Genomic DNA, 72,089 nt, shown 5'->3' with positions numbered 1-72,089 from the left:
TTACTTGACTTCCAAGCAAGGCTTACTTGACCCTTAAGTAAGTGACCCTTATCTCTAATTAACCCTAACACTAATGGGCTATACAGCCAACCCAGGCCCAATAGGTCCCTGACGTACTCTAACAGCAGGCCTCCCAGATGGCCTGCTGCACTCCATTGTTGAATTGTTGGGGTCCTTCCCTGACCTTCTTGCCTTTGTAGCCACCTGCCACCCCTGGCGCTCTGCCTTCTCATCTTACCCATCTCTTCTCCTCAACCCTAATGTCTCTTTCTGCTCCTCTCACCATTTTCCAAATGCCAGAAACACCTCTGTACCCAAACGCCCATGTTACGTCATTGACCTAGCTAGCCAAGATACAATACTTTGCTCTCAGATTCCTCTGCTTTCTGTCGATTATGGAAATAATCGCCCACCAAGTGCTTTGCATAAGTTTGCTTTTAGGGGTGCTTCCTTTGGCCATATGATCTTCTCCAGCAACAAAATATGTTTTCTTTTTGATGTGTTCACTGGTATTGAGGTTTCACCTCCACTACTGCCAGTTGATGAATATAGTGAGATCTGCTGTGGTGCTACCCTCACAGGTCGTCTAGCATCTCCCAACTCACATCTCATTGTCTGCACTTTGTCCTTCAACTTCTTTTGGCGTGTTGGTAGTGACTCTTGGTCAAAATGCTCTCCTCGCAATGGATCACTCACCTAGTTTGTAGTCTTCAAAGGCCAGGTCTTTGGCATGGGTTCTGATCGTAGTTTGTTCATGGTTCACTTGTCTCCTCAGATCCATTTACAGGAGATACCAGTTTCCTGGGGTGGAAGAAATAGCATGACCAAATGGCATCTTTGCGACCCTTGGCTAGTGGTGTGCGACGACATGCTTCTCATGGTTGGCTGCCAGAGTGAATTCCCAGGAATAACACGGGATGTATTTGAAGCTTACCGTTTTGACACTTCGACTGACCCTGCAAAGTGGGTGAAGGTGGAGAGGTTGGAGAACTAGGCGATATTCATCAGCAGTGACCGGAGAGTTCAGCCACTTTCATGCCTGAATCCAGAGAGGTGGGGAGGGAGGAGCAACTGTGTATACTGCTATGATTATGAATTTGGCCATTTGGTTGCATTTGAGTTGGGCAAGCCACTGCCTGAAGATGATGCCACCAGGTCTGATGTCTTTATTTTCACATGTGTTGGTAGCATGGTGCAACCTATATGGATTGTCCCCAGTATGCTCTCTTTGTGTTGTGATGGTCAGTGATGTCTGATGTAAGAATTTGCCACTGGCTTTCTTAGAGATCTATTTGTAACTGTTGGAACCTCGGTATGCCTAATTATGTAATTGGAGTATGACGACTTTAAGCTTTGTTAACCCACCATGTTCTCTTTGTGCTGTGATGATCAATGATTTCTGCTGTAAGGATTTGCCACTGGTTTTCTTAAGAGGTCTATCTGTAACTGTTGAAACCTGGGTATGTCTACTTATGTAACTGGAGTATGACGACTTTATCCATTGTATAGCATTCATCACATTTTTCATGTTCTGGGCCACCTTTATGCTTGTGCATTTTTTATGAACTATAAGTACTTGGAGCACTGGTATTTCGGTGCTGCAGCTGGGTGACTAAGCACTTGCTTGTTCGGCACTCGTGTGGAAGCTGAGCCAGCTTTAAGTTTCAAGTTCCCAAGGTTTGAACTCTGTTTTGATTTGGAAAAAAAAAATGGATAGTCGACATAAGTCATGTAAATAAATAACAATAGCCGATTTTTGTTTAGAAATTCTGAAATATCAATAAGACAAGTTGCTATTGGGCCAGGTCTAAGTTTAATTTAAGCCTGCTACGGCCCTGGTTCATAAAGCACAGTGGCCCTTTATTTTGTGAAGCAGCAAAGCAGAAAGGATTTGATATTAAGCTGATCTGTCAACCACCGAATTCACCATACTTTAACGTACTTGATTTGGATTTCTTTGCATCAATTCAGTCCGTTCAATATAAGAAGGGTTAATTCTAGGACATTAGCTGAACTAGTCGCGGTGGTTCAGGAGAGTTTGAAGATTATACCCACACTGTCCGTCAAATTGGATATTCACATCATTGCAGCTCGCCATGATAGAGGCAATGAAAGTAGGAGGAGGGAACAAGTACAAGATGCCCCGTGTTAACAAACCTGTGCCTGTGTTGGAAAAAGAAAACAAGCTTCCAATGCAAATGAAGTGTGATCTGAATTTGGTACGGGAGGTATGCAGGCAGCTCAATGAGAATGGGACGAGACTGGGTTGCTTTTTGTCGGGTATCGAGAGTAGGGATACCCAAAGCAAGGGAGTTAGCGTCCACGCTGACTTCTCCGGACAGAGCAAGACGTATTAACATGTCTCGCCCGACCCCTTGGGTCCGGGCCCCGTCTCGCCCGACCCCAAGGACGCAGTTTCCGTCTCGCCTGACCTCGAGGCCGCGGGCTCCGTCTCGCCTGACCCTGAGGCCGCGGACTCCGTCTCGCCCGACCCTTGGGTGCGTAATCCGTCTCGCCCGACCCCGAGGCCGCGTGCTCCGTCTCGCCCGACCCCCAAGGGTCGCAAGCTCCGTTTCGCCCGACCCCGAGGTCGCGGGGGTCTCGCCCAAGGCTGCGAGTTCCGTCTCGCCCGACTCCAAGGCCGCAGTTTTCGTCTCGCCTGACCCCGAGGCCACGGGGGTCTCACCCAAGGTCGCGGACTCTGTCTCGTTCGACCCCGAAGGGTCACGGGCTCCGTCTCGCCTAACGGGGACCCATATCGCCGCCAATCACTCCAGATCTAGATATATGGGCCTGTGTCAAAACTCTGACACCAGGGAAGAGACGAGCACGACTCGATGTAACCCGAGGCCATAACGGGCCATACCTGAGGATTCACATCAAGAACAGCGTCGGACGTACCTGTGCTGTTCTGCCTAACCCTTGTACCAACGCTGACAGGCGCGTTAGTTCACCACGATGTCCGCCGGGACGGGATGGAATGCCATAACCGGCAGATGACGCCTGCGCATGGCGCCAGTGATAGACAGGGCCGCAACGTGGAGCCATCCCTGTTGACATCTACAGGATCAGCGGGACCCGCATGAAGGAGAAGAAGGACCCGACGATCCTGGAAACCTTCTTCTCTCTCTCATTCTTCTCTTTTTTCTCCACTGTAACCCGCGCTTTCCCTTCGCCTATAAAAGGGAAAGCATGACGCCCCATGAAGGGGGGGCAGATCCACACAAGAGCACGACACGAGCACACGGCTGAACAGTGATTGAGCTCTCAGCACCCGTTCACTCCTTTCACCAGAGACTTGGGATCCTTTCCCTCTCTCACCCATTTATAACCCCTACTACAAACCAAGTGCCGGTAACATGAGCAGCAGCAAACTAGACGTAGGGACGTTCTGCCTGAACCAGTATAGACCCTTGTGTCCTCTGAGCACACCATTCGAGCTAGACGTGCAAATATAAATTTACTTGTCGGTGGTTTGAAAACACCGATAGTTGGTGCGCCAGGTAGGGGCTTTTTGCGTGTCTCGACGTCCACATCAGGCCTCGGATGGCTAGTCACGGCATCAGCTAGGTCCCGAGCGCGCACGTGTGCTTTGAAAACCTGGACTTCATCATCACGATGGAGGGAAAGTTAACACAGGCTCCCGTCGCCGTCCAACCTCTCCACTCCGCCGGCCTCGAGGCGATCGCTGAGGCGCTCGAGGAGCTACGGCTGCACACACCAGAGGCCCATGCCCCTAGGAGCGACCAACTCCTCGGCTTCAATTACGGGAGGCTAGAGTGCTAGCTCGGTGCCTTCCTAGGACCCCAACCGTCTCGGGAGGACCTGGGCCGCCTCACCTTCTCCTTCACCAATGTCATAACGCAGCTAGCCGGAGGAGAGCCACTCTCTCCGGATTACCTCATCTGGAGCGCTCCGATAGCGCTCCCGTCCGGTCTCTGCAACGCCACAAAGACCATTGGCCACCTTGTGACGCAACACACGCATCCATCCCCCACAAACGACGAGTTCGTGGGGATGACCGAATATGTCATAGAATCTTTCCATGACCTCCTCGCGGGAGAATCGGGGTCGCCCTCTGACTCTAACTCCAGCAGGGGAGCCATCACCCTTCTCGTGAATGTTTCATGGTAGGTACCTCTGAGGGATACGTCGAAAGCATCCATGAGGGAGAGCCTACCCCAACGAATGAGCTCGACAATGAGGTTGAGGCAGATGCAGGGGCCCCACCTCACCTACAGGTAGTGCAGCTGAAGGCCTGGCACCAAGAGATCGAGGAAGCATGGCTCTAGCTCAAGCAGGAACGTGCGGAGCTTGAGCGCCACAGAGATAATGGGCGTGCGCGCGCCGTGGCCCACGATGTGAATTGGAGGATCATCAAGGACGGCGAAGCCCTCTCACACTTCACCCGGGTAAGCCAGAACATCGCTGCTACGGCGGTCTTGCTCTGGGGGCTTTTGGGACTCGCGACACCCGAGGATCGTCGGGCCCATTGTGAGATTTGCACACTACTCGAGCGTGTGGTGGCGCAACAGACTGAGAGCTCGTTGTCCCAACAACGCGAGCTCGACGTCAGCCAGCGCACGCCATTAGAGCGACTCGACAAGGACGTGTCGGTCCACCAGGCGTAGCAAGGCGGCAGGCCGTGCACCACGGTCCTGGTGCATGAACGTCTTAGTCTCCACCGTGACACGCATGACACCCTTGACGCCCGTAGGCATACCCGTGGAGATGCGAGGGAGGAGGCTAGCCATGGCTACTACCCTCATCGTGGAGGACGCTACGATAGCAGCGTGGACCGAAGCCCAAGCCCCAACTTGCCAGGACCTCAGGCCTTTGGCCGACACGTCCTCAATGCCGTCTTCCCACCGCGGTACCGACCACCGACCAACATCCCAAAATACTCTGAGGAAACAAACCCTGGATTGTGGCTCAAGGATTATAGGCTTGCTTGCCAAGCCAGTGAAGCAGATAATGATGATTTTATTATCCACAACCTTTCATTGTTCTTGGCCAATTCGACGTGAACGTGGTTGGAACACCTTCCGCCCAACTGAATCCAAAGTTGGACGGACCTAAAAGAGATATTTGTGGGAAACTTCCAGGGTACATACGCGCATCATGGGAACCCATGGGATCTCAAAAACTTCCGATAGAAGTCTGGGGAAACTCATTATGGGTACATCCGGCGCTTCTCCTGGCAGTGCAACGAGCTGCCCAACGTCGCCGATGCCGACGTCATAGGAGCCTTCCTGTCTAGGACCACCTGCGAGTCCTTGGTCCACAAGCTAGGACATAAAGGCCCACAAACCACCAAGGAACTCCTCGACATCGCCACCAGCCACGCCTCAGGCGAGGAGGCGGTCAGAGCAATTTTCGACCGCCTCTAAGGCAAGGCAAAGCAGGACGAGGACGCCGGCGAAGGCTCCTCCAACTGTCCCAATAAGAAGAAGAACAAGCAGTGGCATGAGAGCTCACTCATGGCCACCATCGACCGCAAGTAGGGTCGGAAGCCCGTCGAGGGTACCCCGGACCACTTTGAGAAGCTGCTTGAAGGGCCATGTCTGAACCATGCTTTTCCCATGAAGCACCTATACAAGGACTGTGTCCTCATGAAACAGTTCTTGTCTGGAGGCTCCAACAAGGGAGAGCATAGGAAGGAGCCCAAGCTGACCGCGGACGACGCCGAGGGGAAGGACGGTAGGTTTCTAATGCTGGATGGCTGCCTCCTAATCTTCGAAGGGTCGGTGGCCTATGACTCCAAATGCCGCTAGAAGCTTACGTGCTGCGAGGTCTATATGGCCGATCTGGCTACGCCTACTTTCCTCCGATGGTCGAAGTCTGCCATAACCTTTGATCGGACCGACCACCTGAAAAGCGTCCTACAGCCGAGAAGATATCTACTCATGGTCGACCCGATCATTGGCATGAAGCGGCTCACAAAGGTGCTGATGGATGGAGGTGGTAGCCTCAACATCATGTACGCCAAAACGCTCAATGCCATAAGCATCGACCGATCACGTATCCGACTGACCGGAGCACCTTTCCACGGCATCATGCCTGGAAAGCAGGCCATGCCACTTGGGCAGATCGATTTGCCCATCACCTTCGGGGATCCAACCAATTACAGGATGGAGACCCTTACCTTCGAGGTGGTCGGGTTCCACGAAACATACCACGCCATCCTAGGACATCTATGCTACACGAAGTTCATGGCTATCATCAACTACACCTATCTGAAGTTAAAGATGCTAGGTCCATGTGGGGTCATCACCATCGGCACCTCCTTCTAGCGTGCCTACAAGTGCGAGGTCGAGTGCTGTGAACACGCCGTGGCAATTATCGCCTCTAGAGAGCTTGCGGCCATCAGAGAGGAGGTCATCAAAGAAGCATCCAACCCCAAGTGGTCGACCGGGTCTTTTGAGCCTATAGAGGGCGCTAAGGAGGTCCTAATAGACCCCAGCGGCTCTAAAGGCAAAGTGGTGCGCATTGGCACCACGCCTTCCTTCGAATAGGAAAGTGCGCTCATCGACTTCCTCCACGCCAACAGAGACGTATTTGCATGGAGACCCTCAGACATGCCATGCATTCTGAGAGAAGTTGCTGAGCACACCTTAAAGATCATGCCAGGCTCCAAGCTGGTGAAGCAGCGCCTGTGTTGCTTCAATGAGGAGAAATGCATGGCCATTGGTGAGGAGATTACCAAGCTTTTAGCAGCCGGGTTCATCAAGGAAGTATACCACCCTGAGTGGTTAGCCAATTCCATTCTTATACAAAAAAGAGTGGGAAATGGAGAATGTGTGTTGACTACATGGGTCTCAACAAAGCGTGTCCAAAGGATCTATTTCCTTTGCCACGCATAGACCAATTAGTCGACTCGACCTTAGGGTGCAAAACCCTTTGCTTCCTTGATGTGTACTCCGGGTACTATCAAATCATGATAAAAGAGTTCAACCAGCTCACGATGTCTTTCATCACCTCATTCAAATCATTCTGCTACGTCACAACATCGTTCGGTTTGAAAACACAGGGGCTACGTACCAATGCTGCATGCTCAAGTGTTTTGGGGATCTCATCGGGCGAACCATTGAGGCCTATGTGGATGACATCGTGGTCAAATCCAAACAAGCAGACCAGGTCATAGCCAACCTAGACCAAACCTTTGTGAAACTTTGAGCAAACGGCATCAAGCTCAACCCCGAGAAGTGCGTTTTTGGGGTCCCAAGGGGTATGCTGGTAGGTTTTATCATCTCCGAGCGTAGCATCGAAGCCAACCCAAAGAAGATCTCGGCCATCACGAGGATGGGCTTGATTCAGAACATAAAGGGGGTACAACGAGTTACGGGGTGCCTCACCGCGCTCAGCCACTTTTTGTCGTGCCTCGACGAACGAGGTCTCCCCCTCTATCGGCTTCTGAAGAAGGCCGACTGTTTTGAATGGACACCCGAGGCCCAAGAGGCGCTTGATAAGGTCAAGTAGCTCCTGATAAAAGGCCCCAATTGTAACATCCTAGGTGTTAGGCTTGCATTGCATGAGCATAATCATCAAGCATTCATATATGAGCTTTTACATATGAAACATACAACTGAAACATGTGAAACATGCCTTGTTATTTTATGTTTCTATATGAGTATGCTTAAGATCATGTGTGAATAAGTGTAAATGTTTGATGTTGGTCATTAAAGCACCTTAGCTACACTTAGGATGACTAATGGAACCATGTTCATGTAGATCAATTTATGTAATTAAGCTCCTAAGTGATGATATGCTTGTTGACCTAGGAAGTTTTATATGTAACCAATGTATGAAATGCTTGTGTGACCTTAGGAATACATTAAACATGTTTAGAATGTCACTAGAAATAACTTTGGTATTCATGACTAAGGCTAGTTTGGTCTCTAAGACATAGATATAGTGTAAGTCATCATTTGAAAGTGGTATGTTTGACCTAGGTTGAACTAGGTCATAGAGACTTTGCATGGAGTGTTCACTAAATCAAAGTTGTAGTTTTTGAGTATGGCAACAACTTTTATTTTTGGGTCATAGGCTAGTTCAGCTCCTAACATACTTGAATTTAGCCCACAAGAATCAACCTTTCACTATTTTTAGCACTTAAGAAATTTATCTAAGTCATGTGAACTGACAGTGTTGATGCAACCTACTTTGTGATGATCTAACTCAATAACGGTTGCAAGTTAGTAGATGATGTCTTAAGCAACTTTGTAGCTGGTATGTAGATCTCCAACTCTTGTTAAGGACTTGATCACTGACTCGCCTTCATTTAGGAGTTAGAAACGATCGACACTTGATTGGGCGTTGATGGCCGAGCCGCGTCGTGGCCGACCGTGGGTAGAGACAGGTCACCGCGTGGCTGCCACTGGTCAACGCCGGACCCTCACCACGGCGTGCCAGTGCCCGTTATCTACGAAGCCGCGTGCCCTCTCTCACACTCACGCGCCCACTTTCTCCCTCTCCATTGCCTTCTCCAACGCTCGCCGCGGAACCACCGAGCGTCGCCGAGCACCGTCGTCGCCTAGCACCCGTTCCACCATGCCATTACTGCCTCCATCTTGTAGCTAGCTGCGCCACATTCCCTGCTACCTCCTTGACTTGGTTGTAGCACCGGATGAGCTACGGTGAGGGCGAAATCACCGTTTCCGTCCTCGCCGGAGAGCTCGGCTTCCATGGCCACCTCCACGATGAGCTCGCCGCTGTCGAGCTTGCATGCACACTTCTTTTGATTCCACACGTTAGAGCTTAGTCAGGGTGTAGACTAGCTAGTGGCATGATGTTACCATGTTTGGATGTCTCACCGGTGCGGAACACGACGCACAACGCCGCCGTGCCACCACGCATGCGGATGAGCCTCATCGGTGGACCTCGCCTAGCCTAGGTAGTCTCAATAGGGTCGCATCATCACCATGGAGATGCCGTGGCTGAAGATGGCTGATGCACCGCAGCGCAGCACCGTCGTGCCGCCATGGCCAATGACGAGCATGCTCTATCGCATCTGCACTGCCACCTCCTAGGTCAATCGATGCGGCTCAGTGAGTAGATCACCATGGTGTGTTTGGTTTGACTGGAGACCTTGTCGTTGGTGAGATAACATCGGCTAGCTGTCGTGCTCTGTTTTCGGTCACTGACCGGTGGACCCCGCTAACTCATGGACCCCTCTGTTAGCGACTGCTATGTAGTATTTTTGTTAATTCTTTTATAGATTTCTATACTAACTTTGAAAAATCATAAGTTGAGTTGTAGAGGTCTATTTTTGGTGAACCAAATTTTTTTGTGTTCCTTAGGAAGTTTAGTATTTTATAAAAATATGAGATGTGAGGTTTCTAGTATTTTTATTAGTGATTAAAATGTATTTAAAAAAATGCTTTTTAAATATTTACAATCTTGTAAATTATATATCTTGAGCTAGAAATGTCATAAAATTATGATTCCAATTTTGTTAGTCTTGTGTTGACATGCTCTAGCTAGGAAAAATATTAATCTTGCAGTAAACTTGATTGAAATATGATCTTTCTATTTATCTATTAATAAATGGCATTTTCTGAGGAAAATTATAGGGATAAAAATAGGTAACATATTGCTATGCAACTTTTTATACAGTAGTATTACGCTAATATGAAGCTAGGAAAAATATATACTATATTGTTTGACACGTTTCTATAGGGTTAACTATTTTTGTTAAAATAACTCTTGCTAGCTTGTCATTTTTATAGAGGATGTTGTACAAGTCCAGATGGTATAAAATTTTTATAGTAGTCCATTGTGAGCACTAGGAAGCTACTATAATTTTATAAGAATTTATTGTGCACATTTGGGGTATGTTTGTTATTTCTCCTAATTATTTAATTAAATTAATAAAGGCATTTAAGTAATTAAATTGTGATTGACCATGATGTTTTCTATGGTGCTTGTGATGCATAGTAACTGTTGATGTCCATAGTAAGGCTCAAAAGAAATTGGTTGTATGCAACTCATTAATTATTGCTTTATAATTCAAATAAATGGTCGCATGTATAGTTTCGGTTGAGTGGATGATTTCATGTCGATAATGATCTTTACTGTAAAACTTGTTAATAACAAAGTTGTAGATAACTTACTAATCTACCTAGTGTTAAAATTTAAGGTCATAGGCCTTAGTGTTTAAGAGTTTTGGTTGTTAGAAACTTGCTGTCCTAATTGTTTACTTTCTAGATAGATTTGTTTGACTGAATTGTTTAACCTAGATAACTATTGAATCACCTTAAGAGTATTAAAAGAAAGTTGTAGAAAATTTCATAGGCTTTCCAAAATGTCTACAACCATATGATTTTGATGTATATAACTCTAGTTATGGTTAAAACAAATAGCTACTATTTTGTGGTTTAGTAAATGAATTGCAGAAGTGTTTGCTTAAGTAATAAAGAAGACATATGCACCTACTCAGTAAAATATGATGCACTTGTTACTACTTTAGTACTATGCTATTGGAAATACTCACGAGGATGCATTCATCACTTTTTATCATAAGTATGCGTGTCGTCATACATGCATTCACGATATCTTATGCCATATTCATGCATATAGGATCAACCGATGAGATAACATTGCTGGAATTCAATGAAGAAGAGGAAGAGGATCAGTAGGAGACTCCTCAAGCCATAGCTCTAGAAGAAGAGGAGCAGACTCCAGAAGAGCTCCCTAAGTGCCTAGATCACCGCCCCTCCTCTTTTCTTAAAGGCAAGCCTCAAAGCATTCTAAGTCTCCTAGTGTTTTATAAAATACTACTTGAGTCCTTTATGATTGATGCATTAGGTTATAAGAGTTGACTAGAAACACCTAAAGCATGGAACTACCTTGTCTAGATATATACACCTTTAACCCTATGTAGGTCCATGATCGAATATATGTTTAGCCATGCTTAGACCGGTAGAAGTCAGGTGATTTCCTATCACCAGCGAGATATAGGTGGATACCAAAGCACGGTTGGCTATATTTGCTATTGTGGAAAAGAATCATGGGGTAAAGTAAATGGAGGCCGGGTAGAGTCTATGTGTAGGTTGACTCATGTGATTTTGTCTGTGCCAATTAAGGACCATACCGTTGCTGGCACTTCTAACAAGATTAAACGTATGCTTATCACTTAGCTGGCCGGATAACTCATTTCAACCATGAAGCTAAGTAGCTCAACTCAGGACGGGCCCTGCTCTATAAGAGTGCGCACTCTAGATGGTAGTAAGGATGCGTGGGGTGCCAACCATGAGCCTAAGGGCAGGGTAGTCCTGATCGTTCTAGCTCTGGTTGTCTCTGATTGTACGGCGCTGGGCGAACCCACAAAATGTGTACTTGAGTTATACCAAAGGTGACCTAAGATGACTGTTGATCTATTCTATCTAGGTTTGTATTAGGAATAAATTCCCAGCTGGTTGAAATAGATTCGAATCGTCATCTCTCCCAGATAGTGAGAAACTTGGCTAGCCCCAATATTATAGTAATTGTATTATGGAATATGATGGTTTGGATAAATATAGAATTACTACAACGGCTATGGTTACTATTGTATGCTCTCAAATGATATACTACATGTATGGCATAGGATAGTTGCTAATCTAGAGATGAATAGCTATAATTAACTTGATGACCGAAGTATAATTGTATAATTAAGTTAATTGCTTTTTATGCAAAAATGTTGTTAAGCTACCTCCACTTATACAGCCTTGCATAATCCTCGGAGTCAATTTATTTCTAGTTTATGACAGGTAAGTCTAGCTGAGTACCTTCTCGTACTCAGGGTTTTATTCCCATTATTGTAGATGGTATCGTCTATTACGGCTATTGCAAGAATTGCTTCTATCCCGCCGTGGATGAGGAGTGAGCCTTGGGCAGGGATGTTTAATAATCCTTCTATATGTTTTTGTGGATGGTGATCATGTGTTGGCACTATATTTGAACTATGTTGGCAAATGCTACTTTTAAACTTTAATTTGCTTCTGCTACTATCTATCGAACTTGGTTTGTAATAACTCTATTTGGTACTCTGATGAATAAACTGTATCTGTGAACTTTATGTAACATGTGACATATATGTTGAATCATGTACGATCTTGGTTGTATGTGGATTGTTTATTGAGACCTGTTGATACGATGCGAGGTCCCAATCTTCATGATGTAGGATCAATCACCAGATAACTAGCTAAAGAATAGCTGGATAACTTATTGCAGGCAGCGATAACTAGTGCAACCTAGCAAATAAAACTTCAAGCCAACCACCGTCTTTAACCGACAACCTGAATCAAGGATTCGCCCAACCACACTCTCAAGAAACCAACCAATACAACCTATAATCAATCAAGGTAAACCTCGAAGGGAGTAGGAGCACCAACTAGGAGCGGATGAAGCCGCCGCTTCTGTAAATCCCGTGAAGGAAATCACAAGAGCAAAGGAATAGAGATCACTCTCAATATTTGTTAGCACACAGCTGAACAAAGGGGGGTTTTGTATTTGATTATCAAAAGTCTTTCTTTTGCTTAGGAGTACATGGATATTTACACTAGGAACAACCCTCCTAGATAGGTATAAATAAGAAAAGGAAAAGAAAGGATAGGCTATGTGAACAAGCTTCCACGAAATGAGTTTATGAGTAGTTTCTGCGTGGCTGTTGGTCTTCTACGCGGTCTTCAATGTTTTGGCAATAACTCCATCTTGAAAAATCCAAATGATGTGTTGTTGGTTGCGTTGGAAAGCTAACTTGATAAGATTTCACACCATGTATAGCATGCACCACAAAACATTGTAGAATGGTACAGTTTAATATGAGAAGTTGTACCAATATCATGTCCTGAGAAGACTGTTAACCCTCTGAGCAGTCTGCACTAAATTTAGTCAGATCTGCACTAAAACTGGTCAGATCTGGTTTGCCTTGAAGCATTAGAAGCTAGATTTCACAAGCTTTCCAAAAAGTCCTCATTGACCTCCATAGCCTTCGGGAATAAAAAGTTATGATATTTTCTTCTTGACAGTTCTATCAGTTTCAAGAGGTCTGACCAGCATGTACTAAGCTAGTTGGATTTCATTAGTTAGAAGTCTTTTTCCAAACTGGTCAGCATTAGCATCATTGGAAAGTAGACTCAACAAGCTTTCCAAAATGTGCTCATTCACCTTCATAGTCTCTGGAAATCAAAAGTTATGAATATTTCTTTCCGACTGTTCTGCATGACTGGCCTAGTTCGAGTGTGGTTCTGCTCTGTAGTCCTCGCCTTGTGTGTTCTTGCCATTCTCCTTGGTGAACCTGAGCAACAACAATGTGCATGACTTAGACAGTATATAATTCTCATTAATATTAAATTGAACTTCATAAAGTAGCACGTTCACCTCTTGTTGTAGCTTCTTTGCTTGACTACGTGTAATTAGGCCACCAAAGGCTTGGGCTGGTGTCGATGTAGGCGATACTTGAGTTGGTGTTACTTGAATTGGAGGTTGTAACTTGTTGGCTAATGGCATTGTCATATCACCCATCATGGTACTTGATGGACTACCGGGTTTATATAGGCTCAAGTATGATAGTGCCACCGCTTGCGGGCTGCCATTGTACTTATGCTCTTATAAATTGGTTGGTTCTATGACACCGATCCTGGTTTACCCGATCGATGGGGAATAGCTTCTACTCTATATTACGACCATCATGCAAGTGGTCAGCACCGCCCTAGTGGTAGAGCGAGAAGAAGAGGGACATGCCCTCAAAGTGCAGCATCCCATGTACTTCATCAGCGAGGTCTTGTCTGATTCCAAGACCCACTACCCCCAAATCCAGAAGCTCCTATATGCAATCCTCATCACCAAGAGGATGTTGCATCACTACTTCAAGTTGCATCCAGTGATGGTCATGACATCCTTCCCTCTTGGAGAGGTTGTCCAAAATAGGGATGACATAGGAAGAATAGCCAAGTGGGCACTCGAGCTAATGGGTCAAGGCATTTCATATGCCCTCGGACAGCCATCAAGTCCCAAGTATTGGCTGATTTCATTGTAAAATGGACTGAGATCCAAATGCCGCCAGTAACCATCGACCAAGAGTACTGGACAATGTACTTCGATGGATCGTTGATGAAGAAAGCCGTAGGTGTAGGGCTAGTCTTCGTTTCACCCCTCGGGGTACGCATGAGGTACATGGTTCACATCCATTTCCCCTCCTCCAATAATGTGGTCCAATATGAGGCACTCATCAATGGCCTCCAACAATGTTGGGTATCTGATGGCTTGACATCCGGAGCAACTCCCAGCTGGTCATCACCAAGTCATGAAGGAATCAAACTGCCATAACGCCAAGATGGCTGCGTATTGCCGAGAAGTCCGCCAGCTAGAGGACAAGTTCGATGGTCTCAAGCTTAATCACATCTCGAGGCATCTCAACGAGGCGGCCGATGCACTGGCAAAAATGGCGTCCGGCCGAGACCAGTGCCGACGAGCGTCTTCGCTAGCAATCAGTACAAGCCCTCGGTCCACTATGAGGAGCCAGAATAGACCGGTGATAGGCCCCTACCCTAAGCTCAGGGGTGGACCAGCCGTCGGCTCCATCTGACCCAAAGTCATGGAGCTTGATGAGGATCTAGTGACAGAGCCTGACCCTCTAGCTGACTAGAGGATGCCTTACCTCAACTACCTCCTCCGTGAGGAACTACCGATGGACAAAATGGAGGCACGATGGCTCATGCATTGTGCTAAGTCCTTTGTCCTTATTGAGGGTGAGCTCTACAGGCGAAGCCATACTAGGATCCTGCAGCGCTACATCCCCATCAAATAAGTCTTCTACTGGCCGACCGCAATAGCCGATGCTGAACAAATAGTGCGTACCTATGAAGGGTGTCAATACTATACTCGACAGACTCACCTACTGACCTAAGCACTCCAAACGATCCCCATCACATGGCCATTCATGGTTTGGGGGCTTGATCTGGTCAAACCTCTCATGAGGGCGCCCAGGGGCTATACACACTTGCTTGTCACTGTAGACAAGTTTATAAAGTGGATAGAGGCTCGACCGATCTTCCTTGACATCGTCCATCGCTTTGGAGTCCCAAACTCTATTATCACAGACAATGGCACGCAGTTCACCAGAAAGAAGTTCCTTCAATTCTGCAATGAATACCACATCCGAGTCGATTAGGCCGCCGTGGCGCACCCCTGCACGAACGGGTAGGTCGAGCGCGCGAACGACATGGTCCTACAAGGCCTCAAGCCTAGGATCTTCAACTAGTTGAACAAGTTTGGTAGATGATGGGTCATGAAACTATGGAGCGTCAAGGGTCAGGGTGACCCCTAGCTAGGCCATCGGCTATATGCCATTCTTCATGGTCTATCATTCAGAGGCTATCCTCCTGACTGACCTCAACTATGGAGCGTCAAGGGATAGGGCGTACGACGAATAGGGAGCCAAGGCATCCCTCGAGGATGCCATGGACCAACTAAATGAAGCACGTGACATTGCCCTCCTCCGTTCGGCCAAGTACTAGCAAGCGTTATGTTGGTACCATAGTCGTTGAGTGCAGCGACGGGCATTTAATGTCGGGGACCTGGTGCTCCACCTCGTCCAGAGCAACATGAACCGCCACAAGCTCTCACGACCATGGGAGGGACCGTATGTCATCACAGAGGTACTCTGACCAAGCACCTACAAGCTTAGGACCATCGATGGTGAAGTCTTTGTCAATGCCTGGAATATCGAATAGCTACGTCGCTTTTACCCTTAATTTATGCACACTTTCTCTTATCAGTTTTGCTATTAACTCTTCGATCTTTAGTGGCACCTAACCCTAGCAACGGTAGGGGGTCAGGCCTCACTTAGGGGCTGATAAGAGCATATCTATCTGGTAGACATTCTCTATGCCTGACTCTTTCTCGCGTTAAGACCTAGAAGCAAAGGTTGTAGAAACAAATGCTAAGTAAAACTGGTCATACTGCAAGAAACCTACGCCCCAGCGACTACGACGTTTTTGCTCACCAGCATGATTAGAATTTTTTCCCACACCCCGAGTTTCTTAAGCTTTAACTATAGAAAGAGCTGGGATGCATTTAGGAGTATATCCGCCTGGTAAACATTCTCTATGCCTGACCCTCTCTCATGTTAAGATCTAGAAGTAAGGGTTGCGGAAATGAACGTTGAGTAAAACTGATTGGACTGTAAGAAACCTATGCCCTAGTGGCTATGGCATTTTTGCTCACCAGCATGATCAGGGTTTGTTCACCTACACCCCAAGTTTTATAGCCTTAATAATGGAAAGGGTCAGAACGCATTAACCTTTTTATACAAAAGGGGAGAAGGGCTAAAAATCTGTTTAACCATAATGAAATTTAAGAGGTTGTCCACTTATTATAAGTTCATCGCCTGTCTTATCTGCCTAACTAATTTCTTGGGAGATGATCTCATCCTCTATCTCCATAGGTAAGTCCTATGCCAGCGGGTCTGGCAAAGAGCCACTGCCGAGAGACGGGTAAGGAGCAGTAGGATGCCCCATGCAGGTTATGTTGACTCCATCATGAATGATAGACCTAGAATTTGTCACTTGGGCCATCAAGATAAGTCCTATGCCAGCGGGTCACCCAAGTCAATCATATGGCTTGGGCCACTGCCGAGAGATGGGTCACCCTTAATTTATGCATGTTTTCTCTTATTAGTTTCGCTATCGACTCCACGATCTTTAAGTGATGCCCAACCCCAGTAACGATAAGGGGTTGGGCCTCACTCGGGGGCTGGTAAGAGTATGTCTATTTGATAGACATTCTCTATGCCCGACCCTTTATCATGTTGAAAATGTAAAGGTAAGGTTTGCGAAAACAAACACTAAGTAAAACTAGTCGGACCACATGGAACCTATGCCCCAGCGGCTATGACATTTTTGCTCACCAGCATGATCAGAGTTTTTTTGCTCGCACCCCGAGCTTTAGCCTCTACATTCCCAGGAAGGGTTTGGAGGGGCCCACCAATGGAATCTCCATCGAGGAGAGGCCAACGGATCACCTAAGTCAATCGAACGACTTGGGCCGCTATCGAGAGACAGGTAAGGAGCAGTAGAATGCCCCATGTGGGTTATGCTGACTCCATCATGAACAACGAACATGGATTCCACTCGGACATAGCTGGTAGGAGCTCCCCAAACTTTACCAACCCCCACTTTACTTTTCCAGTGCATGAGCATTCATTCATCCATTCTCATATATCCAAGCATCGCTATGCAATTATTGCATCACGATGCTTCGCATCGTGACACGAAGCGACAATCGTCTTATTCAACACGAGCGACAACCGACCGGGGTTTGAAGGTCATCTCGCAAAGGCCTTGAGGCTGCCTCATGTCAACATGAGTGACAACCGACTGGGGTTCAAAGGCCAGTCCACAAAGGGCTCGAGGCCACCTCACGTCAAACAGAGCCAGGGGAGAAAACACAGATGAGCCCCAGCGGCTTTTGCCCGACCTGCTTAGAAGTAGACAGGGTCATCTCGACCTTCTCGTTCGATCCTAACCTCGAGCCATGCCCATAGAATCTCCATCGAAGGGAGGCTAGCGGGCCACCTAAGTCGATCTCTGGAATGACTCGGGCATCTACCAAGAGGCAGGTTAAGGAGCAGTGGAATGCCACATGAGGGCTATGCCGACCTTGTTATGAACGACGGACCTAGATTCCACTCGGACATGCCCATTAGTGAGCTCACTGAGTGCGACACTTGAGCCATCAAGGCAAGTAACATTAGCTCAATCCCTCTGATTACAGAAACCACGGACGAAGTGACGACCACAAAGACGAGTCAACCCTTGACCAGACCCCCGCTACACACGAGGGCTCGAGGAAAATTGGACTCGTAAGAAGACCGAATGCGTGGTCACAGAATGATGGCTCGGATACTAGGGAGGGGGTATGAATGAAAACTAAGAATAATGTTTCTAAAACAAAAAATGTTTTATCCTACCAGTTTTGCTATCGTCTTCTCGATCTTCAGTGACACCCAACCTCAACAACGGTAAAGGGTTATGTCTCACTCGAGGGCTGATAAGGGTATATATATATACCCTTTCTAAAATAGTCATCGTGCTTGACCCCTTTCTCATGTTAAAAACCTAGAGGCAAGGATTGCGGAAACGAACGACTGAGTAAGGCTGGTCGAACTGCAAGAAACCTACGCCCTAGCAGCTACGACACTCTTGCTTACCAGTGTGATAAGAGTTTCTTGCCCACACCTTGAGCTCTCCAATCTTAACAATAGGAAGGGTCAGAGCGCTTTACCCTTTTTACACATAAAAGGGGAGAAAGAACAAATTTGTTCAACCAAAATGAAAGAACAGACTTATTCAAACAAAACAAAAGGGATGGAACTTGTCCTCTTATTACAAAAACGACCACCCAACCTATTTAACTAACTAGCCCCTCCAGGGAAGAACTATGCCTTCTATCATGTCCGCCAGGTCCTATGAAAGGGGAGCCACCGCCATTTCCATCTTCTCTAGCTCATGGACTTCATAACTGGGCACGTAGCCATGGCTCATCGCCTCCAGATCGATGCTGTTGAAAGGTCCTAATGGCTAGAGGGGGGTGAATAGCCTAATAAAAATTTCTACAACAACACTTAACAAAATGGTTAGACTATTATAAGGCGAATCAAGTGTTGCGCTAGCCTACTCAAAATGCAAGCCACCTACCACAATTCTAGTTTAGATAATATCTTTTCACACAATAGCTATGACACTACTCTATGTTAGTGTGCTCTCAAAGGCTAACTAAAGAGCCACACTAACCAAGTAAGCAAGCTCTCACAACTAACTACACTAAAGAGCTTGTCAACTAGTTTGCGGTAAAGTAAAGAGAGTGATCAAGAAGGTTATATCGCCTTGTAGATGGATGAACCAATCAATCACAAGGATAAATAACAATGAAGACCAATCACCTCGGAATCAATGATGAACACAATGATTTTTTACCGAGGTTCACTTGCTTGCTGGCAAGCTAGTCCTTGTTGTGGCGATTCACTCACTTGGAGATTCACGCGCTAATTGGCTTCACACGCCAAACCCTCAATAGGGTGCCGCACAACCAACACAAGATGAGGATCACACAAGCCACTAGCAATCCACTAGAGTACCTTTTGACTCTCCGCCGGGGAAAGGTCAAGAACCCCTCACAATCACCACGATCAGAGCTAGAGACAATCACCACCCTCCGCTCAACGATCCTCACTGCTCCAAGCCATCTAGGTGGTAGCAACCACCAAGAGTAACAAGCGAACTCCGCAGCAAAACACGAACACCAAGTGCCTCTAGATGCAAACACTCAAGCAATGCACTTGGATTCTCTCCCAATCTCACTATGATGATGAATCAATGATGGAGATGAGTGAGAGGGCTTTGGCTAAGCTCATAAGGTTGCTATGTCAAAGAAAATGGCCAAAGATAGTAAGCTACAGCCGGCCATGGGGCTTAAATAGAAGCCCCCACAAACTAGAGCCATTATACCCCTTCACTAGGCATAACACGGGCCGACCGGACGCTCCGGTCCAACTGACCGGACGCTACTCCTCAGCGTCCAGTCGCCCTATGGTGTCCATGTGTCTCCTATATTCAACAGTGAACGTTTGATCTCAACGGTTGACATGTTGACCGGATGCTCCGACAGAGCTGACCGGATGCTAGACCCCCAGCGTCCGGTTGTTTACAGTAAGGGTTCAAAACATGTTTTTGTCGACCGAACATGTCCGGTCATGCTTGATTGGACACAGCCCAGTGTCCAGTGTTTAACCCTAATCACTGTGCCGACCGACAACACAACCGGATGTAGCCTTTTAGCGTCCGGTCGCAGAGTGACCCAGCATCCAGTTAGTTGACCGACGCTAGCGTCATTGCGACCAACTCCATTTCACCTTTAACTTCTTCACCCTTGCTCGAACGTGCCAACCACCAAGTGTATCACCTTGTGCACATGTGTTAGCATATTTTCACAAACATTTTCAAGGGTGTTAGCACTCCACTATATCCTAAATGCATATGCAATGAGTTAGAGCATCTAGTGGCACTTTGATAATCATATTCCAATACGAGTTTCACCCCTCTTAATAGTACGGCTATCAAACCTAAATGTGATCACACTCTCTAAGTGTCTTGATCACCAAAACAAAATAGCTCCTACAAGTTATACCTTTGCCTTAAGCTTTTTGTTTTTCTCTTTCTTCTTTTCAAGTTTGAGCCCTTGATCATTGCCATGCCATCACCATTGTCATGTTATGATCTTTATTAGCTTCTCCACTTGAAGTGTGCTACCTAACTCATGATCACTTGATAAACTAGGTTAGCACTTAGTGTTTCATCAATTCACCAAAACCAAACTAGAGCTTTCAGCTGTCCCCATAATGAGAATGAGTAATCATGAAGGACTAATTGACCTCGGCATGAAGAGCATTCCTCTCAAGCTAGCGCACCTGAGCTGTGATCTCGACGGCATGAGCCGTGAGCGAGCTGGTCCCCTCCAACCGCACCACATCAAGGTCGTCGTAGACCACATCGAGGGTGGCACTCAGGATATTGAGCTCATCACTCTCTGTCTAAAGATTTCTCCTCACCTTGGCGAGATCCACAGCAAGCCGGGCAGAAATGTTCTTGGCCTTTAGCTTCTGGGTCGTCTCCCTTTTGAGCTTGGCCTAGAGGGAGCCGACCTTCTGCTGTGTGTCGTCGTGCTCTTGGTAGGCCTAGTCACGCTCTCGAAAAGCCTAGTTGCGCTCCTCATGAGCCATGCCATGTTCTGAGTAGAGCCACTTCGTGGTTTGGATGAGCTCATCTCACTCCTTGTGAAGCCAAGCGACTACCACGGCATCTAGGCTCGCCCTTTTCTATAGGGCCATTAGCTTCTCCTCGGCCCCCAACTCTAGATCCCTTTCTTTCTCAACCTCACCCAGAAGGTCAAGGATCCATTGGCGGGTTTCGAAGTCCTTCTAGAGCAACTCATCCCACTCCTTTCTGACCCTAGTGGCTTCTTCATCATCCTTTCATGACCTCACCGATAGGGCCTCGAATGCCTTCTCAGCCTCATCAGCATCCCGATGGGCCTCAGCCATCGGTGACTAAAGATTGGCTGCCTCCTCAATGAGGGGAGTTAGCTCAACCACCCTCTACTAGGTGACAATGAGCTGAGCTATCACCTCCCCATGTAGCCGTGCCTCCTCGATGAGGTGGTCCTAGGCTTCTTTCTATTGATGAAGGAACTGAGATTTTCCCCTAGCTATGAGCTATAAGGGACTGTAGGGAGACAATGGTTAGGATACAAAAAGTATATAGAGGAAGAAATGGGCAAGACGTAGGACCAAGCAATACCCACCTAGAGAGAACAACAACATCATGCAATGCGCATGTGGTGTGGTCCAGGGCCTCGAGCATGGACATGATCCCTACATTGAGGCTCTCTCGCTCCATGCTCTCTGTGGCGTCGTTAAGGGTAAAAAGTGTCCATGTTGAATCCTACAGATCCGTCCACTAGAGTAGGGGCTCGCCCCACATGGGTGAGCCACTGCCCACCGACGTTAGGGTCAGGGATGACTCCCCGCTAGCCCAAAGCGCCACCGACCCCTCTCATCGTGATGTCCCCATTAGGACACCCCCTCCAGCAATGGAAGGGGTCAGTGATGCAGACACAAACCTCTCTCCTAGCACCACGACTCCTAGGGACCCCTTGGCCATGTCCCCCTCTATCTAGCCCCCACCAGGCATCATCATTTGGGCCACCGATGGCATGGGTCATGCCGGTGCCTCAGGCGACATTGCAGTTGCACTTGACTATGACCTATCTATCATGGTCGCTGCCACCTCCACCTATGTTGGTAGGGTCACGACCAGCTACATCGTGACCACCATGATCGGCGCCACGAGCAAGGTCGGCAGCCTCATCGGCCCCACTATCGGTAGTGGTATCATGGCCATCACCGGCTGCTCCGAGACCTTCAAAGGCACCCCTTGAACGCTCATGCCCACCTGTCCAACCAAGGGCATGGGCACCACCATGGGCGGTACTTGACTGGCTAGCGACGTGGTCACACTGGCGCCACTACTGCCCAAAACAGGCATGACACCAGCCGACGGTCATGGCCCCGATTGGAGGGCAATGCTCTTCTTCGGCGGTAGTGCTAATGGATTCTGCTACCTACCGATGCTACAAGGGACAAAAAACATAAGTCACAATGAAATCCAACTAAAATAGGGGAAAACACAAGAATTGATAACTCACCTCAGCGCCGTCGAATGGCAGATGCGTTTAGGGGATGAACCCCTCGACCCTTGCTCTGCCTCATTAGAACAAGGCCGTTTCTAGCCCACCCCCTACTCCTAGGTAGAGGGGCTCACCCCTAGCAGCTCCTGGGGCACATTGGTAAAACGCCCACTCCCCTTGGCTCTTAGGGTGCGACGGTGGAGCCGCCCACGTCCGCTAGCACCTCGAGCGCGACAGCAGAGCTGCTTGCCTCTATTGGCTCCTAAGGCAGGCCAACAGAATGTCCTGCCTCCATCGGTTCATGGGGGACATCGTTGGAATGGTACACCTTCGATGGCTCCCTAGACATACCCTCTCCTCCATGGATTGGGAAGGGTCCCAATGCCTGCAAGGACAAACCAGTGCCTGTCAACACATCCTTGTTCTCTAGGTTGTCCCACTTGATATCGTCGGCTACTGTTTCTTCTTCCTCCATCACCTTGTTGTCATCACCATCATCATCATCATCATTGTTGTCAGTGTCCTCCCCTCATTCCTATGCCCATAGCTTCTGCTGCTTCTTCCTCTTCTTATCCTCCTTCGCCTTCCTCAGCCACTTGCCCTCGGTGTGATTTGCCGCCCTCATGGCTGAATCCCTCAGTAGCAGTGCTAGGTGATCCATGAGGATGAGGTCCCTCGTCTGGTCCCGCCCCTCTCAAAGTTAGTCTCATGGGGTCAGGAAATCAATTAAAGAGAAGGCAAGATAAAGGGAAACTTACGAAGACAACGTAGCCTGGCTCTAGCCACATTGGAGGATGCCCTGACACTGGGTAGATGAAGTTGAGGGTGGCACCCATGTCATCCCACAAAGGCTCCATCGCCTGCTTGATGCGTTGCGTGATCTTGGAGTTGGGGAGCATTCCCTCGGCGAGCGCCGTTCCATCGAACGACACCTCGGGCGCCATCGTGTATAGCGGGAGCGCACGCATCATCAACGACATCACCCTCCTCACGTGGTATGCCCTGGTGATGCTCGACCCTTTTAGGCCATTCTTCTTCAAGATATGGATGGTGGTGATGTGGTCTTGGATCTTCTTCTTGTCCTTCTCTAGGATGCCCCACTTCCTCCACTACTCCGAGGCCTCTTCGATCAGGTGCCCGATAAATGCTGGTAGAGGGATGATCGTATCAGGGCCTGGCCTAAATTGAATTACTTGGCTTCATGGTCATATCACCGAATCTAGCCAGCTAAGTGTTAGGCATGCGTTCAACATAACATGAGGACGTACAACGAATCAGTCCTTAATCGAGACAGACGAGGATATATAGGCACCCAAGACCTCCGTGCCTTGTTACTTCTCTATCATGATCCCGCTCGGTCTCCTTTATTCATTGACACATGGTTATTTTCACACTAGCAAATATAGCCAACCATGATTAGTTATCAGCCCATATCATGTATGTGACAGGTAATCACCCGACTTCTATCGACTAAGCATATATTCGATCCTGGACCTACATAGGATTCAAGATATATATATCTGGATAAGAAAGATATATGCAGCAAGTGGTTCCAATGAACTCGTAGTACTTAATGCATCAACATAAAAAGGACTCAAGTTGATAGTTTAAAAACATAGGAGGCTTAGAATGCTCCACGACTTGCCTTTCATAAAGGTTGAGGGCTAATGATCTAGACACTTGAGCAATTGTTCACCATTGGGCTTGCCTTCTTCTAGGGCCTCCTATTGCTATACTTCCTTAGTCTCTTCCTAGGGATCGGCCTCGTACTCCAAAACAGTGATTTCTTCTGTCGCACCTATTGCATGCACATGCAAAAAGTGAGAATCATGAATGCATAAGAAGGGTCATGTATGATAGGACATGATAATGTGCATGGTTAAATGATGACCATCATTTGAATTCTTATTTACTGAGTAGGTGGATATCTCTTCTCTAGAAATTTCAATAATCCACACTAAGTCTATTTCTGGACCACAAAACAACAACTATAATTTTAGATCATAACTAGAGTTCTACTCATCCACATCCTATGATCCTAGACTTTCTAGAAAGATTATGACATTCCCTACAACTTTTATTTACTCACCATAAGCTGATTCAACCTCTATCCTACTTAAATAAGATAATTTCTTAGATCTGTTAAGAATTTCTAAAGAGTAAGCACTTCGGGAGACCAACTTCTAACAACTATAATTCTCAAACCATTTAGCCTATTGCCATGAAAATTTTACACAAGCAAGATAACTAAGTTATCTACAACTTTGTTTTTGATAAGATTCACAGCAAACATTACCTTACCCATGCAATTTACTTAACAACCAAAACTATCCAAACAGTCACTAAAATTGAATTATAGAGCAATTAATATTTCACTGCATACAAGCAATCAAATTTGGGCATAACCAATGATACCAACAGTTCATAGGCATCATACACACTCTAGAAAACATGATGGTCAAGCCCAAATAAATTATTTAAATGCGTTTATTAATTTATTTGGACACTAAGGTAAAATAAGGAAAATTATCAAAATTGTACAATAAATTTAGAGAAAATTACATTAGCGTACATATGAGCATAAAAGTCTACCATACAAATTTCATGCCATTTGGATAAGAATAGCCATCTCTACAAAAATGATAAGTTGTATAGGCTTATTTTAGCAAAAATAATTTAGCCTAGTGAAAAGTGTCAAACAACAGATTTCATATTTTTCTTACATTCATCCTAGCACCATAACATTGTGTAAAAATTTATGTATTTTTAGTTATGTATTTTTACCACATTTATTTTCACTAGAAACTAGCAATTATTTAAGATTAAATAGGAATACCATATTCCAAGTATGCTTACTATAGGTTTAGTATTTTTCTAACTAGAGCATGTCAACACAAGATCAGCAAAATTTAGAATCATAATTTTATCACTTTTCCTAGCTCAAGTTATGCATTTTATAAGATTAAAAACAATTTAAAAGAACTTATCTAGCTCCATTTAATTCTCCCTAGAAAACATCCCAAATAGTAGATTTCATATTTTTATCAAATAGTTCACTTCATGATGAATCCAACAAAATTTCGTTCACCCTAAAATGGACATATACAACTCTACTTATGAATTTTTAAAGTTTGCCTATATTTCTGAAAAAAGAATAAATTTAAATTCTTAATGCAGCCGCTGACAGCTGGGACCCGCTGGTCAGTAGGACCCACACGTCAGTGATACCGAGGCAGGGGAGGCGCTCTGGCTAGCCCTATCTCACCGGTAGTGAGATCATCGGCGACGAGAGTGACACCAACATGTTCCCCTCATCAAGCCGCATTGGTTGGTGGTGAAGACGTGACCGTTCACCAAAGATGGCTCGCCGGTGGCAATGGTAGACGACGGAGGTAGCGCAGAGGTATGCTGGCGTTCTTCGACCATCATGTGCTCCGGTGAGGTGCACTACGGCTTCATAGAATCCTAACAAAGCTATCTAGGGTGGGTTAGGGTTTTGGTGAGGCAACGATCAGCTCTACCCATGTGCATGCCGCGGCGACGACGATGGCACGGTGGTGTGTGGCCGTGTTCCAGTGCCGTTAGGGTGGTAGCATCTAAATGGTCACCGGTGTGAGTTCCTATGACCTACAGAGGTGATAGGATGAGAGAGAAAAAAAATGAAAAGGCTCAAGCTTGCATTGGCCACGACGAGCTTGGAGCTCGGCAGCGCTTCGGCGAGACCATCGGTGGCAGAAATGGCAATGCGTCCATATCTAGACTTGAAGGGCTTAGCAAAGGGGTGGAGATTGTAGCACAGAGCAAGGCAAAGCTATTGGCATGTTCGATTGGAAAATTGTGCAGCAACGACGGTTCTATGCGGTGGCGAAGCTTGCGGCGGCAATGGCGAGCTCGGCGTCACCTTTATGGATGCGAGAGCGAGCGAGGGAGAGGAAATGAGTGAGGGAGAGCAAACAGGCGCGTTGTGGCGGTGTTGAAGTCCTCCCTAGCCAGCCTAGTGGGGCTCACACCGGCATACGACTGCTAGATGGTGAGCATGGCTAGAAGCCAGTCGGCCACCACTGGCCTGATTTGAATCGGCTTCAGCCATTTCAGTTCGACTGAAATCGCCCCCTTCCTCACTCTCTATCTCTCAAACCAATGTGATTAAGCGAAAACCATAATAATCAAAGTTGTAGAGCTTTATGAGTACTCCAACTTTGCTTAAATGAGTTTGGTCTGGATCGGTCTAGTTTTCAAACTACAATGTGTAAAACACGAGTACATAGAACCTATAAATCACTCCCACACTTAGAAAATTTTCAGTGTTAGAACAATATTTTCTTGCTAATTATGCACTATTTTAGATCAAGTTAGGAGCTAAATTAGACCATAACCCAAAAATAAAAGTTATTACCCTAGTTGATTCTACAATTTTTCTTAAGGGTGCACAGCCATGCAAAGTCTCTAGGGTATAGTTCAACTTAGGTCAAACATGCAACTTGAAAATGATGGTTTTGAGTAAGCTATGACTTGGGGGCTGTTTTGGCTCATGCCATGAATACCAAACTTGTTCCATGTGATACTCTAAATATGTTTAAGGTACTCCTAGGGTCCCACAAGCATTTCACACATTAATCACATGTAAACCCTAGCCAAGGTATAAATTTAAGAGGCATCACATGTGATATAAGCAAGGTAGTGAAGATAGAATTTGACATGCTCATGCTCATGAATGCTCAATGATGCTTGTGCTCATGCAATGACAATGCCAAATGCATGCTTAACACCAAGGTGTTATGGCCCCTCCCCTTATAGAAATCTCATCCCGAGATTGGAAAGACCTACCAATCCTTATAGAAAGTGGGGTAGGCATCACGTAGAAAATCATCCCTTTCCCACGTTGCATCTTGCTCACTATGGTTGTTCCACACCACTTTATAGAACCTAACCACCTTACTTCTAGTCACTCTCTCTATTTCTTCTATCACCCGGATAGGTTTTTCTTCATATGTCAAATCGGATTGGATCTTGACACTAGTGGGTTAAATGGCTTCTTCGGGTACACGAAGACATTTCTTCAATTGAGAGACGTGGAAAACATTTAAGATGGCACTCATCTCTAGCGGTAGTTGGAGTCTATAAGCTATTGGTCCACATTGCTCAATAATTTTGTATAGGCCCACATACCGGGGTGCCAGCTTTCGCTTCACACCAAATCGCTGTACCTTTTTCATCGATGATACTTTTAGGTACATGTAATCACCAACTTCAAATACAAGAGGACTCCTTCTCTTGTCCGCATAACTCTTCTATCTTAATTGAGCAGCTTTCATATGTTGCTAAATAATCTGAACTTGCTCTTCGGCTTCTTTGACAAAGTCAATACCATAATACCTTCTTTTGCCTGGCTCAACCCATTTCAGAGGAGTTGTACACTTGCGGCCATATAAAGCCTCAAAAGGGGCCATCTTGATGCTTTCGTGATAGCTATTGTTATAGGAGAACTCAGCCAAAGATAGCCATTTCTCTCATGAACCCTTTAAATATATTACATAGGCCCTTAACATGTCTTCAAAATCTAATTTACTCGCTATATTTGCCCAGCAGTTTGAGGGTGATAAGCAGAACTTTAGATCAATTTGGTACCCAACTGATTATGCAAATGTTTCCAAAAATGATTTATAAACTATGGACCTCTATTAGACACAATGGTTCTAGGTATCCCATGCAATCGCACTATGTGGGTGATATACAGCTCTGTATATTGATGTGCGCGGTAAATTGTCTGAACTAGAATGAAATATGCAGACTTCGTTAGACGGTCCACAATTACCTAGATGGAATCATTACCTTTCTGGGTGGTTGGAAGACCAACAATAAAGTCCATGCTGATTTCTTTCCATTTCCAACCTAGAACAGGCAGTGGTTGGAGTAGCCCTATGGGTTTCAAATGAACGGCTTTGACTCGGCAACAAGTATCACATCTAGCCACATATGCTGCAATCTCTTTCTTCATCTGTGTCCAGCAAAACCGGGACTTCAAATCCTGGTACATCTTGCTACTACCAGGATGGATGGACAATTTAGAAGAGTGTGCTTCATCTAAAATTTGGTTTCTAAGTTCTCTATCTTTAGGTACAACAAGTCTATCCTTAAACCAGAGTACACCTTTCTCATCTAATCTAAAATGTTTTGTCTCTTCTTCTTCCATCTTTCTCTTGATATGAAATATACCCATGTCGGTCTTTTAGCGTTCCATGACCTTAACTTCAAGAGAGCAACTGATAGTGAGATTATGTAAAACTATAAGATGCAGTAGGTTAAAGCCATCTTCCAGCAATGGTTTGCTATGATACTTCCATCTCAAAGCATCTACAACAACATTTGCCTTGCCTAGAAGATAATGCACCTCTAGGTTGTAATCCTTGATTAGCTCCAATCACCTTCTTTGTCTCATGTTCAACTCAGGTTGTGTGAAGATATACTTGAGGCTCCTGTGATCAGTGTAAATGTGATACACATTGCCAAGAAAATAGTGCCTCCAAATCTTCAAAGCATGAACAACCGCGGCTAGCTCTAAATCATGAGTTGGGTAATTAACCTCATGTTTCCTCAGTTGACGCGAGGCATAGGCAATGACTCGGCCCTCTTGCATGAACACACACCCCAAACCAGTACTAGATGCATCGCAAAACACATCAAATGGTTTTTCTATGTCGGGCTATGCTAAAACTGGAGCGGTGGTCAACAAAGTCCGTAAAGTGTGAAAAGCAGCTTCACACTCTAGAGTCCACACAAATTTCTCATCTTTCTGAAGCAATCTAGTCATGGGTCTAACTATCTTAGAGAAGTCTAGAATGAAATGATAGTAATAACCTGCTAACCCAAGGAAACTCCAAACTTCATGAATTGAAGTCGAGGCCTTCCAATCCATAACTTCTTGCACTTTGCTAGGATCTACCGAAATTCCATCTTCCGATAACACATGACCTAGGAAACATACTTTTTTAATTAAAATTTGCATTTGCTAAACTTAGCATACAACTTATGTTCTCACAACCATGTTAAGACAACTCTTAGGTGTTCTTCATGATCTTCCACATTCTCAGAATAGACTAAGATGTCATCAATAAACACCATCATGAATTTATCAAGTTCAGGCATGAACACTAAATTCATGAGATACATGAAATAGGCAGGAGCATTGGTTAGCCCAAAAGACATGACAAGATACTCATATAGATCATACCTAGTAGAGAAGGTAGTCTTAGGTATGTCTTCCAGCCTGATCTTAATCTGGTGGTACCCTAATCTCAAATCGATCGTGGAGAACACTTTAGCCTTTGATAGCTGATCAAACAAGATATCAATTCAAGGCAATGGATACTTGTTCTTGATCGTTACCGCATTATGGGGTTGGTAGTCCATACACACCCACAAAGATTTATCCTTCTTTTTCATGAATATGGAAGGGCAACCCCATGGTGATGAGCTAGGTCGAATGAGACCTTTTTCAAGAAGCTCCTGCAATTGCACTTTGAGCTCAGCTAATTCATTGGGTGGCATCCTATAAGGCCTTCACGAGATAGGTGTCGTGCTTGGTAATAATTCAATCTTAAACTCTACATCTCTGTCAGGCGGTAACCCAGGCAACTCATCCAAAAACACGTCCAGAAATTCACACACTACCAGAATGTTAGCAATAGTCATGGGCTGGATAGCATTAGCTACATTTTGGAGGTCAAAATATCTAGGAAGTGGTACTAAGAAAGCATTCTTACTATCGAGTTCCCTTAACATAATCACCTGAGTGGAAGTATCAATAAGAACTTCATGGCCACTCAGCCATTTCATTCCTAGGATTATATTTATCCCTAATTTGGGAAATACTACAAGATCTGCGATATACTCTAGGTTGCTTATTGAGATGCACACATCTCTAACTATTTGGTTGGTGGAGATTTGATTTTTTGTTGCACTTATGTGGTGACCACCCTTATCTACAATAACTACCCTCTGATTATGCTTGGATACAAATGTTTGACTCATAAATGAATGTGATACCCTAGAATCAAACAAAACAACTGCGGGATATTGGTTCATAAGAAATGTACCTGTAGTAACAACTTCATCTGCAGGAATTTCTTCAACAGTGGTATAGTGAACATGTCCCTAACACACATTGGAATTACCCTACTTTTGGTTCTTCTTGGGATAGGGGCAATTTCTTGCCTAATGGCCGGGCTTGTTGCAGTTCCAACATGGCATGTTGCTGGGTGGAACACTAGAACTTCCCTGTCCTGTGCCGCCCTTTGATAGAGCAACATAATAGGCCTTGCAAAACACCTTCTAGTTCTAAATGATTTTGAAGGTGGCCTATACTTAGGAGCAGGTGGGTGAAACTGAGGTCTCGCAGTAACTAGAGCTTTTAACTGAGAAGTGCCTGCTTCATAGGCTCTCTTCTGATTCTTCGATGTTGAATAGATGTTGTTATGATTTTCTTGAGTTAAGGCATCACTAATAAATTCATTGAAAGTGGCACACTTGCTATTAGCTAGAGTCTTCATCAGCTTTGGACTAAGCCCTCTCTTAAAACTAGCAATCTTCTTTGCATCAGTGTCAACAAATTATGTGGCATACCTTGATAGATTGTTAAAGGCATGTAGATATTTAGTCAAGCTCTTGGTACCCTAGGTCAGCTTCATAAACTCGATATGCTTGATACTCATAAGACCTAGAGGAATATAGTGTCCCCGAAAAGCTGCTTTAAACTGGTTCCAAGTAATTTGAGCATTCTCAGGTAGGGTGGCTCGGTGATGACTCCACCAAATGCCTACAGACCCCTGCAACTGGTGGGATGCATACTCAGTTTTCATTTGCTCTGTCAGCCATAGAAAACCAAACTTTTGTTCAAGTGTGTTTAGCCATTCCTCTGCTTGGAGTGGCTCTTCAGTCTCCTTGAAAATAGGCGGCTTGGTATCCTGGAAATCACTATATTGGTTTGGCTCGGCACCCTGGTGCTGATGTCTGCCCTAGGTGACTTGCTACGCCATGGTGCACATAGCCTCATGCCATAGTACATTGCCCTTTAGCGAGCATAGCCATCAACTGTAAGGTTGAGAAAGCGACTAGAGGGGGGTGAATAGTCATTTCTAAAACTTAATCACGTCGGCTAACCAAAACAAGTGTGGAATTAAATCTATCGGTCTAGCCAAGACTACACCCCTCTATCTATGTTCTATAGCACCTTGCAAAGATCCTAATTAAGCAATTAAGATGTTGGGCTAGCTAGAGCTCATCTAACCAATTCTAGAAGCAAAGTCACACAAACCTATGGCACTAGTACTTCAAGCAATAAGGGAGCTCCTACACATGCTAGTAAGCAAAAGCACAAAGCCATCTAAGCTCACTAGCAATGCTCAATAACAAGGCAACCAATGCCAAATTAGAGAGCGCAATTACTTAGTTACATAAACTAAGCAATATGACTAACAATATTACACAAACCAAATTAGTCACGCACGGGAGCTACTTCTATGCTACACAAGCAAGAAGGTAACTAGTGAGCTACACAAGCTAACTAATTACAAGAGCAACTACATAAGCACAATGTATATGAAATGTAAATACAAGCTTGTGTAATGAGGATGCAAACCAATGGGAATACAAGGATGACACGATGATTTTTATCCTGAGGTTCACGTGCTTGCCAACACGCTAGTCCCCGTTGTGTCGATCACTCACTTGGTGGTTCGGTGGCTAATTGGTATCACCCACCAAACTCGCATGTCAGGCACAGCAATAACCTACCCCAAAAGTGAGGGTAGCTCAAAAACATGCTCAACTAGAGTTGCTCTTTGCGGCTCTCACGGAGCGAACACAATGCCCCTCACAAAGCTCTTCTCTGGAGCACCGCACAAGCTTCTTGTAGGCTTCAATAGACACCACCACCAAGCCATATAGGAGGTGGCAACCTCCAAGAGTAACAAGCACCACTGGCTTGCAAGACAATCACCTAGTGCCACTTGATGCAACCTTAGGATGCAATCGCACTAGAATCGCTCTCTCACACAATCGAATGATCACAATCAAGCATATATGAGATGGAGGGCTCCCAAGCACTCACAAGTATGGACACAAAGTCCCTTGAGGTGCTTAGCCCTAGCCATGGCCGAGACACCCTTCTATTTATAGCCCCATGGGCTAAACTAGCTGTTATCCCGTCACTGGGCAGATTTCAGGACAACCAGACGTGTAGGTCATTTCACCGGATGAGCCTGATCGCCTACGTCTGGTCAGAGCTGACCCACCACGTGTCCCATTCAAACTAGTCGTTGCCACCAACAGCTCTCTCTAACATGTCACATCGGACACGCTGTTTGAAATGACTGGACGCTGAGCCACAGCGTCCGATCAAGTCTAGTAAGCACCTAGGGTCGATCGGACACGTCCAGTCACTCCGGACTGGACGCTCCCAGCGTCTGATCAACTATTATGCTGAACACCAACACTTGCTGATTCATATCGGACATGACCGAACACGTCCGGTCGCTAACACTTAGTCGCTCACCTCAGGTCCAAATATCGGATGCGTCCGGTTGCCACACCGAACACGTCCGGTCACTCCTGTCAGACTACCTGAAGTCTAGAGAACATACTGGACACGTCCGGTATCCACACTAGACACGTTCGGTCACTCTATAACCAGCGTGACTAACTCTTTTTTTTACCAACTTCTTCTCCTTTGCAAATGTGCCAACACCACCAAGTGTACACCACTATGTATATGTGTGTTAGCATTTTCACAAATATTTTCCAAAGGATTAGCCACTCAACTTGCCATGCCACTCGATCTTAGCGATGATGCAAAGTTAGATCACTCGAGTGACACTAGATGACCGATATGCAAACAAGTTTGCCCCTCTTGATAGTACGGCCATCTATCCTAAATCAGGTCATAAACTTCTCTACACACCTATGACCGATGAAATAAAATGCCCTAGGTTACACCTTTGCCTTGCGCATTTCATTCAATCTTCTCTAATGTCGATGCAACACATGCACCAACACAATCAATAATGATATGATCCACTTCATATCATCACGTGATCATATTGGTTCATCAATCTTGACTTTACTTGCTCTTCACCGTTGCCTTCGTCCATCAGCACCAAGTTTGGCTCAAGTTTCACCACCACGCGGTCCATCGCTCTAAAGCCTCCGACTTGCCCTTCACGCTTGCAACTGGTCCATCAAGCCAAGTCATGTCTTAATCTTCTCCACCTTGATCACATGACTCAATGTCATGTCTCATTTGCAATGAGCTCCTTCATCATCACATGTGTGAGCTTTGCAACATCTCCAAGCTATTTTTACCTTCATGGCATATGTTGCTCACACACATGTACCTATAGACTAATCACCTATGTATATCACATAAACACAATTAAATCACCTAGGTTGTCACTCAATTACTAAAACCACACAAGGTGCATGCCACGGCGGTAGCGATGGCACGACGGTGCGCGACCGTGTTCTGGCGCCGTTAGGGCGGTAGCGTCTAAATGGTCACCGGTGTGAGTTCCTTGACCTACAGAGGTGACAGGACATGAGGGAGAAAAAATTAAAAGGTTTGAGGTTGAGTTGGCCACGACGAGCTTGGAGCTCGGCGATGCTCCGGCAAGACCACCGGTGGTGGAAATGGCAATCCATCCATACCTAGACTTGAAGGGCTTGGCAAAGGGGTGGAGATTGTAGCACGGAGCAAGGTAGAGTTGTTGGCATGCTCGATTGGAAAATGGTGCGACGACGGCAGCGCTACGCGGTGGCGAAGCTTGCGGCGGTAATGGTGAGCTCGACATCGCCTTTTCAGATGCGAGAGCGAGCGAGGGAGAGGAAATGAGCTAGAGAGAGCAGATGGGCGCGTCGTGGTGATGTTGAAGTCCTCCCTGGCCAGACTGGTGGGGCCCGCTGAAGGGTCAAGATGGTGGACTAGAGGGGGGGTGAATAGTCTTTTCTAAAATTAATCGCGCCGGCTAACCGAAACAAGTGCAGAATTATAACCATCGGTCTAGCCAAGACAACACCCCTCTATATATGTTCTCTAGCACCTTCCAAAGATACTAATTATGCAACTAAGGTGCCGGGCTAGCTAGAGCTCTCCTAAACAATTCTAGGAGCAAGGTTACACAAACCTATGCCACTAGTACTTTAAGCAACAAGGGAGCTCCTACACATGCTAGTAAGCAAAAGCACAAAGCCAACTAAGCTCACTAGCAATGCTCAATAACAAGGCAACCAATGCCTAATTAGAGAGCACAAATACTTAGCTACACAAACTAAGCAATGTGACTAACAAGGTTACTAAAACCAAATTTGCCACGTAAGGGAGCTACTTCTATGCTACACAAGCAAGAAGGTAATTAACAAGCTACATAAGCTATCTAATTACAAGAGCAACTACACAAGCTTAATATGTATAAAAGTAATTGCAAGCTTGTGTAATGGGGATGCAAACCAACAGGAAGAACAAGGTTGACACGATGATTTTTCTCCCGAGGTTCACGTGTTTGCCAACACGCTAGTCCCCGTTGTGTCGACCACTCACTTGGTGGTTCAGCGGCTAATTAGCATCACCCGCTAAGCCCGCACATCGGGCGCCGCAAGAACCTACCCCGGAAGTGAGGGTAGCTCAATGACATGCTTTACTAGAGTTGCTCTTTGTGGCTCCCACGGGACGAGCACAATGCCCCTCACAAGCACTTCTCTGGAGCGCCGCACAAGCTTCTTGCGCGCTTCAAAGGAGACCACCACCAAGCCATCTAGGAGGTGGCAACCTTCAAGAGTAACAAGCACCACCGGCTTGCAACTCGATCACCTAGTGCCACTCGATGCAACCTCACGATGCAATCGTACTAGAATCGCTCACTCACACAATCGGATGATCGCTATCAAGTATGTGTGAGATAGAGGGCTCCTAAGCACTCTCAAGCATAGACACAAAGTCCCCCAAGGTGCTCAGCGCCAGCCATGGCTGAAGGCCACTTCTATTTATAGCCCTAAGGGCTAAACTAGCCGTTACCCCTTCACTGGGCAAAAATCGGGCCGACCGGACGCTCCGGTCGTGTTGATCGGATGCTGGACCTCAGCGTCCGGTCGCCCGTAGATGACCACGTGTCCCGATTCCAACGGTCACTTGACCTGACCAGACGTAGCAGCTTCAACTGACTAGACGCTGGACCTCAACGTCCGGTCATTTCCAGTAAGCTCCCCGAGGCGTATTTCTTTGACCGGACGCGTCCGGTCCACCTTGACCGGACATAGACCAGTGTCCGGTGCAATACCCTCGGTACTGTGTAGACCCGTTAGTTTGACCAGATGCAGCCTTTCAGCGTTTGGTCACTGCGTGACCCAGCATCCAGTCAGTAGACCGACGCCAGCATCTTCGCAATCAACTCGTTTTCACTTCTAACTTCTTCACCCTTGCTTCAATGTGCCAACCATAAGAATTTGCATCCGGTGCAATAGAAAATAGGCATTCCATTTTCCCGAAAGCACCAAATCCTGTCTCAACCCTGTAAACACCATCTCCTTTGTAAATGTGCCAACACCACTAAGTGTACACCACCATGTGTATGTGTGTTAGCTTTTCACAATCATTTCCCAAAGGATGTTAGCCACTCAACTTGCCACGCCACTCGATCCTAGCGACGATGCAAAGTTATATCACTCGAGTGGCACTAGATGACCGACATACAAACAAGTTTGCCCCTCTTGATAGTATGGCCATCTATCCTAAACTCGGTCATAAACTTCTCTACACACCTATGACCAATGAAATAAAATGCCCTAGGTTATACCTTTGCCTTGCGTATTCCATTCCATCTCCTCCAACGTCGATGCAACACATGCACCAACACGATCATTAATGATATGATCCACTTCATATCATCACGTGATCATATTGGTTCATCGATCTTGACTTTACTTGCTCTTCACCGTTGCCATCGTCCATCGGCGCCAAGTCTTGCTCAAGCTTCACCGCCACACGGTCCATCACTCCAAAGCCTTTGACTTGCCCTTCATGCTTGCAACCGGTCCATCAAGCCAAGTCTTGTCTTGATCTTCTCCACCTTGATCACATGACTCAATGTCATGTCTCATATGCATTTAGGCTCCTTCATCATCACATGTGTGAGCTTTGCAACATTTCCAAGCCATTTTCACCTTCATGACATATGTTGCTCACACACATGTACCTGTGGACTAATCACCTGTGTATCTCACATAAACACAATTAGTCCACCTAGGTTGTCACTCAATTACCAAAACCAAACAAGTACCTTTCACCCACGCTAGAGTTTGGCTGCTAGATGGCGAGCATGGCCAGATGTCGATCGGCCACCATTGGCCTAATTTGAATCGGCTTAAGCCGTTTGAGTTCGACTGAAATCACCCCCTTCCTCACTCTCTATCTCTCAAACCAGCGTGATTATGTGAAAACCGTAATAATCAAAGTTGTAGAGCTTCATGAGTACTCCAACTTTGCTTAAATGAGTTTGGTCTAGATCAGCATAGTTTTCAAACTACAGCGTGTCAAACACGGGTACATAGAAACTATAAATCACTCCCAGATAGAAAATTTTCAAAGTGCTAGAACAATATTTTCTGTCTACTTATGCACTATTTGAGATCAAGTTAGGAGCTGAACTAGACCATGACCCAAAAATAAAAGTTGTTACCCTAGTTGAGTTCTACAACTTTGCTTAAGGGTGCACAGCCATGCAAAGTCTCTAGGGTATAGTTCAACCTAGGTCAAACATGCAACTTGAAAATGATGGTTTCTAGTATAGCTATGACTTCGGGGCTGTTTTGGCTCATGCCATGAATACCAAACTTGTTCCATGTGATATTATAAACATGCTTAAGGTACTCCTAGGGTCCCACAAGCATTTCACACATTAATCACATGTAAACCCTAGCCTAGGTATAAATTTAAGAGGCATCACATGTGATATAAGCAAGGTAGTGAAGATAGAATTTGACATGCTCATGCTCATGAATGCTCAATGATGCTTGTGCTCATGCAATGCCAATGCTAAAAGCATGCTTAATACTAGGGTGTTACATGTGCTGGATCCCATTAGGATTGAGATGCTGGCTCAATGTTGTAGAAGTGCAGCAGCCCCTGGAGGAATTTGTGGGCGGGGGTCGCGAGGCCACACTCGTGGAAGTGGGTGAACGACACCACGTAGCCATCGAGCAGTGACAGTGAATCCTCATTGCTAGGCAGCAACCACTCCTTGCCTGAGGTCCATGTGCGGAGAAGACCGTGATGGACGAGGCCCTCTATGCATTGGAAGGTGATGTTGGAACAGCACCACAGATCCATTGGAGGTGGGGGCGGATGGATGCGAGCTCAACGATGATGAAGATGCAAAGGTAGGAAACCTAAGCATTGGTGATGGTGGCATGGCTACAGAGGTAAGAATGTAGGCGTGTGTATGAAACACGGAGGGATAACCCTTTGGTTTTATAGGGGCGACGGGTGCGAGGAAACCAATCGCCCACCTAGATCTCCGCGCCTGCCATGACCTATCACCACGTCTCGTCGTAGGGCGTGCGCACGCAACCTATGGCTATCCCCTTGAAAAACATGCCAGATGTTTTACCTCCCCGAGCGTGCCACGACCCATCATAGGTAAGAGGGATACGGAGCTAAAAACTCTCCTATGACTCGTCTAGGCCTAGGATTTCGAAGGTTGGCCCACCGACAGGTTCGACAATTGCTTCGGGCACCTTTAGAGTGAGGGGTGGAAAGGGATGGGCCTGCTAGCGGCCAGTACCTGGGCACACGAGCGCCGTGGGCATCCCGACCCACGTTCGAGTCTCGACTGGATACGATCTATGTTTTTTCTCAAAGAATGGCAGAGAGCCCTCGAGACCGGTCGAACGAACCCGAGAACTATATAGATTGACCGCTGAGAATCTAGAGTCAGTCACCAGCTGACCTAAGCTAGACCCTCATGAATGGGATGCTAGGGCCCCACTCAAACTAGCCCGTTAACAGCTCACCGAGCACCATGATTCATCCATAGAGGAAAATCATGGCACGACTCAGCCCATCTGTTCTTATTAGAAAAAACGCTTAAGGAAAGACGATCACAAAGACGAGCCGACCCTCGACTGGACCCCTACTATGGGTGGGGCTTAAGGAAAGTTGGACTCGTAAGGAGATCGAATGCGCAATCGCAGAATGATAGACCCCTGTAGGGGTCGGAATCAGGAAAGATCTTTTCCAACCCACCAAATCTCACGGCTATACCCCTAAGGGGTCCGATCACGACGAAAGGGAACCGCTGTCCTACCAGGACACACCATGGGCAATGAAAAGAAGGCCAAGGCCCTCATAGGCCTCTCATCCAGAAAAACCTCCAAAGGAGTATTCTACTCCTCCGCAGGCTCGGGGGCTACTATCGGGTATCGATAGTAAGGATACCCAAAGCAAGAGAGTTAGCACCCACGCTGACTTCCCCGGACAGAGTAAGACGTATTAACATGTCTTGCCTGACCCCAAGGATGCAGTTTCCGTCTTGCCTAACCCCAAGGCTGCGGGCTCTGTTTCGCCCTACCCTTGGGTGCGTACTTCGTCTCGCCAAAGCCCCGAGGCTGTGGGCTCTGTCTCGCCCGACCCCGAGGCCGCGGGCTCTGTCTTGCCCGACCCTTGGGTGCGTACTCTATCTCGCCTGACCCTTGGGTGCGTGCTCCATCTCGCCCGACCCCTAAGGGTCATGGGTTCCGTCTCGCCCGATCCCAAGGCCATGGGGGTCTCGCCTGAGGCCATGGGGGTCTCACCCAACTCCGAGGCCGCGGGCTCTGTCTCGCCCGACCTCGAGGCCATAGTTTCCATCTCGGTCGACCCCGAGGCCACGGAGGTCTCGCCCAAGGCCGCGGGCTCCGTCTTGCCTGACCCTGAAGGGTCACGGGCTCCATCTCGCCCGACCCCGAAGGGTCACGGGCTCCGTCTCGCCCGGCGAGGACCCATATCGCCGCCAACCACTCTAGGTCCTGGTGTATGGGCCTGGGTCAAAACTCTGACACTAGAGAAGAGACGGGCACGACTCGATGTAACTCGAGGTCATGATGAGCCATGCATGAGGATTCATATCAAGAACAGCGTCGGACGTACCGGTGCTGTTCTGCCTAACCCTCGTACGAACGCTAACAGACGCGTCAGTTCACCACGATGTCTGTCGGGACGGGATGGAATGCCATAACTGGCAGATGACGCCTGCGCATGGTGCTAGTGACGGATAGGGCCACGACGTGGAGCCATCCTTGTTGACATCTACAGGATCGGTGGGACCCGCATGAAGGAGAAGAAGGACCAGCGATCCTGGAAACCTTCGTATCTCTCGTTCTTCTCCTTTTTCTCCGCTGTAACCCATGATTTCCCTTCGCCTATAAAAGGGGAAGCAGGGCACCCCATGAAGAGGGGCCAGATCCGCACAAGAGCACGACACGAGCACATGGCTGAGCAACGATCGAGCTCTCAGCACCCGTTCACTCCTTTCACCAGAGACTTAGGATCATTTTCCTCTCTCGTCCGTTTGTAACCCCTACTGCAAACCAAGTGTTGGTAACACGAGCAAGAGTAAACTGGATGTAGGGACGTTCTGCCCGAACCAGTATAAACCCTTGTGTCTTCCGAGCACACCATCCGAGACAGACGCGCAAATACAAATTTACTCGTCGGTGATCCGAAAACACCGACACTTCTCTTCATACTTCTAGTCAGATAAGAGGAAAGTAGTGTATTTTGGGAGTTTTGGGGGCTAATAACGAGTATAAATATTTACACTTACTTGAACTAAAAAAAATCTATAATGTATTCTGCTTGGTCTATGTAAGTATGTATTGGGTCTGTATCCACTTACTACTTTTACTACAAACTCTGTAGACAAGTCTGTTTTGTGCATGTAAATGTGTACAGAGTCTGTTATCAACAGTTTGATGTTTTTTTTTTTGGAAATCAACAGTTTGAGTTGAATGGTTAAGTCAATGCAAAGAAGAACCTTCATTAGTCATATTGCAAATCGTTTTCTTATGCTCCAGAAATATCAATTAGCCATAGAATAGAATACTTTGAGTGCGGATCCCAGGTTAATTTGCAAATCTTCTTGGCAAGACAAATCATAAACAAGCAGTTTGGTAAATTTTTAAGTCACTTCATACTTAGTCAAATCACGCGGCCCAGTAGCAGCCCAGAGGCCCGTGGTGCCTAGCCCAGCCCAGTCAAAGCCTCTCTATTACACACGGAAGCTTCGGTTGCAGTGGAGAGTGTAGGCAGTCAGTCACGGAAGCTCCAAGGACTGCCGGACTGCCGGAGCAGGCCCTCGCCGCCGCACGCCGCCGCGCCACCATCTACTGGTCTGCCTCCGCTCGCGGTCCGCCGGTCAGCCTTAGTCAAATCATTGCTCGTCCGACATCTTTACCATTCTCCGCCTCCGCCCCCATTGTTTTGTGCGGATCCACTAATTCCCTAACCCTAATGCAAGAACGCTTGCGCTGGGTTTCTAAGCACTGCTTGGTTCTTCCCAGTATTGAGATCTTGAATGAACTAGAGGCATTTAAACCTTGGTATTCTTACTTTACTGCTGTATAAAGGGTAGGGACTGGCCTCCATTTACCGTGCAGAGGAGTAAACAGTTTTTTATTTGATATCTGGTTCTAGACTAATAGAATATTAAGGGCATCTTGTGGTGATTGTAGTTGATATTTTTTGGATCAAACTACATTTGATCTGGAAAGCAATGCTTACTCCATGCAGATGAGTATGTTACTCGTTGAATTCTTATTCTGGGTAGTAGCAAAATTCTTACTTTCATCGAGAGAGGATGACACTAGGAGTTAGGGCAATTTTCTGGTTTATTTCTCACACAAATATCATACCAACCTGAGGGGTTAGGGATACATATTTATAGGCTGCTAGCCAGCCAAGCATATGCCAAGATGCTAGATGCTAGCATGCTGTCCTAAAACAGATGCTGTCCTAGATGCTAAGATGTTGTCCTAGCCAGTCAAGGATGTTGTCCTAGATGCTAAGATGCTGTCTTAGGCAGTCAAGGATGCTGTCTTTGATGGGCAGCAAGACCACCATGCAGCCACAAGGACCATATGCTGCAGCCCCACAAAGACCAGCCAACACAGAGACTTATCCCATCATTCTCCCCCTAAGTCTTGTGCGTCGTCTTGTGGGAAAGTTGAACCATTCCGGTCCTGGAGCAGAGCTCAAGGAACTTGATCCTCCCAAGAGGCTTGGTAAGCAGGTCCACAAGCTGGTCCTTAGTGTTGATGTAGCTTGTCTTGATGCTCCCTTCCTCCAAACAGCCTCGGATGAAGTGGTACCTCAACCGGATGTGCTTACTCCGTTCATGGAAAACGGGGTTCTTTGCCAGGGCCAGAGCGGACTTGCTGTCCATCCTGAGCTCCACCGCTCTAGTGTCTCTGCCGAGGAGATCACCAAGCAGTCGAGCGAGCCAGAGCGCCTGAGTCGAAGCGGTGGAGGCCGCTATGTACTCGGCCTCGCAGCTGGACAGGGCCACCACCTGCTGCTTGACTGACTGCCAGCTAACGAGGCACTTGTCGAGGAGGAAGAGGATCCCGCTTGTACTCTTGCTGGTGTCGATGTCGCCGGCGTGGTCGCTGTCGCTGTACTCGACGAAGTGTGCCGCCCCAGGGCACCTAGGGTAGTAGAGGCCGTGGTCGAGAGTCTCCGTAACGTAGCGGATGATCCTCTTCACAGCCTGCTGGTGCTCCGTTGTCGGTCGCTGCATGAACCGACTAACGTAGCCGACGGAGAATGTCAAGTCCGGCCGTGTGTGGGCGAGGTAGCGAAGGCTCCCCACAAGACGCCGGTACTGCGTAGCGTCCACCTCCTCCGTCGTGCTGTCGCGGCTCACCTTCAGCCTCTCCATCGGAGTGAGAGCTGGGTTGCAGTCAGTGAGCCCAACTAGCTCAACGACGCGCTTGGCGTAGGCGGTCTGTCGAAGCGTGATCTCGGAGTTATCCTGGTGCACCTCGATTCCCAGGTAGAAGTAGAGAGGCCTCAGGTCACTCATCTGGAAGGTGGCCTTCATCTCTTCCTTGAATACCGCCACCTCCGCATCCTTGGTGCCGGTGATCACCAAGTCGTCGATGTAGACACCCACCAGCAGAGCATTTCCTCCACTGCCCCGTCGGTAGATGGCCGCCTCGTGCGGGCTTTGCTCGAAGCCCATCCCCTTTAGCGTGGAATCCAACTTGGCATTCCACGCCCTCGATGCCTGCCGCAAGCCATAGAGGGCCTTGCGCAGGCGGAGCACCTTGCCCTCCTTGCCGGGGATCGCAAATCGCCGCAGCTGGTGCACGTAGACCTCCTCCTTCAAGTCGCCGTTAAGGAACGCCGACTTGACGTCCATGTGATGAACACGCCAGCCCTTCTAGGCAGCTAGCGCAAGGAGGAGTCGCACGGACTCCATCCGTGCCACGGGAGCAAAGGCGTCGTCGAAGTCGACCCCCTCCTACTGCACGAAACCTCGTGCCACCAAGCGAGCCTTGTGCTTGACGATGGCGCCGGCTTCATCCCTCTTCAGCTTGTACACCCACTTAAGGGTGATCGCGCGGTGGCCACGAGGAAGGTCAGCAAGCTCCCAGGTGCGGTTCTTCTCAATCGCATCCATCTCCAACTGCATCGCGGCGCGTCATGCCACGTGTCTCTCGGCCTCAGCAAACGATCGAGGCTCGCCGTCGTCACATGCAAGGTGCAACTGCGCCTCCAGATCGTGAGGCACCAGTCCCGGCACCGGCTGGTCGCCGAGAAGGTTCTCCATCGTACGGTACCGCAACGGCTCGCTGTCGTGGTACGTGTCGATGCGCTCCTCGTCGTGAGAGAGCGGAGTAGCGAGCTCAACCGGGCTGTGCTTGACACGAGCTGGTGTTGGAGTAGACATGCCCAGAGAGGTGCCTGTCGGTGCTGGAGTGCATGGCGGTGCCGACTGTGGTGGAGTCGGCGAAGAACTCATCGCAGCCGAGGTCCTGGCTGGAGAGCGTGGTGCTGTCGGAGTAGCAGGCGTCGGGGTCGGTGGAGGCTCGGGGATTGGGGTAGACGCGCTCGTCGAAGAAGAGCTGCCTACTCCCCTAGCTCCCTCAAAGTGAACGTACTCGACAGTGAAGTCGTCGTACGTCGGAGCCGAGCCGTCGTCCACCGCCTTGTCCCACGCCCATCCTCGCCCTTCGTTGAACACAACGTCGCGCGCCGTGCACACACGCTGTGTCTTTGGGTCGAGGATGCGGTAGGCATTCGAGCCCTCCGCGTAGCCGATGAACACTCCCGGAGTGCTCTTGTCGTCGAGCTTGCTGATGTGGCCAAGCTCCTTGGCGAACGCGAGGCAGCCGAAGACCCGCAAGTGGGAGACCGCCGGCTTGCGCCCATGCCAAGCCTCGTACGGCGTCCTGCCGTCGAGCGCCTTGGTAGGCGAGCGGTTGAGGATGTAGACGGCCGACACCACCTCCTCTCCCCAGAAGACAGCCGACATCCCCCTCTGCTTGAGAAGGGCCCGAGCCATCCCCACAACCATCTGGTTGCGCCGCTCGACGACGCCATTCTGCTGCGGGCTGTACGGCGCGGAGTAGTGGCGCTGAATGCCCTTATCAGCGTAGTATGACGCGAATTCAGCCGCCATGAATTCGCCGCCGTTGTCGGTGCGCAGCACGCGTAGCTTGCGGCCGCAATCCGCCTCCGCAGCAGCCTGCCCGCGCCTGATGGCGTCCGCAGCCTCTCCCTTGTTGCCGAGGACCATCACCCACATGTAGCGGAAGAGGTCGTCGACGAGCAGCAGGAAGTAGCGTTGTCCTCCCGGTGTGGTCGGTGTCACCGGGCCACACAAGTCCCCGTGTACAAGCTCGAGCCTCTCCTTGGCTCAAAAGCTCGCCCACTGGGGAAAGGGGAGTCGCCTCTGCTTCGTCAACACGCAGACGTCGTAGAGCTGCTCCACATGGTCGAGGCACGGCAGGCCTCGCACCATCTCCGTGGCACTGAGCCGCTTCAGGGCCTCGAAGTGAAGGTGCCCGAAGCGTTCGTGCCACTGCCACGCCTCGTCATCCCGACGAGCAGCGAGACAGAGGGGTTGTGCCACCTGCATGTTAAGGACGTAGAGTTGATTTGCGCTTCTGGTTACCTTGGCAAGAAGGTGACGGCGGCGATCCCAAATCCTCATGACTCCATCCTCAACCACCACACGCGAACCGTTCTCATCCAGCTGCCCCAAGCTGATGATAGAGTTCCTCAATGCGGGGATGTAGTAGACTCCGGTGAGCAGCCTGTGCTCACCAGACACGGCAGTGAAGGTGACGGAGCCGACGCCCTTGATCTCCACGTCGGAGGCATCCCCAAATTTGATGGAGCCTCGGACGCTAGAGTCAAGCTCGGTGAAGAACTCCCGTCGACCGGTCATGTGATGGGTGGCGCCGGTGTCGAGGCACCACCCGTCAGTCTTGTCATTGCCGGAGCCGTCGCTGAGGAGGGCGTGTGCTTTTTGCTCGTCGAGGTGGAGGAGAGCCGCTGCGGCCGGTGCCGCTGGATGTAGCTCGATGCTTGCATGTGCCATGAACAGAGTCGGCTCCTCCTTCGCTTGTGCGACATGGGCCTGGCCGCGTCGTGGCTGTCGACAGTCCTTGGCCCAATGGCCAAGCTGGCCGCAGTTGCGGCAGGTGTCGTCTCGTGCCAGTTTGTGCTTGCCGACGCCGCCGCCCTGGGCGCCTCCGTGGGCATCACCCTCGGCACGTCCTCGCGCTCCGGCCTGGGTGTCTCTGTGCGCCTTGCGCGGCTTGCCACGCTTGCGGCCGCCTGTCGCGGAAGAAGGCTCCCCCTTCTTCCGGTTACCTTGGCAGGCAACCCACTGCTCCCGAGTGAGAAGGAGCTTCCCGCCAGTGGTGATGGGCCCCGAGAGAGATTGTGGCTCATCGCTGTCGACGACCTTGAGGCGATCTATCGCCTCCTCGATCGACATCGTGGAGAGATCCAGCAGAGACTCGATCGAGCGAGCCATCTGCTTGTACTTCTCGGGGACGTAGCGGAAGAGTTTTCGACAGCTCTCTCCTCGTCGTAGGTGTCATCGCCGAACTGCACCATCTTCTGCAACAGAGTGTTGAGACGGAGAGCAAAGTCATCAACATCCTCACCTGGCTTGAAGGCCAGGTTCTCCCACTCCTTGCGCAGTGCCTGCAGTGTGGATTTGCGGACGCGGTCGCTGCCGATGCGTGCCGCAGCGATGGCGTCCCAAGCCTCCTTGGCAGTCCGCTTGTTGGTAACCGAGAACTGCATCTCGGACGGGACTGCAGCGATGAGGGCATCCAGCGCCCGTCGATCCTGGTCGTAGTCGACGTCGCCGTACCGGACTGCCTCCCACATGTGCCGTACCTGGAGCTTTACCCTCATCACCGCAGCCCACTCGACGTAGTTGGTCTTAGTGAGGGTAGGCCACCCACCGCCGGGGCCGATGTCCCTGACAACAGCCTGGAGCCCGTGGTAACCACGGTACCGATCCGGGGAGAGAGAGCCACGCTGCCTGTGAAGGCCGCGCTCTCCATCGACCCGTCCGCCACCGTTGCCGTGCGCGCCTCCTCCAGGAGCGCCGCCGGCGCGTCTGTGCCTGTCTGGGCTGCCGCCGCGCTCGTGGGCGTGCGTGGCTGCCCACCGCGCCGCCCGCGCTCGCGCTGCCTCCCTCCCCAGCAGCTCGAGGTCCGCGTCGGTGCTGTCGTCAGCAGAAATGGAGCTACTGATGTTGCCGCGCAGAACCTCGTCCTCTGCTGCCGCCGCACGCGCTGCATCCACCGCCGCTCTGGCTGCTGCCAGCTCCGTCGCTGCCAGCTTCGACGCCCTTGCTGCCGCTGCAGCGGTCTCTGCCGCCGCTCGCTCGCGTTCCTCTGCCGCGGCAAGTTCGGCCTCCTGCCGACGTCGCGTGCTCGAGGCGACCGAGTGCTGAGACTGTCCTGCGGACATGACGTGCTACCGGGGGGCTGCTGCGTGGGGAGAGGGTTGCTTCAGACGAGCGCGTAGAGGGAGAGGAGTGAGCAGGAGCGGCCGGAGCTGCTGCTGCTCCCAGCTGGGGCTGTTGCGAGGCTGGGAAGGGAGATGAGCAGGAGATGCTCAGACTACAGGATAGTACGGCTCTGATACCACTTGTTAGTCACTGAATTCTTACTCTTGGTAGTAGCAGAATTCTTACTCTCATCGAAAGAGGATGACACTAGGAGTTGGGGCAATTTTCTGGTTTATTTCTCACACAAATGTCATACCAACCTGAGGGGTTGGGGATACATATTTATAGGCTGCTAGCCAGCCAAGCATATGCCAAGATGCTAGATGCTAACATGCTGTCCTAAAACAGATGTTGTCCTAAATGCTAAGATGCTGTCCTAGCCTGTTAAGGATGTTGTCCTAGATGCTAAGATGCTGTCCTAGCCAGTCAAAGATGCTGTTCTAGATGCTAAGATGCTGTCCTAGTCAGTCAAGGATGCTGTCCTTTATGGACAACAAGACCACCATGCAGCCACAAGGACCATATGCTGCAGCTCCACAAAGACCGGCCAACACAGAGACTTATCCCATCAGAGTAAACAGTTTTTTATCGTGTTAGCTTACCTTTTTATCCATTATTAAATTGTAGGAAAGCAATGCTTTTGCTATTTTTCTGTAATCGAATAGGCTCATATGATAACTGTGATGATAAAATACTATAAATCGTGTTAAGTTATTATACTGGTCTGGCTCTTTGAAATTATTGATCGAAGCGACATACTAAGACTTTATACTGCAAGAAGGCTAGACACACTCCTAAGCATTACTGCATTATCATAGCAAAACCCCAGCATTATCCATGTAATCCAACCATGGTTTTACACAACAAGAATCACATGTTTATTTTTGTGACCAGTATTATTTTGCATGTTCTGTTCAGCTGCATTCTTGTGCTTAGGATTGACATTTTAAGAAACGATATGCGCTAGCCATTTTTCCTATAAAGTACCAGCTTTATTCTCTTCACTCCATCAAGTTCAATCCGCTAATGTGTTTGCTTGGGGTTCAAATTTGACACAGAGAAGTTGCTTTCGCCTGCAAGTTATGTCCAAGCTTCGAGATTGGGCAGGCCTCCCAGATGGCCTGCTGCACTCCATTGTTGAATTGTTGGGGTCCTTCCCTGACCTTCTTGCCTTTGCAGCCACCTGCCACCCCTGGCGCTCTGCCTTCTCATCTTACCCATGCAAATCTACCTTGTACACACTCTTTCCGCCTCTCCTCCTCAACCCTAATGTCTCTTTCTGCTCCCCTCGCCCTTTTCCAAATGTTGCCAGAAACACCTCTGTATCCAAACGCCCATGTTACGTCATTGATCTAAGCCAGCCAAGAAGATACATTACTTTGCTCTCAGATTCCTATGCTTTCTAGCGATTACGAAAATAACCAGTCCACCAAGTGCTTTGCATAAGTTTGCATTTAGGGGTGCTTCCTTTGGCCATGTGATCTTCTCCAACAACAAACATGTTTTCTTTTTGACGTATTCACTGGTATTGAGGTTTCATCTCCACCACTGCCAGTTGTTGAATAACATTGAGCTCTACTACTATGGTGCTACCCTCACTGGTCCTCTAGCATCTCCCAACTCACATATCATTGTCTCCACTCAGTCCTCCAACTTCTTTTGGCGTGTTGGTACTGACTCTTGGTCAAAATGCTCTCCTCGCAATGGGTCACTCGTCGAATTTGTAGTCTGCAAAGGCCAAGTCTTTGGTTTGGGACTCTCATGTGTAATTTTTTAGTTTGGGCATGTAATATTTTATGTATTATTCTATGTTGGGACCTTTATTGTATTGTGTAATATTTAAGTTTCGACTATTATGCCTTTTGAATGTACTTGTTAATATGTATTTGTATTTTCAAAAAAATCTTTGTTTTTGTAGGATGGCCGGCATGGAGCTTATCGACCCTGTTGTTGACCAGAGGCACCGCTCCAACTTGCAGGACGGGCAGCTTCTCGCAGCCCTACGTCTTCGTACCCACGACAAGTTGTGGTTACTTGACCACCGCTGGGTTCCACGGTTTGTTTAATTCGTACCTTGTATGTTACAGTTGTACTTGTTACAATTATTTAATCTATAATTTTGTTCCCATTACAGTCTACGTGCTGCTGGTCTGCTTCCGTTTGCACGCCTGGTTGAGCGACACAGGCATAGGAGTGCGCGTTTTCCAGTGGACCGTGCACTCCTCTCTGCTTGGGTGGACCGCTGGAGACCGGAGACGCACACGTTCCACCTCCCTGTAGGTGAGATGACCGTCACTCTACAGGACGTCGCCATGCTCTTCGGTCTACCTCTCGACGGTACCCCGATCGGCCCAGTTGTCGTGCCGGCGGACTGGGACGAGCAACTCCTGCACCGTTTCGACGGTGTGTTGCAGCCGGCGGAGGGAGAGCCTGAGCAGTTAGGCTTCCATGACCGCCACGGGCCTCCAAAGGCTTGGTTGTCTCAGTTCCGTGCGGAGAGGCTCACGGACGACGAGGACGACTGGAGGGTGCTACGACACTTGGAGGCGTACCTGCTTTGGTTGTTTGGTTGGGTACTCTTCACCAGTTCCCACCACGACACCGTCGACAGGCACTTCGTCCACTACGCGGCGCAGATAGCGTACGCACCACTTGAGGCGATTCCCCAGTACAGTTGGGGTTCTGCAGTGCTTGCAGCTACGTATCGGGCTTTGTGTGACGCTTGCACTCGGAGGACTTCGACAGGTACGTTGGCTGGTTGTCCGTTGTTGCTGATGTTGTGGTCGTTCGAGCGGTTCGACATCGGTAGGCCGACCCTGTCGTCGTACGAGCCGTACGCCGACGAGGTGTACGTTTTCGACCTGTTTGGTGAGGCCGACGAGCTCGATGCCCCAACGATGGGCACACTCTGGTTGTCCCGTGACGTAAGTACATCATCTTCATCTATTTGTTCATGCATGTGACTATATGCTTTTAATTTTCATCAAATTTGTTGCTCTTTGCAGCCTAGGTGGGCAACAGGCACGGGTAGAGGCACGTACAATGCGTACGTCGCTGCATTGGACCAGCTCACAGCTGACAGGGTTCGGTGGACCCCGTACACAGCAGCTGACATACATGCCCGTGCTCCGCGTGGCTTGTCGGAGTTGTGCTACCGAGACCAGGAGCTGTGGTGCACGAGGAAACGATTGGTGTTCGACATCTTTGTCGAGCCATATTGTCCAGAGCGGGTGGCACGTCAGTTTGGCCGTGCGCAGGTCTTTCCCCTTCCCCGACTTGAGTTTGACGGGTCCCACGAGTAAGTCTTGTTCCATTAACTGTTCCTCTATATGTTGTCATAGTGTTATTTATTATTAATTGTATTGTAGGTATTCAAGGAAAGGTCAAGGTATAGCGTTCGAGCAATCGTGGGTGGATAGGATGGTGCTTTGGGTCAACGCCTGGGCACAGGCTGCCGCTGACGTGCACGACCTTGGTGGGCCATTCGACGAGGGCACGTACCGAGAGTACTTGCGTTGGTTCCACGGAGCCACACGCGTCCGTTGCTTCCCCGTGCCGGTAGAGGCCGCGCCGCACGAGGCCGAGATCACCGACACGTTCGTGATGGAGCCACCAGCTGCTTTCCATGCGCTGGTAAGCAAATTTCTTAACTACGTTGTCTATCCCTACTTTGCAAAGGAAGGGTAATACATGAGACAATACATGCCTGGCCTGCAGACAGATATCTGTAGTGACGTGGGCAACGAGCTGCTTTCGTATGCCCAGAGGTTCGAGCAGACCCCGCCAACGGTTGGTAGGCTTGAGTTGGTTGCCGCCCTTCGACGACTGGGGCAACGTTGCTTGGCGGGAGTTCGCCGGGCATCATGCCGCCAGACCACAGACGTAGTTGTTGACGTCCACCAGGGTGTGCCTCCACCTCCTCCTCCACCACCTCCAGTCGTAGGATCTGGAGGACGTTCTGGTCCTTCCCAGCAGAGGGTTCCAGTCCTAGGTAACTCTATGATAACCTTCCTTATTTCTCATGTACTATGCATGTAGCATGCTCTATCTGACCTTGTATTTTTTAGGTACATGTGCTTCATGCAGTGACTACACGGAGGGTACTAGCAGCCTAGCCCATGCCATGTCGCAGCGCGATGGCGATGCCATCGCCATCGCCGCCGCGGCGGCGGCGACGGATCCCTCCCCGGACCCGACACCGGCCCCGCCGGTGGTCAAGTGGCCCGAGGGCGGCGCGCTGACGCGGGACTGGGTGGCGGGGCTTGCGTCCACGCTGGACTGGTGCTCACGGCACCTCCCCGCGGACCGCCTCCCGGAGGTGCTCCCGGCCGCGCTGGTCCAGCGCCTGGTCCTGGCCGCCGCCGCCATCTTGCACCGCGAGCCCAACCTCGTCCGCGTCGACCCGCGCCCCGGCCAGGCCGTCATCGTCGTCGGGGATGTCCACGGCCAGCTCCACGACGTCATCTTCCTGCTCCGCGACGCCGGGTTCCCGTCCGAGGACCGCATCTTCGTCTTCAACGGCGACTACGTCGACCGCGGCGCCTGGGGCCTCGAGACCTTCCTGCTGCTACTCGCGTGGAAGGTGAATTCTGCTGCGGATCCTCCAACTCGTTGTTAAGCTTCATGCGTGTTTTGATTCCATTTTGTTTTGTTGGATCTGCTAGATTTATGGGCATAGATTGATACATAGCTAGGCAGTTAATAGATTTTCCATAGGTAGTGCAAACTGGCTCAGTTAACTAATAATGATGTCTCCCCTTTGGTTGGATTGGACTTATATATAACAATAGATAAGACCGGTAATAGATTTTCCATAGGTAATGCAAGCTAGCTGAGTTGTTTTCATGGCAGTACTGACTCTAACGAATAATGATGTCTCCCCTTTGTTTGGATTGGACTTAATAGCAGTTATAAGTTTGCTCATTTTGCACAATATGCAACTAAATGATATCAACATAGAATTATGAGTCTTGATCCACACATTATTTATTTTTGGGAGTATTTGTTCTCATTTCCTCAGCATTCAATGGCTGAAATATCAATGATGTGATATATATTTAGACATTTGACTGTTATTAACTCACACAATCATATTTGGATTCCATTTTTGTTTTGTTGAATCTGCTAGATTTATGGACGTAGATTGATTGATAGCAAAGCCAGTTAATAGATTTTCCATAGGTAGTGCAAACTGGCTGAGTTAACGAATAATGATGTCTCCCCTTTGTTTGGATTGGACTTATATAACAATAGATAACAAGACAGTTAATAGATTTTCCATAGGTAATGCAAGCTAGCTGAGTTATTTTCATGGCAGTGCTGACTCTAACGAATAATGATGTATCCCCTTTGTTTGGATTGGACTTAATAGCAGTCATAAGTTTGCTCATTTTGCACAATATGCAACTAAATGAAATCAACATAGAATTATGAGTCTTGATCCACACATTATTTATTTTTGGGAGTACCTGTTCTCGTTTCCTCAGCATTCAACGGCTGAAATATCAATGATGTGATATATATTTAGACAGTTGGCTGTTAACTCGCACAAGCATGCTTGTCCTCCTTTGGCATTCTAAAAGTGATCTATAAAAACTTTCAGTTCAACAATCAAACAGGGTAACAACATAAATGGTTGCTAATTATTGGTTCTTGTTTTCTTTCAGGTGCTACTCCCGAATTGTGTGTTCCTTCTCCGAGGAAACCACGAATCCAAATACTGCACGTCAGTATATGGTTTCGAGAAGGAGGTAATGACTAAATACAAAGATCAGGGCCCTCAAGTTTATCGAAAGTTTTTAAGATGTTTTGAGGACCTTCCTCTAGCGACAATAATAGCAGGAAGCGTGTACACCGCACACGGAGGTGTCTTCCGTGGAACGATTGTAGTGCCATCAAAGAGATCAAAAAAAAGAAAGAAGGGTCACAAATACAAGGCGGATTTTACTGTTGATGTCACAGCCATGAAACTTGGATCCTTGGATGAGTTATTGAAAGCAAGGAGAACTGTTCTTGACCCTCCTTGTGAAGGCTCAAATTTGATCCCTGGGGATGTGCTCTGGTCTGACCCTTCCTTGCAGATGGGTCTTTCACCGAATAAAGAACGAGGCATCGGTTTGCTTTGGGGTCCAGATATCACTCAACAGTTTCTGCGGACAAATCATTTGAAGGTTCATTTTGTTTCGTTTATTACTCTTCCTGTTATATTTCAAATTGTTAAGAACAATCAATCATATGAAAAAATTGCAACGTATGAGAGCTCACTATTTCCAAATTCTATTTCATGTTGCAAATCTGATGGTGCCCACAAAGAAGGCGTTATAGGTTGATTTGTATGTGTATACCCCCGGCCTAGTCTGTGGTTAGTTGAGGATTATATAAAACTCCTTAGTAGCTTCAGGTGACAAGCATGCAGTAACATCCAGCGTTTCTCTTTTTGAAAATTGTTGTGTGGTATAGATGTCACCTAATATGTTGATGCAGTGAATGTGAGATATTACTTATTAACATACTTGAAGTGAGTTACATGATTCTAATTTCTTTTGTGTTAGTGTTCAATGATATGGCTTACTTAGTATCAATGGTTATCTTTGAACTCGGTCAGTTGGTAATGGTATGTTTTGTCCCGCAGCCCGTTGAGCATTTAGCTCTAATGCTCCATAATAATATTTGAAAGTTAGCATCATGGTAAAACTGTATTTGCTTTAAGTTCACATGCTTACTTCATCTTTTCATTCAACAAAGCTAATCATCAGGTCACATGAAGGTCCAGACGCAAGAGACAAGCGACACGATCTCTTAGGAATGGATAATGGATATACAATTGATCACGAAGTAGAATGTGGGAAACTAATTACTCTCTTCAGTGCACCAGACTACCCACAATTTCTGGTGATAATTTTTTGCTGTTCATCTTCGATATTGAATCCCTTCCTGGCTTTTTGTTGCAAGTTCTGTAAGAGATTTACTCATATATAAGTTCTGCCTTTTTTTTTGTATCCTTTGCATATTATGATGATAATATGGTGTTAACTCTTTGTTTCTGAACCTTGTATAGGCTTCAGAGGAGCGGCATAACAATCGTGGAGCATATATTGTCCTTAATCCACCTGATTTTGCTACCCCTGTTTTCCATAGCTTTGAAGCTGTAAAGCCTCGACCTGCGGTATGTGACTCAATCCTCAACAATATACTCAGGAGTACTTGGTTCTGTGATGTGAGACTTGGAGTTATTATTTCTTAATATGGAAAACAATCAATCTGGAGTGGGGGAAACAAATCAACTGACTAGGAGTATCTTCTTTCTTTGTTTTCCTATATATGCAGGCCCATCCGTTCTATGATTTCGAAGAAGTGATCGACTCAGATGAATAGTTGAATTTGGACGCCATGGACAGTGGCACGTCGAGCCTGTCATGATAGCTTCTCATGTACCTTTTGTATTTATCACACCAATTGTTGCCAAGGAAGCGTGGCATCAAGGTTTTTGTTGTAGCTAATGCCAACGTAGCAACGTTGCAGGTTTCTGGGTGGCCTCCTGTGTCCTGTCAAGCACGCCAATCTGATTTGTTGGTTAGGTTTAGGTTGATCTGTATCTAAAATTAAGTACCCAGAAACATGATATCCAAAGATTGAATGTGGGAAACCAGTGGTTGCTAAATCTTAATCTATAAACCTTCTTGTTGCTGAAAATGCTGATGCATTCGGTCATTCAGAGGAAGAGGAAGATATGCCCATGGCATCTCATGTTATCTGAAGAAGCGTATATCTACTGCCTTTAGAGCATATATGTGACACGCTTGTGTAAATAAAACAGCGCATGTTTGGCCAAAACCTAATTGTTGACGGCTAAGATTGTACGTTCTAGTAGGGGCAGAAACATGTTTCAGAGACTGCTTGCAGGTTGATCGATCAGGAAAAAAAAAGATTCGAGATGAAACATGCATGTTTCAGGCTTTCAGCTTTGCATTCAGTTCAATTCAACTATCACGGACACGCGTTGGTAATAAAATGACACGACTGGTCATCATTAGCGAGCGTCTCTTCATCAGAGGGCAGGCAAGAGTTTATTGGCGTTTCAACTGCCCTCTACTCTGCATCTCTGAACCTGAATGTGGCGAGCAATTTCTACGTGTGATCTGGTTCTACTTCTATCCTGAAAGATAGTGGTGTGGGTGACCGCTGGCGCTGAGCAAACAGGGGCCGGCCTGTTGTTCCTTTGTTGGGCATCGTTGCCAGTTCTAAGCACTCGCCTTTCCAAAGCAATCAAAAGAGCAACCTGACTGAGTTTAGATGGGTCGTTGGGCTTAGATGGGCTGCATATCGTGCGGCCGGCCTACTAACTGAGTTTTAGAAGCTGCCGTTGGATGGGAGCGGACGGTGGGGATGCCCTGACTGCACGCCGACGTCGCCCCGGGCGAAGTGACGATTTCGTTCCCATCGAAGGCCTCCCAGACCGCCTCCGCCGCCGCAGCCGCGATGCCGACGGTGAGCGTCGGCCGGGACCGTCTCTTCGCCGCCCTCGGTCGGACCGTTTTCCTTTGCTCAGTTCCTCCAGCTCTCCACTCCGCGACAACTCGTAACCCGTCCTCTTGGCAACAACACAGGAGTTCGAGGCGCTCTGCTTCGAGTTCGGCATCGAGCTCGACGCCGTATCCCCTCCCATTCACTCGCTGTGCTGAGAGTGGCGTTATCTGAATTTTGAGTGTTTTGGGGTGCGTGTGCAGACGACGGAGAAGGCTATTATCAGGAAGGAGAAGCACCTCGAGGACGACGGCGAGGTGGACGACGATGACGAGGTCATCTACAAGATAGAGGTTGCCGCCAACAGGTCAGCAGATTTTGTTTTCGTCAATGGAATCGAAGTTACTAGAATACTCGGTAGGTATACAGGAGTTTGGAAACCCGGTGAAAACTTGGAACAAAGGATTAGTTATCCTACAAAATTCCTATGGAATGACCCGAATTCAGAGAAAATTTGGAGGAAATCTAACGTGAGGCCCTAACAACCCATTGGAAAATTTGGAGGAAATCTAACGTGAGGCCCAACAACCCATTGGAAACTTTCCTCTGTGTCTGTCTCTCTCTCTTCTAATTCCTGTGTTTCGCCGGCGATGAAGGAGAGATGGCTTCTCCCTCTCTTCCAGAACCGCCGCTTTCAAGCCTTGCCTAAGAAGCGAGCGTCGATCGACGATGACGGTGCAGCGGCTGGAGCTGGCGCCTTCGCCGGCGATGAAGGAGAGATGGCTCCTCCCTCTCTTCCAGAAGAATTTTTTTTAAATAATATTTTTAATAATTAATTGCTAATGTAGAAGCTTGTATGGATAGGAGAGCCGTTGGCATCTCAGGAGCCGACAGACCGATTTTTTTTAAAAATAATATTTTAATTGAATAATTACAAATGTAGAAGCTTTTATAAAAAATAGCAAATATAGTATATGTCGGTCTCTTGAAGGCCGACAGGCTACGCGGCAACCAGACGGCAGCGGACCCACGCCGACCAGTCGGCGTCCCAGCGACCGATAGGCCGTTCAGGGGCCGCGCGCAACCGCAGGTACGTGCAATTTTAATTTGTTGGCCTCGCCCTGGCGCTCCGCCGACGTGGGGGTCCTGGGAGAATCGCCTCCCTATCCTAAGCGTACGCCGCCGCATTCAATTTCGTGCAGGCATAGGTAGTTGTCCGGAGAGAGCTCTACGTACTAGGCTTTGGTCATTGCCGTGGCTGCAGCCAGGATGTCAGCAGGTTCCAGAATTTGGCACTATATAAAAAAGAAGATTCCCCGTTACATCAAATTTACGGATACATGCATGGAGTACTATATATTGACGAAATCAAAAACTAATTGCACAGTTTGATTGTACTTTACGAGACGAACATTTTGAGCCTAATTAGTCAACGATTGAACAATTATTACCAAATAAAAACAAAACGATATAGTAGCTACAGTAGCGCACCGAATCCGATAGCGTCGATTCGGTGGCCGAACTAAACGCGGCCTGAGTGGTTGGGGTGCTGATGAGTGGATGTCTCGCCTCTCGCGTAGGAGTACGGACTACTAGCTACTCCGTAGTAGTCAGTCTGGTCAGGGAACTGGCCTGCCGTAGCAGAGGACAGGGCCGTCTCTGCGGGCGTGCAGCCAGGGCTACGACGCACGGCCTCCAGTTTGATAGGCCTCCAATTTTCTAGTACCATGACCCATGTAGCTAAGCAGATTTTATTTCGTTGGCCCAAAATAGGAATCACCCACTAGCAAGCTTAATAAAAAATGGTTTTTCGGAGGCCACACGGTGTCGTTTTGTCTCCCTGACTCCTGCGATCCCAAACCTGTCCGTCTCCTATCGGCCATGTATCGCGAGTGACAGCAACGGTGAGGCACCGAGGCAAGGCCCTGAAGGCTGAAGGTAATACTAATCATTCATATTTCTTTTTTTTCTTCCCAATTCATTCACATTGAACTATAGCGGATCAATCTCTAAATTTTGTTCTTTTCATCTAGACTCGCCTAGTGGACTAGTGTTTGAAGATTGAAGCCATATCTCCTGCAAATCGGTCTAAAATTTTAAATCGAGTTGACAAAAGCGTAAGAAAAAACAAAGAATAGAGATTTTTTTCTAGACTAGTAGGCCTCATTTTTTTAGTTTTGTACAAGGCCTCGTATCTCCTCGGGACAGCCCTGCAGAGGAACAGGTCGACGCGTCGATGGATCGGAGGTGAAAACGAAAAGACGAGCTTCCACGATGACCGACGGACTCCTTGCCTAAGAAGCGTGCTCCGATCGACTGACGACGGTGCGGCGGTTGGAGCTGGCGCCTTCACCGGCGACGAAGGAGAGATGGCTCCTCCCTCTCTTCCAGAAGTTTTTTTTTTAATTATATATTTTTAATAATTAATTGCAGCTGTTACACAAAAACCGGGGTTATAGGCATGGCAGAACAGTCGGCTTCCCAGCGGCCGATAGGTTGTTGAGAAGTAATGACAACATGCCTAGCCCGCTTAGCTAATTCATCGTAGGTGGTAGTAGCAGGCAGGCTCCAGAAGTTTCTGATCTGAGGGCCTGATTAATTCTGCCTGTACGCGATGTAACTTTTGATCCTTGGTCCCCCCTCTTCAAGTACTCCCACTAAGGCTGCAAGCCAAAAATCAAAAATTTTCAAGATTCTTCGTCACATCAAATATTACGGCACATGCATAGAGTACTAAATGTAGACGAAAAAAAAACTAATTACACAGTTAGCCGAGAAATCGTGAGACGAATCTTTTAAGCCTAAATAGTCCATAATTGGACAATTTTTGCCAAATAAAAACAAAAGTGCTACAGTAGCCAAAAAGCCAAAAAATTTCGGAACTAAACGGGGCCTAAGGGGGCGTTCGGTTAGCCATTTTCAGCCTGAAATGGCCATGGAATCATTCCCACGCTACGTAAATTAATAAAGGAACTGTATGGCTGGGAATTATTGTCAGGGTAACCGAACTGAAGCCTAAGTGATTGATTCCTATTTTTGTGACGATGCAGGGGTCAGGGGATCAGAAAGCATGCATGCGTATTCAGTAGATCCGTATTCATGATAAATATTTATATAAATATAATATTATTTAATATTTAATTATTATTTTAATATTTATGCAGCAGAGTCTTAGAACCATATTTATATTTATATTTATGAATGAACATTGTATGCAGCAGCAGACAGGCTGTTCGTTTGGCTAGGCTTGTTCATTGTTAGATCGTGAAGAAGTACTACTGACTGGTTTAGTATAAGAGAAAAATACTGTTTCGACTAAAATTTTACTATCGTTTACGATGAATAATCCCAACCGAACAGTTTGAGAGTTTCGAACATCGGTGCGAGATGGCACGAGAATACTTTTTCAACATCGGAGCACAGTGTGCCTAGTCTTAGGTGGGGTGAGACAAGCCGATTCATTTATTGTTTGACGAGGTTGGGCCATGTTTAGTTCCCCAGATTTCCTGAATTTGGCACTATGCAAAAAGAAGATTTCCCGTCACATCAAACTTGTGGTACATGCATGAAGTACTAAATGTTGATGAAATCAAAAACTAATTGCACAGTTTAGGTTGTACTTTGCGAGACGAACGTTTTGAGCCTAATTAGTCAACGATTGGACAATTATTACCAAATAAAAACAAAACGCTACAGTATAGCTACAGTGCCTGGGTATCCGGCGGCGCCGAATCCGGCCTCAACTAAACATGGCATTGGTTAACTTTACTGCTCCTTGGATGTGGGTGATGATGGCAGCATGTCCCATCACTCACCCCAGTTCATCCTGGTTCTGACGGGCTTCAAATTGTCAAAAACTTAAATCCTTCTATCGCTGGTTAGGTGTCGTTGTGGGATGTATACCGGTCAAATTTTTTTAACTTTAACTAGATTTATAGAAAATATTAGTCATATTTGTATCTCCAAATAAATTTATTATAAAAATAGATTTAAAGATCTATCCAATTATACTAATTATCTATTATAAATATTAATATTTTTTTATTTTATATTTAGTAAAAGTTGAGTACGTTTGATGAATCGATAATGAGAACTATGAATAAAAAAGCACGGAGGGAGCAGTAACATATTTAAGATAAAAATATGGTTCCACAGTGTATCATGGCCATCCTTTCCTGACATCATATGGTCGATGGAGGTACATCCGCATGCATGTGATGGCCGGTCATGTTTTAGGGCCTGTCGGCCAGTGGAGAGCCGATAGGCCACTCACCCCGATAGAAGCCACGATACAGTCGTATCCACACAGTACAGTCGTATCCACCCAAGAGCAGCCATGGTATAGTCTAGGAACGCCGATAGAGGCATGTCAGCTCTCGAGTGGTCGATATGGTCTCTATCGGCCATCAGAACGAGGCGGACTTGCTCCGCCAACCTCAGGGGCGCGTCCTCCTGCGCCGATCTTGGAGGCGCATTGGGGTCGATCGGAGCGGGGCGGACATGCTCCGCCAACCTCAGGGGCGCATCCTTCCCCGCTGATCTTGGAGGTGCGTCCTCCTCAGTTCGTGCGGGGGCGTGCTGCGGAATCGGGGTCAAGTTGACCCACCCTGCGTTGGCCTACTCGTCCTCGAGCGCCAGCACGCCCCATGCAATGTTGGGGTCATCCTCCTCTTCCTCCTCCTCGTCGTCGCCACTCTCCTCCAAGCCTTGCCAACGCCTTCTACGCTGGAGCTTCGCTCTCTCCTTCTTCACCTTCTTCCGATCCTTCTTTGCCTATGCCGCCTCAGTCGCAGCGCGGTTCGCCACCCTTCGCGCCACGTCCTCTAGCAGTGGCGGTCGAAGTCACGGGCGATGAGGTCAGGAACTTCATCGCCTCCTTGAGGCGCTGTGACATTTCACCGAGGCTGAGAGCCTCACCGACGACCATCACCGTCCCCTCGGGTGCAGAGTCCGACATCATCCTATACATCAAAAGGGCGCGTGCCATCAGCGGCGCCAGCCTCCTGACGTGGTATGCTCCGATGATGCTGGTTCCACGAAGGTTGTGGCACTTCAGAGTCACGATGGCCTTGAGCAGGTCGCCGAGCCTCTTCTACTCCTTCTCGATGGGCCATATCTCCATGCCCCTGGCACCTCCATGATCAGGCGGCCGGTGAAGATCGGCAGGGGGCGGCGGCATCGTTCTTTAGGTAGAACCAGAGCTTATGCCACCCCTTGTTGGACTTCAACAAGGGGATGGACATATACTCCGACGCCCGACTGCCTCATAGATGGATGCTCGCGCACCCCATCAGCACCGCCAGGTCTGGCTTCTTCTTCTCCTTCTTCTTCTGCAGCTCAACAGCGATGAAGTACTTCCATAGCTTGAAATAGGGCTCGATCCTCAGATACCCCTAGCATAGCGTGATAAAGGCCAAGATGTGCTGAATCTCGTTGGGATTCAGATGCTACAGTTCTAGCCCGTAGTAGTGCAGCAACCCTCGGAAGAATCGGTGGGGAGGAGTCACGAACCCCCACTCATGGAAGGGGATGAAGGAGACGACGTAGCAGTCGAGCGACGATGGCACATCCTTGCCACTAGGTATGATCCACTCATTCACCATGGTCCTTGCGTAGAAAAGGCCCTTCTTGACTAGACCCTCCATATGCACGCAGAGAATGTCAGAGCGAGGCCACAGCTCCATCAAGGAACGAGGATGGCAATGTAGAAGATTCGATGGCAGTGTAAGGCTGGAGAGCAAGAACTTTGCTAGTGGTGGAGTGGAAATAAGGAAACAAAGGCCGGGACTTAGGAGTGAAAGGCAGAAAGATTGGAAGGGCAAAGGATGCGGCTGTGCGTACGGAGGTTGGGGAGAAACCGCTTCGTTTATAAGGTAAGGGCGGAACAAGCAAGGGGTGAACCATCTGCCTAAATTAACATGCCACATGCCCCACCAGATCTGCTTCCTTTAGGGCTCGAGCCCTCATTATTTCTTGTAGCATCAGTCGCCTCACAGCATCGAGAGACGAGCACACACCTATCCCAATTTTCCCCGCGAAGGATCCATCGGGCGATGGTTCGACTTCAAAGACCACGGACGATGGATATAGAGCTAAAAACCCTCCTACGGCCCATTAACGCCTAGGAGTTCAAAGGCTAGCCCACTAGTGGGTTCACGACCGCTCTAGGGCAACTTAGAGTGATGGGAGGTTAAGGGCGGGCCCGCTAGTGGCTAGTTCCCAAAGCGCGCGAAGCACCACGGGCATCCTGACCCTCGTTTTGAGTCTTGGATGATGCAAGGTCCATGGTTTTCCCCCCAAAAGAAAGGCATCCTCGGACCGGTCAAACGGATCCAAGAACTATATGAACCAGCCACCAAGATTATGGAGTCAGTCACCAGCTGACCTCGAACCAGCCCCCATGAAGGGGATGCTGGGGCTCCACTCGAACAAGCCCATTAACAACTCACCGAGCACCGTGCTCCATCCAGCGAGGAAAGCACAGCCTGGCTTAGCCCCTCTGTTCTAGTGAATGAACATATAATGGATAATGATCACAGGATGAACCGACCCCCTGGCCAGACCCCTGCTACGTGCAGGGGCACAGGGGCTCAGCACCACAAGGAGACCAAACATGTGGTCGTGGACAAATGACGAGTGTCATACGCAACTTGCCATCCTACAAAATGATAATAAGAAATAGTATTCATGTGCGCCCTTAAAACAATGAACCGCAAAAAGCCTTTGCAGAAGCGTTTCACTCCTCCAAAGGCTCGTGGGTTACACCCACCAGGTGCGCTCATGCGCACCTGGTGGAAAATGAATTATCAGCGCGTGTCCTCCCTAGGGGTTGGGCGCCTATGTCCACTTTTGCCAATCTCCCACATAGAGGCTTGGTATCTAAAACCAACTTGATTACCCTATGCGGATTAACCGACCGAGGGAAAAACGCCGAAGTTCTAATAACGACCCGCCTCCATGGCATAATGGCCACAGGAGCAACAAATTGTGAAAAAAACCTTTGGAGGAGTGTCTCACTCCTCCAAAGGCTCAGGGGCTATTGTCGGATATCTATACCCGGCTATCCAAGCCAAAGGATTAAAGAGTGTCATGTCGCCTTGTCTGATGGTTGAAGATGCAACTATGGCCTTGTCCGACTCTAAGGACAAAGTTTCCGCCTCGTCCGACATCGAGGACAAGGTTTCTGCCTCGTCCGACCCCTAGGGGCCAGACCACATCTCGTTCGACGCTGAGGATGAGTTTTCCACATCGTCTAACCCCTAGGGGCCATGACATGCCTCGTTCGGTCCCACGGGGAGGGCCCCGCCTCGTCCGACTCTCGAGGGTCGGATTCTGCCTCGCCCGGCTCCTAGGGAGAGATTTTTGCCTCACCCGATCCTTGGGGATCGGATCTGCTACCGAACCAAAGTAGTGGTCCTAGGGAAGGGCTCGAACTGCTTTAACCAATATAGCATGGAAGCGCACGCTCAGGAGCATGTCTCGGACGTGTCCTAAAGCGACTGGCGATCGAATTGGGCCATGCTGGGAAACTCACATCGTCCATCGCGTCAACTGGCTAGCACTATGTTGCCAACTCCCTGTATGACCACCGTCCAACATCAGTCAATCGATGTTAGTTGACTGGCATTGTACCACTAGCCCTCACATGGCTTCTGTCAAGGGACCATCTGACCATTCTGTCTGCTCAGACAGGACGGGAGACAAGAATGGCGCACGACGCCTGCACGTGAGCTACAATGGCCAACAGGACCCCAGTACGATCCCGCTGCCTCCACGATCTACAGGGTCAGTGGGATCCACGCAAAGAGGAGGATGGCCCATCATCGGGAGCCTTATTTTCTCTTCCCTTCGGCTATAACCCCAACTTCCCCTTAGTCTATAAAAGGAAAAGAAGGGCGTCCCACTAGGGGGTCGACTCATTACACATCGATTCATCGGACAAGCATACCGCATCACACCAGAGACTTGGGAGCTACCTCCCTCTCTCGCCAGTTTGTAACCCCTACTACTACAAACTTAGTGCTAGTAATACGAGCAGCTCGAAACTGAACGTTGGGACATTTAGCATGAACCAGTATAATCCTTGTGTCCTCTTAGCTCACCATCTAGGTTAGATGCACAATATACAAATTTACTGGCTAGTGCTTACTCGAAACACCGATAATATCTATCTAGCTGATGATGCTTTCTCTATATTACTTATATCTAGGTGCATCGTACTTGCTATCATAAATCAATCAAGACCCATGAGCATCACAGTTCTTAACAGTCGATTTCTTCTTGTATCGGCTATCTAGTCGATCCCCCTATTTGGCTGCTCTCAAAGCAGCATACTTGGAACTGTCGGGGCAACATCGGCATGTTCTATCCTAAATTACTGATAAGTTTTCTCTCCTTATCAATTGTAGGTCAAATTAACTAACACGCCTTTGGGATTTTTAGGATCGACTGGTCCTATGTTGAAGCCAAGCAAGATCTACGGATTGACCTAGCTTAGCTCATCCAGCTTGCAGTGTGTCAGGTGCATTCACCTCATTTTCACGCTGATAGATTCTATAGCCGGTTGCGAGCTCCTGTGCTTTTTAGATTGCTACTCTGGTTACCACCAGATCGCGCTGAAGGAAGAAGACCAGATCAAGACGTCGTTCATTATGCCCTTTGCCGCCTACTGCTACATGACCATGTCCTTCAAGCTCAAGAACGCATGTGCGACTTATCAAAGAGCCATCCAACACTGCCTCAAGGACCAAATTGGGAAGAACATCAAGGCTTACGTTGATGACATGGTGGTTAAGTATAAGACTACCGACACTCTCATCGCCGACCTCACCAAAGCTTTCAAAGCCCTAAAAGTGTACCGATGGAAGCTGAATCCCACTAAGTGTATTTTTGACGTTCCATCTGGTATCCTACTAGGGAACATCGTCAGTCGCCGCAGCATTGAAGCCAACCCAGAGAAGATAGCGGTGGTGACCAACATGAAGCCACCAACCTATGTCAAGGACATCTAGAAGCTAACAGGGTGCATGTTGGCCTTAAGTCGTTTCATATCCCGTCTAGGTGAAAAGGGACTCCCCTTCTTCAAGCTACTCAAGGCTCAAGAGATATTTGTCTGGTCGGAGGATGCTGACAAGGCATTCGCTGAGCTCAAATGGTTCCTCACCACACGTCCGATCAAGACCGTCCCCCAAAAGGATGAAACCCTGCCAATCTACATCGCTGCGACCAACCAGGTAGTCAGCACCGCCATCGTTGTTGAACGAGAAAAGGCTGAACACGCATACAAAGTCCAACGCCTAGTCTACTTCATGAGCGAGGTCCTAAATGAGTCTAAGACTCACTACCCCTAGGTCTAGAAGCTATTGTATGCCATCCTGATCACATCTCGAAAGCTTCGTCACAACTTCGATGCCTACCACACAGCAATAGTCACTGAGTACCCACTCGACGATATCCTTTGGAACAAGGAAGTTAGTGTCCGCATAATTAAATGGGTGGTCGAGCTTGGCACCTACCATCGACTTTAGGCACGGCCACATGATCAAGTCACAGACGTTCGCCGACTTCATCGCTGAATGGATGGATATGCAGACCCCTAACCTGGTCGACCGCCCCAAGCACTGGACCATGTACTTCGATGGGTCTCTCAACCTCGATGGTGCTAGGATAGGCATGTTTTTATCTCACTGTTGGGGGATCAGCTTTGATATGTCCTCCGCTTACACTTCTAAGCATCCAATAATACCATTGAATACGAGGCGACACTTTATGGTCTCCTATAGCTATTGAGCTCGACGTTAAACACCTCTAGGTGTACAACAACTCTGCACTCATGATCAATTAGCTCAACAAGGATTGGAATTACACCAACGATAAGATGAAAGCTTACTGCGCCGTGATAAGAAAGTTAGAAGACAAGTTCTATGGTATCGAGTACCACCATGTGGTCCAGGCTGACAACCAAGCTGCCAATGAGCTATCAAAGTTAGGGTCGACCCAGGCCAAAGTTCCCACCGCAAGAACACTAAGGGAGAGCTACTTTAGAAGTGAGTCTCCATGGAAGAGGGTGAGAAAATACTCAAGAAGATCCACGCCAGCACTTGCGGCAATCACGGAGCCTATAAAACAATGGTCAGTAAAGCCTTCCAAGCTGGTTTCTATTAGCCTTCTATAGTCATCGATGCCGAGGCCTTCGTTTGTCGGTGCGAGAATTGTCAGTTTTTTGCTAAGCAAATCCACGTCCTGGCCAGGCCTTGCAAATGATTCCTGCGTCTCGGCCCTTCGCATGATGGGGACTTGATATGATCGGACCCTTCAAGCCCACGCTGGGAGGCTTCCATTGGGTCTACGTCTACATCAACAAATTCTCCAAGTGGATCGAATATAAACCCCTGGTCTAAGCTACAGCAAAGAAGGTAGTCGAGCTGCTTGACGACATCATTCACCGGTTTAGCCTTCCAAACAGCATCATTACCGACTTGGGGTCCATGTTCATGGGTGTTGATTTCTAGGACTTCTGCGATGAAAGATGCATCTCAGTTAAGTACGTATCGATCGCGCACCCTAGGGCTAATGGCCAAGTTGAACGCACCAATGGCATGATTCTCGACGCATTGAAGAAAAGGCTCTACACAAAGGAGCAGAAGCACCCTGGCAAGTGGCTTAAGGAATTGCCAGCTGTGGTCTGGGGACTAAAGACCTAGCCTAGTCGTAACACTGGCGTCTCCCCATACTTCATGGTTTTTGGCTCCGAGGCTATTTTACCAGCCGATGTCGCTTTCCGAGCACCCAGGGTGGAGAACTACTATAAAGAAAACTCCAACCAAGCTCGGCTCGTTGAGTTGGATAGCCTAGAGGAGGAGCGCCTGGTTTCGTGTGTTTGGACAACAAAGTACCTTGATAGTGTGCGAAGATTTTACAATCGCAACGTCAATGATCGGTTCTTCATGGTCAGAGACCTAGTGCTCCCCAAGAAGCAGAAGACCGGCGGGATGCACAAGCTATCTTCACCCTAGGAAGGCCCCTTCATCATCAAGGCGGTCACCCGACCAGGTTCCTATAGGCTAGGCGACATGGATGAAAGAGATGTCCTAAATTCTTGGCACATCGATCTTCTTAGGCTCTTCTACCCTTGAAAGGTCTCCTTTTCCGTTTGTATTCAAGTATTCAATTAAATTTGTGTTCTAATGTTTCTCCGTATTGTTATCTCTGTGCTTTTTTCTAAGCGATCCTATTTATGCGTACAACATCTTAAAGATGACACGCCAACTATGCCTAAAGCAAATGCTCGAACAGACACGTTGACGCTCGAACGCCTCCAGAGATGACCTGGTCTTCGACTTCTCCCTGCACATGCATGAACGTCTGCCCTCTGCGTCATGGGTGGTCGACAGCGGTTCCTTAGCAACGTCCTATTCTTCCCACATGCACACAGCCCATGTGCCCTACGTTCCGGTTAATAGGATGGCTAGGGCTAGGGACTCAGCTATACACTACTACTCGGATGGTTTATATCAAATATAAACACAAACATATCGTAAGTTGCTAAGCACTATTATGCAACGATTCTACATGAGTTTCATCTCACCTACGGGGCACTCTCCCCCTTCATCGAACAGCTCAACATCTTTGGCCAGCCTCTTCGCTGGCCCTTCCACATCGTCCTCTAGCCTGGCGATCTTCTCCATGTCCATGCCCTGTGCTTACCCGGACACCACCCACCGGAGGTCCACTGAAGGGTAGTGTGCGCACAGCTGCATGAGTGCGTGGACCACAGCTCCATGGGCGGCGCTGTGTGCGAACTCCTTGAAGTCCACACATGCCGTCTGACAACGATCCATGACCGACCAGTACGGCCCATCTCTGGGCAGCCGTGCTCCCTAGGGTGGCTCAAGATTGACGCAGTCTAGCACAGGCTAGATCCCTGCGGTCATCACCTCTAGCTTTTCATCATGGGTTTTCACTTGTTCCATGAGTACCTAGAACTACGCCTGGGTTTGGCATCGATACTCTGCAAACAAGACAGACATATGATAAGCATGCGCTTAATGCCACACAAGTCCAAATTGCATGAAAAATACTCACGTCGAAGATCTTCAGTGATTTTTTGACCTTCTCCTCCGCTTTCTCCTTCACCTCCTGAATCTGGCCAAAGGCCTCTTAGGAAAGGTCGAGCTCATCTCCAGTGCTATGTATAACAGTTAGATGTCTCACAATGCTGAATACCACCAAAGCAAAATTCCAAGACCTATGTTTCTACCAATTCGTGCTACGCCTAAGCTGCTCGGCCATCGATTGGCTCTCCACCTCCATTTGCTGGCGCTCTATCTCCAACGCTAGAACCTTCACCTCCAGGTCTTCCCTACAGTGGTGCTCTTGGAGCAAGCATGCCTGGAGGTCTTTCACCGATGCTTGCAGACTCTTGTTCTCCTCCAGCACTAGAGACATCTCCTCCAGCTGCCATCGGCGCTGCTCGGACACCTTCATCACATTTTGCAGCGAGCGAACGGATTAATAGACTGTGCTATTTAAAAGATAGAGAATATCTCTTTAGGCTTACCTCAATACGACCTATCATTGATGTCAGATCGGCCCTCAACTTCTTCATCTCCACGCTCACCTTCACCTCCTCCAGCATCTCAAACTCTTCGCCGTGGTGAATGACCATGAGGAGTTGGGGCGGCGGGGTGGGCTCCCACACTCTCTCTTTGATCTCCATGATGGCCACCAGCAAAGGTGCCTTCCTTGGTTGCCGCCGTGCTCGGCCAAAGCGTCCGAGTGCCTCTCCCGCCATTGGCGGCGCTATAGACGACGCTTGTTCAGTAATCACGGGTGAACCTTATGCTGCACTGCTCGGGGCATCCCTCGTAGGTTCTGTACCTACTCCACCAAGGCTACCCAATGTCGTCGTAGCATCCCATGCCTCCTCTACACTAGGATCGCCGACATCATGCAATCCGCTGCCATGTGAGGTCGGTCCAGTCATTGTGGGCTCCTCCATAGTAGGGGCGGTCGGTTCTGCAACCATCGGTTGCTCCATGGAGGGGGCAACCAGATCCATCCTTGGCCATGCTTGCTCGGCAAGGGGAGCTATCGGCTCCTTCGTGTGCCTTCCATCATCAGTAGTCGATGGCTGCAGGACCTCCATCGACCCTAAACTACCAAAAAAATTTAAGAAGCATACCACCGCACCGAAGGAATACGCCAAAAAATAAAGCACTTAGAACTGGGACTCTCGCTGCATAGCTCGAAACCTGCATCCCCACCTGGGACCGGTCTGACCAGCAGCTGAACTGCCCGGTGCCTCTACCTCTGCCACCAGAGTCGTCCACGTGGTCTCAGGGACTGCGGTGGTCACCTGTGCTGCCGCTATTGGTGTTGTCCGTGTGGTCTTGGGGACTACGATAGCTGCCTGGTCTGTCATTGATGGTGCTACCCGAGCTGCTGCTGCTGGTGCCCCCCACATGTGGTCAGGCGTTGTTGCTGTAGCCCCCTACGTTTGCCGCCTCTCCCATGTCTCTGCCCCAACTGGCACAGACAGCGGGGGCGTCATGGCCCTTGGTGAAGGAGGCGCCACTTGTTCATCATCGTCCGATGAGCTTGACATCACCACTTGCCATCTTCGAGGCTGGGGGACACGCCAATGGTTACTGGCCTCTCTTCATGGCGAGACGACACATCCGTTTTTCTTCTTTTTGGGGATGGCTCCTCGCCAGCTGACCACTTCCCCTAGAGCTTCTCACGGACATACGGCGTCCGCGCATCTTCATCTTCATCGTCAACGTCGGTTGAGCTATCCCCACTAGCCTCTGAGCTAGCTCGACGCTGAGGATGGCTCGACCGGGCATCAACACCCCTCGGCCAGTCAACTGACGGCACCGCTGAGAAGTATACCGACCGATCCTGCCCATGAATCTTTAGGAAAACGAATGAGTATATCACAATTTCAACGGATAAGGGATCAAGCGAAATTAAAAATCAGGCTCTTACCCGTCGTGGGAGGGACCCTACACCGAAGGCCCTCTACTAATCGTCGATCTTATGGCGCCCCACGAGGTTAAACAACACCCTAATTCGCCGCATGACTTCCACCCGGTTAATCGGCTTGGGCACCTCATGGGTCCCATCAGTATGTCCCTAGTATTCATATCTGGGGTGTGCTCTCTCCTTGTTGGGCTAGCATCGTCGAAAAGTAAAGTTTGTCACCACTACGACACCATCCACCCTTCTCCAGTCGATCAGTGCCAACAGCTCTGTCACTTTCTCCATCCCATTGGCACCAGGTCTCTCCGACCACTTGGTGTTGCTCACGGGGATCTAATCAATGTTGCATGCCACATAGTGTTCCCCCTATGGCATGTAGAACTATCGTTGTGCCCAATACTTCGCATTTGTGTTCAACGGGGTGGCGATGTATTGGGCAACCATCTTGTCCCAAAGCTGCAAGTATGCGCTACCTACGATCCAAGATCTAGATCCCACCAGGCTTTCAAACAAAAGAAGTGGCAGAAGAGATCGAAATGTGGAAGAATGCCAAGATAAGCCTCGTAGAAATGTATGAAGACAGAGACATGTAGGATGGAATTCGGGCTCAGATTGCAAAGACTAATCTTGTAATAGTCAATCAATCCATGGAGAAACGGATGGATTGGAACACCAAATCTGCGATAGAAATAATCTTTAAAAACTACTAATTCGTCACCGCGGGGAGTCGGAAAGCTCTCACCGTGAGCCGAACGCCATCCCGCCATCACCCTATCGGGTAGCACGTTGTCTTCCACCAACCAATTGAGCGTCACCTCGTTGTTGACGGACACCACCCATTCCTCGACGTGATTGAGCTCGCGTGATCCTCTACTCGAACCGTCGTGGCTTCTTTTGGACGCCATCTCGTAGATTCGTCGCTAGGATGAGGCTGTCTGCTTGTGGTTGCTCTAATGGCGGAATAGTTGCCAGGCGAAGCGGTGTGGGCGTGAGGAAGAAGATGGAGTGGTGGAGAGAAAGTGGGGAATGTGCACCGAGGTTGCAGCGTTTTTATAACGATTCAACCCCTGACCTTTCCCCTTCTAGGATTTTTGGGAAACCGCACCCGCCATGCCGCATTCCCCTCCGATGTCTCCGCACCCCGCTGGGCCGCTGAGTGGGCCTGCTGGGCCGCTGCGTCAATCCATGTCAAACACAGGCTGATATTCAATGCTGAGTGTGCTACAGCATGGTATTTTCTTTCTCTGACCCAACTACAAGATTTCTTCGTAATCTTTCAGCAAGCTCGGGGACTACGTGTGTACACGTCATCTCGCGATGACTGTATTTATTCCTACAGAGGTTTCCAACGACATTGGGGATTGGGCCAGCACATGAAGACCACTACTTTGGACCCTGACACCACGTGACTACTTCACCTACTGCCAGGCTGGGAGACTAAGTGGGCACACTTCACCTCATGGTGAATGTGCTTATTTTTTGACTTCATCTTCTTCAAAATGGCTAAGTTCCTCCACATTAACTAAGTCAAGGACGCCATGTGACCAGTTTAGATGCTCAGAACCTAAGTGGGCACACTTCACCCAAGGTGGAGACTTTGAAAGTTTTTTACTTGAGCTCCTTACATTCTTCTGACAAAACCCTGGCTTCGAGTGTGATCGGCTCTAGCAACCAAACGAATAGCTTGAACGCATGCTCGGACAGCTCGGACGCATGCTTAGATGGCTCGAATGGCATGTTCAGCAGCTCGGAAGCATGCTCAACAGCTTGGACAAGCTTAAGACAGTGTTGCCCAATGGATGCAAGGCGCTCGGGGACTAGCTGTGAGGGTATAACCCCGATACTAACAGGGTTGTACATGGGCCGAGCTGCTAGGGGAGGCCCAGCCCATAAGACTACGCCTAGGGCACGCCACTGGTGAGGCCCAGCCCACGAGACCGCGCCATACAAGGCACGATACCGGTCGCGCGTGGCTTGCAAGACTGCATGAAGATTTTCGGTGATCTAGGAGACCTACTCGGATACACAAGATCCCGTAATATATATAACTTCCTATCTTGTAAAACCGGTCAGGATAGAAACAACCGGTCTGCGACACGGAGCGGTTCGTCCTCTCTCTCCTGCGCGGCCACATGACGGGGATCACGACCAACACCGGCGCCGGCGGGGAGAAGACGGACGTGTACATGGTGGATACCACCACCGGGGCGGACGCCACCCGTCTCGTCAAGGCCACCTTCGCTGAGGCCGACGAGACGCTGAGGAACGTCGTGCCCCTGGACTTGCGCGGCGGTCTCGTCCTTGTTCGCAATAACACGCATCATCAGCGACAGCTGCTCGTGTGCAACCTGGCTACCCGTCGCTGCCTGGCCCTCCCGCCGGAACCGGCGTTCCCGGACTCCGTCTGGAGTACGGGCAGCGTAACGTATGTTCTGCTCGTCGGCAGCAGCGACGGCGAGGGTGCCGACGCCGCCGTCGGCCGGCCTTTCCTAAGTGCTCAAGGCGAAGCTAGTGCTGTCACAGTACTGTTCTTACCGTCGCCTCCTGGTGCACACCTTCTCGTCCGAGCACGGCGCATGGTCCCCGCTCACGGAGATCCCGACTCCTAACCTACTTACCTACACGGGAGCGGCAACCGGTCGTCGCACCTCAGGCCGCTGGTCATCGGCGACGTCGTTCACTGGCTGTGCCTGACCGACAGCGGCAGCTACATGCCTACATACTCATGCTCCACGTGGGAGCGACGCGGGTGAAGGTGACGTCTCTCCCGGCGAGCTTCCCCCGCGACAGCAAGAACAACCATCCGTACCTCTTGGCGACGGCTTCGGCGGGCGGAAACCCCGTCGTGCTCGTTGCCGAGATCGACAAGATATCCGCCTGGGAGCAGTCGAAGCACACCAAGATGTGGAAGTCGCGGCCTCAGGTGGTGATAGAGAACGAGATGATCCTGGGGTTCAAGGACGGTGGCCTGGCCGAGCTGATCGAGAAGGAGAGGAGGTGGTTGAATAGGAAGCATGTCCCAGAGCTATTGTGGTTTGGTGAGAGGAGCGGCGTCGTGCTCCTTCGGATTCATGGCTTCTGTTTTCTCTGGCTGGATCTCCACTCCAAGAAGATCGTCAGGTGCTTCTGCTCGGATCGTCGGATGCAATACGCAAAGTGTATTGACCCTACGAGTTAGATCTTTCGTCTTGGGTGCCAACCTTCTGTAGTTCTGTTGCTCTTTGATTAATTCGCCGATGATGTTTGCATGCTTTTCAACTCCAATGTCTCAACTGTTTGCACTGGCAAAACATTTTAGCTATTATTTAATTTCTATAGTTTTAATTCGTTCAATACTTGCCATTTTCCATTCGA

The 72,089-nt window shown here is 48.5% G+C and overlaps 1 protein-coding gene, 1 long non-coding RNA gene and 1 pseudogene across 7 annotated transcripts in view; all 3 read left to right on the top strand.

The window, feature by feature from the left end:
* LOC136550548 (uncharacterized) overlaps nucleotides 1-1,362 on the top strand; it is a 10,657-nt gene extending 9,295 nt beyond the window's left edge. For 2 of the 3 annotated variants that reach the window (XR_010782329.1, XR_010782330.1), the window contains exon 3: nucleotides 129-1,362. This is a non-coding gene — a long non-coding RNA (uncharacterized lncRNA). The remainder of the gene's footprint in view (nucleotides 1-128) is intronic. The other variant, XR_010782331.1, reaches the window with a different exon arrangement.
* A 39,196-nt stretch (nucleotides 1,363-40,558) lies between these two features.
* LOC136550547 (serine/threonine-protein phosphatase 7 long form homolog) lies at nucleotides 40,559-53,968 on the top strand. 4 transcript variants are annotated; one of them, XR_010782328.1, is made up of 11 exons: nucleotides 40,559-40,663; nucleotides 48,208-48,345; nucleotides 48,424-49,213; nucleotides 49,295-49,587; nucleotides 49,658-49,922; nucleotides 50,007-50,280; nucleotides 50,357-50,871; nucleotides 51,956-52,459; nucleotides 53,034-53,244; nucleotides 53,347-53,454; nucleotides 53,616-53,968. XR_010782328.1 is itself a non-coding variant. In XM_066542151.1 (11 exons), exons 2-11 carry the CDS (start codon nucleotides 48,209-48,211, stop codon nucleotides 53,661-53,663), a joined length of 3,081 nt encoding a protein of 1,026 aa, XP_066398248.1. In that variant the 5' UTR covers nucleotides 40,559-40,663; nucleotide 48,208; the 3' UTR covers nucleotides 53,664-53,968. The 4 variants fall into 4 exon arrangements, 3 of the variants coding, with proteins under 3 accessions (XP_066398248.1, XP_066398250.1, XP_066398251.1); XM_066542151.1 differs by having other exon boundaries at nucleotides 53,034-53,180; XM_066542153.1 differs by having other exon boundaries at nucleotides 53,034-53,239.
* Nucleotides 53,969-70,052: 16,084 nt separating this feature from the next.
* LOC136549207 (uncharacterized) overlaps nucleotides 70,053-72,089 on the top strand; it is a 2,239-nt pseudogene continuing 202 nt past the window's right edge.

The sequence above is a fragment of the Miscanthus floridulus genome, chromosome 4 (assembly GCF_019320115.1).
Source record: "Miscanthus floridulus cultivar M001 chromosome 4, ASM1932011v1, whole genome shotgun sequence".
In the NCBI taxonomy this organism is placed as follows: domain Eukaryota; kingdom Viridiplantae; phylum Streptophyta; class Magnoliopsida; order Poales; family Poaceae; genus Miscanthus; species Miscanthus floridulus.
Note: the sequence above shows the minus strand (reverse complement) of the source record. Positions and strands in the feature narration are given on the sequence as shown.

What these genes read in the sequence shown, in the direction of transcription:
- LOC136550547 (XM_066542151.1), top strand. Translation starts at nt 48,209, where the DNA reads ATGGCCGGCATGGAGCTTATCGACCCTGTTGTTGACCAGAGGCACCGC. An exon ending in CAGACTACCCACAATTTCTG is followed by an intron (nt 53,181 to 53,346) that starts GTGATAATTTTT and finishes AACCTTGTATAG; the next exon opens with GCTTCAGAGGAGCGGCATAA. An exon ending in CTGTAAAGCCTCGACCTGCG is followed by an intron (nt 53,455 to 53,615) that starts GTATGTGACTCA and finishes CTATATATGCAG; the next exon opens with GCCCATCCGTTCTATGATTT.